Genomic DNA, 72,089 nt, shown 5'->3' on the forward strand with positions numbered 1-72,089 from the left:
GTCTCGTGTAGGCCGAGTTGCCCGTGGGGCTCCGAGTAATAAACCCTGCTAACCTGCGGCTCCGTAGCCGCGCGCGGCTCTTTCAGGACTCTCTTCGTGACGTTTGTTTTTATTAAGGACCACCACCACCAACGTCACCGTCTCGTATTCACAACACGAATTGCGGCTCTTGAATTAGCGAGTTTCTTCTTTTTTTTCTTACCGACTCCGAAACAAAACATCTTGACGTTTTGTTTGTCGAGCCCCTGAATAACAGCAACCACATATTCTTAGTTCTTTCGGTAAAGTCACGTTGAAGTGAAACAACAAAATAATAAAAAAAATATATAAAACAATAAAAATTCTCACGACGTTTCGACCATAACACGAACGGTCGTCTTCAGGTGTTTGTGTTATGGTCGAAACGTCGTGAGAATTTTTATTGTTTTATATATATTTTATTATTTTGTTGTTTCCCTTCAACGTGACTTTACCGAAATAACTAAGAATATGAATTACTGCAGTCACGAAAGCTTTAAATCAAAATTTAACAGCAACCACAGTTATCGCGAAGAATTTGTTTCGCCGCATAATTCTGCTGATAGCCAACTCCATTGCACTACGTTGGCCCGATTGACATGCGATGAGCAGTCTTTAAAGGGCCATTGACAGTTACGCGGTGCCGTCACAAACAGCTCCGTGACGTCAGCTCCGTGACGTCATCTGCTGGGGGCTCTTCTCTGACGCAGGGTGGGTCCACTGCTCGCTTGCGAGGTTCCTGGAATGTGAGCGCGCGTTTTGCCTTTTGACACGACGCCGATAGCACGAGTGAGCGGGTTGACCAAGAAATAAAACACCCACAGTAGCTCATGTCCAGAAAGTTGGGTTTTATTGAGATTAAGAGACTCGAACCAATTCACAAACCGAAATTAACCTGCTTACGTTCTCGAACCGAAACCGAAAACAGAACCCAGACTAAGTCCGTGTAACTGGAGTAAAAACACGTTTCGGTTACCGGTTTTAGCAAATGCTTAACAGAAGACCGACCTACTTGGATAGTATCGAATCGATTGAACCATAACCAGTTCTACCAGTTTAACACGTAGGCTTTCGCGACCAATATTATTCATAATAAAGGTTTTTGGGTTAGATCACGTTATTTATAAATGTGTCGTAACCCTCCACCACCCGACACGGCCAATCAGCAAAAAAAGTGTCACGTTGACAAAAGACAAATAATTCACTACTTTAGCCCACCGGTGTATTGAAGAGTGAATCCTCAACATTTACAGTTTGAGTACGACGTTTCGCTGGTAATTACATCCAGCATCATCGGGCAATTCGCCAGAATGGTAAAAACCTCCCTTGCTCCTGGTCTTAAATAGAGCAGCAGGGTGACGTCATCATTCAACTCATTTCAGGTGCAGTGATTTGAGGCGGAGGGGGGGGGGGTATTGTAATTATGTAATCGATTAGTAATCAGTCAATGGTTATGCTTAGTAATGAGTTGTAGATTAGTAATTAGTTGTGATGTGTGTTAGTGATTATATGCTATGTTAGTAATCCGTTAATTAGTGCGTGTTTCCCCTATGCCGCGCCGGGAGATTAGAATCAAACCGGCGACCGTCTGTGTTGTAAACCACGTGTGCGCAATCCCACACGCCCACGGATTCATGGGAGCCGTGGTTCAATTTCAATGTCCCGGGCGCTGGGAGGCTGGGCGCGCCGTGGCAATTAGACCCGGCTAGCTGGGCTTGGGGGTTGCCTGCATCTCGGGGATGGATGCCGTGGTGGGGGGGGGGCAAAGGGTTGGGTGCAGCTATGCGAGTAGCTATATTTCCCGTAATGAGCCGCTGTTCATACATCCCGACACAATGTTTGTTTGTTTGTGCCAGACTGTGTACACGAGCCGTGAAGTCAGCGCGTGCGTTTTAAAACTGGCGTTTTAAAACTGGCGTTTAAACGCGCGTCACGTGCGCCTTAATAGATGTGTCATAAATCTCGCTGGTTTTATAGTCCAAGATATTAACGTGTAAAATTACGCAGGATTCAGGTGACGACCAGAGTCACAAACTGTGAAGCGAGGGCGTCGGTGTGTGGTCACAATGGGCGTTCGATTCGTGTGTGTGTTTGTATGTACGTGCATAACAACAACTCGGCTCACATTCGTCAATAATGCTGTGACCTTAAAATGAAACACGTATAATTTGGTGATGTTTCCGAGCAATAGCCCTTCTTCATATGTTCATATGTGCTATGGAAAAGGGTCATTGCCCGAAACTTCGCCCATTTCATATATATTTTCTTTTAAGGCCACCGCGTTATAAACGAATGTGTTGAGGTTTGTGTTCCACCGTATTTCATTGTGCACCACTCCCAACGCAGCAGTAGCATCACCACAACCATGTGTTTATAAATAAATGCGTTTCGTGGATTCGTTATGCATTTGTTTGAAGTGCGCACTCAAATTCGATCATAGTTGGCATTATTATTATTAGCCAAACTAATGGGACCCACAATGTGGGCGTGACATAGTTCCTCTGCAGCAGTGGACATGGAGGACTATATAGCACTGATGATTCCTAATGCAAACGAAACTGATATGTTGTTGCGTATCTCCGTCTCACTGCTGAAGCTATTTATGTCAGGAGGTAAAATTTTGCTCACATTTATTTTGGCGGTGACCTGAAATCGGAGGACCACAATGTAGGTCTTCAGTGGCTGCTAATGGTTTCTGTATTATTCACAAAGCCTGAGTGCTCTTTGTACGCGTGTCTGTGTGTTGCTTGGAACTCCACGGTTGTCTTGTTATTACACAAAATGCTCCAGGAACGTGCATAATGAGATCTTATCTCACCGAGATAACACGGCCACAATGGTTCCCTGTGTAGCCTACGACCACTGTTACAGGGTAAGTGTTGTTAGCAGGCGCAGACTAAGTCCAAAACGGCGCGCGAGGTGGTGTCGTGGTTAGCATCACTCCAAGGTGCTAATGCTTACACACCGCAGCTAGCCACAATCGATAGAGTTGTACATCTCAGAACCCGTTCTTAGATCAATCACCCACCACAGACGGTCGGCCTTCGCTGAAAATAGTATTCACATTGCCGTTATCGCAGCACGGAGGCGCTCATCGCTGCACCACCGCTCCCCGCGCTGATGCGGTGCGTTAAGTGCGGGGAACTGACATTTCGTCCGAGAGTTGACCAACGCAGCCAGCGTGGAAGAGTAGGCCAATACACCGTCTGGAGGGGGACTCTATTTGGACTCCCTCTCAGGTGGACGCCCCGTCGCCAGCAGTTGCGTCAGCAAGCAATTTCAGTGCTGCACCTCTACCCTTTTTGTTGTTGTTGTTCACGCATCATCATGTACGTATGTATAAACGTACGTATGTTGAACTTCTTTCGCACGGTACGGAGTCAACCGTGCTAATCGGAGGGTGCAGGGGAAGGAGGACAAACTAAGCACACACGTGTGCTTATATATACACGCACGCGTGCGAGCGCGCGCACGCACACACAGACAGACACGTGTATTTTTAGCCCTTGACTTTTTTTCTGCCTCTTTAATTTCTTCCAAAAACAGGACTTTTCCCAAATGGCACGCGCTGCTTGCGCGGCGTTAACAACTTATTTTCTCTTGCGTGGCCACTGCTGGAAACGAACATAAACACTCTGATTGGCCAAGTGTGCGGGCGCACACGAATACAAAGATCCCCCGTGTATCCTTGGGGGATTTTGGGGGACAAGTACTGTTCGCGAGTATCTACGAAGGCTCTGATTGGCCAAGTGTGCGGGCGTACGCGAAGACAAAGATCCCCCGTGTAGTCTTAACATATTTTTGGGGGCAAGTGCTGTTCGCAAGTAATCTATGAAGGCTGGAACGGCACGCGAGGGATTGGGTGTGCAGCGACCCGCCCGCCCGACCGCCTGTGTCTCCCAAGTGGCGATGTTCAGACATCGCAGCAGGTACTCAAATGAGTCGACCTAGGGGACCGGTTCAGATAATCGCCACTGGTGTTGGCCGTTTTCGGGAATCGAACTCGGGTCGCCGGGTTCGTCGTGTAGCGCGCAAACCGCTGCACTACCATAATCCCCCCCCCCCCCCCCCCCATACGCGCGCGCATACAAATATCCCCCTTGTAGCCTACAGAGGCTGTTTGGGCAAGTGCTCTTATAGCGAGCACTTCACCTATGTCGGTCGGTAGCCACACACCGGGAGGTCGTGTGGCCATTCCCACGCGAGGCCGCTTTCGTCTCCGCAATGCCGACAGTTGAATACACCGCAGCAGGCACTCATTGTATGGCTTAGTCGCCAGAGGGGAGGCCCAGGACAAGGGTTCTCCAGTTCGTTGGGCTGTGGGCAGGAATTAAACTCACGATCCACGAGTCGATACCAGGTGTTTCACTTATCGGTACCACCCTAGGTGGCGTTTGATAACAATTTAAATATGAGCGGGGTTATCAAGTAGTTCACCTATTATCCAGATAAATAAATAAAATTGGTACTCGCAAAGATGCACTGCTCCCTTAGATGGTACCGAATTCATCTCTAGCCCATGGTCTCCCAGGTAGCCGAGTGCGCAGCGAGTTCACTAAGCAAAAACCCACGGCTCTCCACGCACGTGAACACATAACTCACACAGCGGCCTTTTGCAGCTACAGTCAAAAGAAAAATGTAATCTATTCCAAGCAAACGGGAACCCGATCTACTGGCACCAACTTCAACCAACCGTCGTGCTCCAACAAAAGAAAATAAAAAAAACTCAACCCTCCAGCCCTGGCACATTTTCCCCGAATGGGTGTGGAGATCGGGTTTATCCCAGGAGTGTGGAGGGGAAACAGGGGGGGTGGTGGCTTCGACTTTGATAACGCCAAAAAAAAAGAATAAAACCTCTGCTCTTATCCTCGCGGAGGAGATTTCGTGGAAGAGATAACCGAGGGAGCATTTTTTTTCTTTATTTGCGGGGTGAAAATTGTTGCAGGAGAGTAGCGATTACTTGGTAAGTCTTGCAGAGTAAATCCACGGTGTCATCATGACACGGTTGTCAACGTCTCGTCTTGACGGCCCTCAACGAAACGTGTTAGCAGAGTGCAGGGGCTTCAATTTCAGCCGGAGCTGTCCGGGGCCGAGCTCCTGAAAATATATCTATGTGGGGGTTAGAGGGACCACGACAAATATTCTGTGAGAAGTTATAACCCGGTTTACGAGAAACGTGAAACCAGAACGACACTTATCGAGACGCTTATTGGCTTAAAGGTGCGGAGGAGCGGTGGTGCAGTGGTCAGTACACTGTAACTGTCAATCCGCTTGAACTCGTCTTCATTTATTTCGACAACCAACATGGGTGGGCGAGCGATATCTGAAACTGCCCGGGCCACCAACCCGCACTGACCAGCGTGGGTGAACTATGAACAACAACAACAACAACCGCCGTTCGCCACTAAGTGGCGGTGCGTCACCACGGCGCTTGTGCCAGGCTGGGTGCACTTTGAGGCCAGGTGAAGTGTCGAAGGCTCGCCGGCAGGTTACGGAACACGCTCAGGTGCCATGGGTTGACCGACTGAGATGATTGGCAGATGCACCACCTGTGCCCTTCACTGTGCCAACTTGCTGTATTTTATCCGCCTTCGTGCCGCTCGTTGTTGTGAGCGTCGCTCCTCTGACCTCCACTATTGTTGGAGGGCGACTGCCTCCAACTGCCCAGTAGCGTCCTTCACCAACCTGCTCCTCTACAGAGGCCGATCTTGACATCGCTGGTTACCAGTCATCGGCAAGTCCACTCAGCTCCACATCCTTCTGTAACACATTAACCCATCTATTATCTAGTACGTGCTGCGCCCGTTTACCAGGCCCTCGACATCCACAGCATAGGGGCTCGTAAACCCCTCCACCTGAGCAACAATTCACACCAATTTAGCCACGGTGGAAACACCCAAGAAAAAAAAGGCTTGTGCTGGCGTATGATCAATCGACCTCCATGACCAACACAGTGTGGGAAAGAGCCCGTCATCCAGCAGTGGATCGACACGGCAGGGGGGGGGGGGGTCTGTGTTAATCGTGTGAGGTTTTTGTGTCGTTTCGCGTCAAAGGCCTCACTCGGACGCGAGTCTGACTCGCCTCGCGCCACGTGGAAGGCGGCTATGGAACGGGACAATGTAAAAAAAATACCCTCACGTTTACTTAACCCCCTAACTGCGGGTTAATCTGAACTATACCATAAAGGTATTTGGTGGCAAATTAAATGTTTTACCACTGGGAACTGTCTACTCCTTCCCCCTGTCTCCCCCACTTGACCGAGCACTGCGGTCCCATATCGGCCTTGTTAACGGGGGAGGGCAGAGGTCACACCAACAGCAGCAGGAGCAGCAGCAGCAGTAGCAGCAGCAGAGACGATGCCCATTCATGAATGCGAACTGGGATCGGTTATCAAAGTTTCCTGCTCACGGGTTTAACCCCATGCGGCCACCGCTCGGTGAAGGCAAATATACAGGGTGGCCCAAAAGTCAGGACGACGTTTCGGTTTATTTCATGTATTTTAACACTGGCATTAAACACGCGTGTAATTGATGATCGTTAAATATATATTCTTGGTTCTTTCGGTAAAGTCACGTAGAAGGGAAACAATAAAATAATAAAAATATAAAACAATAAAATTCTCACGACGTTTCGACTGCAGCACAAGGAATCATCAGAAAATGTTTTGCTGTGGTTTTCACACCTGATGATGATTGCTCGTGTTGCAGTCGAAACGTCGTGAAAATTTTATTGTTTTATATTTTTATTATTTTATTGTTTCCCTTCTACGTGACTTTACCGAAAGAACCAACAATATGAATCCCTGCAGTCACGAAAGCTTTATATCAAAATCGTTATATATGTTTCTTCTTTGTGTGGGGTCACCATACAAAACTCGACCAAGAACCCTAAATGAATTGAGACAACAAACCATAATTAATGCACGTTCAAAGATTGCACAGCTGTCTATAGTCTTAAGACGAACGAGTCTTAAATTAATTTAAAAAGAGAATGCATGTATGTATTAATGTTAATGGGTGTCAGGTTGAGTATTTGTTAAAATAAATGAAAGAGCCCGATGTGAGGTGTTAGAATAAATATAATAACCCGATGTGTCCTGACTTTTGGGCGAATCTCCATGTATAAATAAAACAAAAAGAGTGACTCAGCTAATATATTTGTTTTCCAGATCAACATCATCGACACAAGCAAACACTGGGCCGGTTTCAACCTCCTGGGTTTCATCAGCACTGTGTAGCTTGTTCAACGAATGGTGTTCAATCTACCAGCAACACTCCATAAGAATATCGACGAATATGTTGCTTCTCTTTGGTTTTCATATTAAATGTGGAGCACCGTTCACCCCCAAAAGGAATCAGGAAACACAAAACTCATTGTGAGTCGCCGTGGTGTTTCACGGGTAAGAGGGAAATACGCGCAGAACCCGCCTATTCTGTCTGTTCACAAAACAAAATCTGCTCTCGTCCATCAGCCCCATCGCCTGTCGTCCCCCAGCGATTCCACACTCAACTTCAGTTAAGTGCTTACCCTGTTGTCCACCGCTTTGTTCACTTTATTTTGCACATAACCTCAGCCCCGCCATCATCCTCTACCCCCTGCTGAGATGCTACTCCTCCCTTTCCCCCTCCCTCCTCGACCCCCACCCTTCCTAGGCCTCCTTCATTCCCTTCCTAGGCTCCCTACCCTGGGGCATACGCGTGAAGAATACCTTGAGCAAGAGGGCCCTTCTTTTCCAAGGTGCACAATGCGAGGCCACGGGGGGGTCGCTCAGGTGTGTTTACCGCGTGACTCCCCTCCTCGGCAACACAATGCGAGGCGCAAAGACAAAGATCCCCGTATAGCCTTTTAACAGATTGTTCGGGCAAGTTCCGTTTGCGAGTAGCGCCAATAAATGCCGGCACGGCACACGAGGACCGAACCCCATCGACCCCGAGTTCGATTCCCGCTCACGGGCAACATCAGTGACGATTATCTGAACCGAATGCGAAGTGCACACGTACACGCACACGCACGCGCGTGGCCCCGAGCCATCGCTGCTGACCTCACCATCGCTGCTGACCTCACCGCACAAGACAGGCGCTTTGTGTGCTGGGGCAGGCGTGTCCGCGTTGTCCGCAGCAATTATATACATACGACTCAAGACATGTGCTTTATTTATTTACTCCACGAAAATCTCACCGAGTCTCAAGACTCATTCGATAACGGGAGGATCCTTCTTCCAAACACTGGGATGTTTGGCCAAACCCATGACTGTTGTTTGGCTCTGTGGGGGACGGAAGCCGGAGTACCCGAAGAAAACCCAACTATGCACACGAGGGTGACACCCAAATGTTCGTACGGGCAGATTCGCTCATCTATCTTGATTTGAAGATTTTGTGACTGCAGGAATTACTCTTTGGTTCTTTCGGTAAAGTCACGTAGATTTTTTAAAAATAGAATACGACGTTTCGATTGCAACACAAGCAGTCATCTTTGTACTGCCATCTGCTAGCCACCCCACCGACCCTACAGTTACCCGGTATTCCCAAGCAGTCTTAGAGGCTCCCATAACTGGCTGGCTTTCTGGCTTGTCCATTGCATCTATGCAAGCATCTTGAGATGACGTTTGGCCTACAAATTCCATTAATTCTAAAGATTATATTTTGCATTCTAAGTGTTTAGAGCAGGGGTCTCCAAACCCCGGTCCGGGGGCCGGTATCGGTCCGTGGCCTGTTAGGAACCGGGCCTCACAGCAGGAGGTAAGAGCGGTGAGTCCGCGCGTGGCCCGCCAATTATTTTATTATTTACCACTTCCGTTCGCGCCTCTTTCCCGCACTGCGCAATCGTCTCAGTCACAGTGTTGGTAAGCCCACAAGCTAACCCCTAGTAGTAGGCAAAATGAGTAAAAAACAAACGTCGCTGGAGAGCTTATTTGAAAAGGGGGAAAGACCCAATGATGAACTCCCCCCCCAGGTCCGTGAAAAAAATTGTCCTCCACGAAACTGGTTCCTGGTGCTAAAAAGGTTGGGGACCGCTCGTTTAGAGTATATGGCTGCTATACATTTCCACGCGATAAGTCACTTTGTTGAGCTATCATTTGTGGGCCAGGTAGCTCCTGAAAAAAGAGCTATAATAGCTCAGTGGGCCTTCTTACCTGGTAAGATGGAATTTTTTTTTATTTAAAGCTTTCGTGACTGCAGGGATTCATATTCTTGGTTCTTTCGGTAAAGTCACGTAGAAGGGAAACAATAAAATTTGAAAAAAGTGGCGGTTATTTTTAACGTATTTTCTTGCTGTGGTTTTCACACCTGATGATGATTGCTTGTGTTGCAGTCGAAACGTCGTGAGAATTTAATTGTTTTATATTTTTATTATTTTATTGTTTCCCTTCTACGTGACTTTACCGAAAGAACCAAGAATAAGATGGAAATGGTTGAAATTTAAAGTCTAGAATTGCACGCCTTGCAATCAGGAAATACCACCGAACCTCACCGTGCCTACCGACCTGCACGTTCGACAGCACGATGAGCACCTCCCCCCCCCCCCCCGAAGCGGTGTAATCAAGGAGCTAAAACCAACACTGGAGTCTTCTCTCCTTGACAATCTTCTTCTTCTTTCGTACGGCTGATGTAGACGCAGAGCAACAACGATAATTTCACACTCACGTGGCATAAACAGATAACCGCGTCCGGAGCAGCGGGGTTGTATTGTCCTGGTCTCCTTCGTAGTTTGGTGGTTCGGGCATTACGTCGTTATACGTTGTACGGTCTGTTCTGGGTGAACAAGTCGCATACTGGAGAGTTTTAATGTTCCGTTTGTGCATCAGGTATTCGGATCGGCCGTGGTTTGTGTGGATGCGGTTTAGGGTGGACCTTCTTTCGAACTCCATACAACTCTCCAGGCTGCATCGGGGTTGAATTCATTGGCAACGACACCCGGCTACTCGCGGGAAGTTGGCGCCGTAATTGAGTGACGAAATGCCCTCTCTCGCTCCCGTCCTGCGCGACCGGGCGACGCGGTGGGGGGGGGGTAGACACGAGGTGGCGGTCGAGGCTGCAGAACCACGGACAAGAGACCCCCCCCAAGCACCCTCCCCCTGCCTCTCGGCACACACATCCCTGCAGCATGTGTGTGTAACATTCCGGATTTAAGAGATGCACTCTGAACCCCTTAATAAGACCACACTGCAATTGAGTGGTCATTCTAGGACGCTGTTAATTAGGGGGCACCACCCAATGGGGGGGGGGGGGGGGAAGGAGGGCGGTGAGCACCCACACCCTTCTATGCAAATTTTCCGTCAGTGGCGTGAGACTAAGAGCAGACGGACTTTGGAAGTCAGGTATCGACTGTGCTACCGACGATCTGGGATTTGGGCACGACAATACCAGCGCAATTTTAACGCGCACAATATTTCATGGACACGATGACCGTGGACTCCCGATGCGCGGAGCCAAGCTCCGTGTCAAGCCAAAGCCAGGCGAGGGTCATTTAAGCGTCGATTAAAAGGCGGTGTCGTTTGAACGCCGCCGCGATTGTGCAGCGGGATGATGACGATGGTGGTGGTGGATGAGGGGTGGCGGCCGCGTTCCTGACGGCCGCCGCGGAAGGAGCGAGGGCCGGCAGTGACGGCGCCTGCTCCTTAGTCTGTGGAGAGGAAGAGGCGGTTGGGAGTCACGCAGCCGCTGCGTAGAGTTCCACCGTGTGCCGTAGTGCGGGGTGACAGCAGCGGAGAGATACACGGTGGACAAGCCCAAAGTCGAGGCGCGGTGTCAAGAGGTAGCTGGCGATCTGAATGTGGGCAACAGGGAGGCAAATGTCGGAAGCGATGGCGCGCTGCAGTGGCTTTCGCGCGAATCGCCCGCGGTTGCGTCGAAATTGAACGCCCCAGATACCACCCAGACAAATCAAAGGCAGAAATGCTAATGCAGTAAACACAGTTTATGCTGTGTGATACGGTATTTATAGCCAACGATCTACAAATCACGATTATCTCACACTCATGCCAAGTGTTTGTTGTGGCAGTTCAATGCATGGGCAGTGATGGTGGTATTTGAATGTGTGCATTCATGGTTCATAGCACATCACTGTTTGTTTAACTAAACATCTGAGAAGGCTGCAACAAAAAAAAACACGATCCGAGAATGCTCCGTATTAAAATAACTCTATATTGACGGTAAACACCCCACCCCGCCTCCAAAGCCTACTTGAATAATACACAACAGCTGTCGTAAAGGTCATACATGTATTATCATTAAGTACGCGTAGCACCAAATGTAGACATCGATCCATTCCACGGCATCATTTACACTCCCTTAACATGCTCCAAGTCACAAACACGTCTTGTTCGTTTGCCTTGCGGTTTTATTGGACAGCCCTGTTCCTGCATTCAAGCATGTGCTCATTCCTGAGAATGATAAAATAAAAAAAACCTCTTCAACAAAGAGCGAATGTAAAAATGAAATGCGGCCCGCTGACAGGCCATTTACCAGTTGTTCTACATCGGCAAAGCATCTCTATTGTGGAGAGGGCCACATAAAATACGCGCTGTCTCCCAAATGCTCAGCTGAACGTCCACGCGTACACATTTCCGACCGCGTAATCGCAGCGCACCAGCAGCAAGGTCGACGCAGCTCAATTTTGCTGTGCGGCCGAGCGAGGGGCAACTTCGATGCAAGAAGCGCCTTTTCGTCGCAAGCGCGCGTGAACGTTGTTGTAAGCGAGCGCCCCTTGCGAAGAGAGATTACAAGACACCCTCCAGACAGAGTTGCCAAGCCACTGCGCCCCCCCCCTCCTCCCCCCATACTAGGAGTGTGCGAGTCAGCGAAAAATATAAGTTACCGCGACCCCTGCGTTATTGCAAAGAGAAAGGAAAACAGCCAAGCAGTCGACTGCAAAAGAAAACGACGCTGCTTTGACGGAACACGCACAAAAAAAGTACAGAACTGTTCATTCGTAGCTTAAACATTGCTGGAGTGTGCTGTGTTTTGGGTTTGTGCGTTTTCATATGCAGTTAGTGCACACTTTCACGATTTTATTTAAAGCTAATTATTTCATTGAAATGATTGACAGCACCATAGGAGCATGCGTGTTTGTATGAGGCTTAGCTTAATGTAGCCTCCCACACTTGTTTTAACATTTATCTTTGTACTTTTATCAATTTATGTTCATTATCAATATAAAAACAAATTACATCGGGGGGAATAGATTTTCAACTGCATTTGCCAAAATGCGGCAGCGAACACGTTGCAAAATAATCGAAATGTGTTTTAGGGAATGCATATATGTGTAATCACACATTTCCAAAATAATAAATAAGCATCGACACTTCAATATAAGCTCATTGCAAAGCTATCAACAAAATCTGCGGTAAACCTATGAACAGGGAACACAGATTGCCACATAAATGAATTAGCTTCGACTTAGCGGATATATAAATCTAAGAGGAATTGCACATATGCTCCAAGCACTATAGTAAGAGAAGAGCACCCAACAGCGAGTGGAGACGTAGCACAACTACAAGTAACACAAGTTTAAGGTGCCAACACCCGAAGATAAACTTGGTTTATGAAACTAATTTTTTTTCTGACATTTAATGGCTCGGTACAAGGAGGCCTGGTCCTCAATGTTTACTGGAAAGTGACTGCTAGACTTGGAATGTCAATTGTGGCTTTTTTTTTTAAGTAGATTCCGTTCAAATAAATGTGACTGTGTTCAAGTGGAGTCTTAAACATCGCGCTGAAGTGACGATAAAGTGAGTTGAGGGTCAGCGTTGAATAGGGATCTTATTAGCAACAAGGCCCGGGGTAGCAGTATGAAATACCACTACCACCACCACCCAGTTTAAACGTTCCTGTTTTCATCACTGATCTGGCTCTTTAAAGCTACTGAACACACCACCTGCGGTAAATACAAACATAACTTTATTTAATCAGGGCTGCGCTAACAGCAACCAGACATGGGCACTTGGGTTTCCTGCGTGGGCTACTCGGCAGAGGGATTCTTTCTTTTGGCAGAGTTACGAATACAACACAGTGCAACGATTGTGAAAAATTACACTGTGCCTTGCTTCTTCAAAATAAAAATGGTGACCTAAGTTCAATGAGTGCCAACACGCGATTCACATGAACTAGGCAACCGTTTTGGATGGAAAGTGGTAGCGTTGGTTGTGTCGGGCATCTGCCTATACGACTATTCCACAGCGAATCCATGGATGAGGGCACAGTGTTGGGTGTAGCAGCATGAAGCATGCGTGAGCTCAACAGTGCAGTAATCACATTTGTGCGGTTGGCCGTTTAAACTTTAGTAACACGTTCCCAGAGTTTGTTAGCAGGACAAACTATATATATATTTCAAGCATTATGTAATCAGCCTCACCAGATCACAAGGGCAGAGACACAAAATGTAGACTCACAGGACCAACTAAACCCTGTTGTCGTCAATAATTACATCCGGTATCAAGGACTGGAGTCAACTTACCACCGATACAGAGAACTGGCATGAAATCGCAGCTTTCTGTGCTGGGCGAGTGAGACTCAGTGACCACCGTGTGGTCAGCCTTAGGCGCGCGCAAAAACTACAACAGACCATGGAATGTACGTTCTTGCCCATTGTCTCTGAAAAAAAGTTGGGACAATAAACTGGCTTGCTAGCCCTAAAATTGCCATTTTGTTGGGAGCTGTCCAACACGTAGATTCGAAGGATCAACCAAGTTTGTATACACACTTTTAAAAATATAATTGTGACTATATGTGAAATATTATTCCAATTTGGACCTGTTAAAGGTAGCAGGCAGTCAGCTGTCTGACAGTGTGCGCCTTATGACAATATAAACTCTTACTTTTTAACATTAGAAGCAAATAATTGTCCTCTTAAACTGAACACGGATGGTGTAAATAATGTTTGGTTAACACTTGGGGCCAGGAACCACGCAAAGGTGGAACTCAAATAAGAAACGTTTAAATCTTGGCAAAGGAAATGAACATGGTGGGAATGTTAATATACGAACACTTGACACTGCCATATATATTAACAAGCACACACAAACACACACACACCTGTGTCGGCGCGTCTTTGTATATATATATCATTTATACAGTACTAATTTTGCATGCTAAATAAAAACACCGCTATATTTCTAGGAGACGACGATGGTTAGCAGCGAGACCCGGGCGAAGGGCGGCTGCCGGAGAGGAGTGCTGGAAGCCTCGGGTGGGCAGGCGAGCAAATTTGCAGTTTGGGAGTGGGTGACGCTTAGAGAAGCCCTCTCTAACCACGGGCGGCCAACGTCTGCGCCACGGGGCCGGTCGGCGCCCCCCCTCCCGAGGGGCCGAATCTCGGCAGGTAGAGGCCAAACTTGCTCTCGACGCCGGCCAGCGTCGCGGTGGCCAGGCGGTAGCCCCCAATGTGGTCCGCGCTGGTCGGGGGCAGCGAGGAGATGCGGGACTTGGGCACGGGCTGTGATCCAGCGGGCTTGCTGCTCGCGCACATTCACACACGCAGGACGCCGCGTTCGGGAATGCCATTGTAATAATAATAATGATAATTGTTTACAGTCGACTGTCAATCCACTGCTGGAGGAGGAGCATACCCAGGGGTTAATTACACCATACTTCACCATGCTGGCCGAGTGTGGGTTTGGCAAAGGGAGAGGGGGGGGAGGGGAAGGCAGCACCGATTCGAATCATTTCACTCGCCACTTATGAAAGCCGTTGCCGCGAATCTCAACTCGGGCCGCCGCCGCCGCCACGTTCAACGATATGAGGACGCACGCTCGCAAGTGCACACCGGGTGCGTGTCTGGCACCAACGGCACAAACCATTGCGGGTGAGCCTCACGGTGTCATGTGTGCGCCAATGGGCATGGTGAGCGTAGGCACAACGCCAAGTTCCATGACGCATCGTAGACAAGGTGCGTGTCCCCCCCAACCCCCCCCCGCACAATGCCTGCGAGAGAACCAGTGGCCGAATAGCCATCGCGCACACCACTTACGCACGCCACTCATTGTGCCCGCCGTCTTGCTTTGCATGGCGACAATTGAATGGGGGGATTTTCGAGAAGAGAATAAACAAAATTTTTTTTTGCCAAGGTGGTGTTTTTTTTTTCATTTTTTCCGATGAGCAGTCTCCTCTGGAACGCCGAGCCTCACCTGCCGCCGAAGTCGACGTTAAGCCAGCGCTGCAGCAGCTCGTACGTGAGGAGGGTGACTCCGAACTGCGGCGAGGAGCGGCACACGCGGGCTGGGGAGTGGTAAGGGGGCGGCAGCAAAATGCGCCGTGCGGCGAGCGCGTCACAACAGCCCCTTACCGTGCAATCTACTTGTTAGAATAACTTGTCCCGCAAGTGAACGGCCCTCAATAACAACCATTACATACATTAAGCGGGCCTGAAAGATTGAACAACAAAAAAAAGGGATTCCATATCGAGAGGAAGAAATAAAATAAAATGTGCAAAATACAAATGAAATGACTTCTCTTCCTTCGTATGGCCGATGCAGATGCAGAGCAGCAACTACAATTTCACATTCAGATGGTCAAGCCAGATAACCGGGTCAGGAGCAGCAGGAGTGTGTATCACCGTTATGTCTCATTTGTATTTGTGGATCGGGTATTGCGTCGTTATACGTTGTATGATGTGTTCTGGATGACCACGTTGCACACTGGAGTTTAAAATTTTCCTGGATGACCGCAGTTAGTGGCACTGCTCGTATGCGAGTGCTGTGAGGGCACAATCAGGGGGGGGGGTGGGCCTTCCCTCAGGAGTCCTGACTTACCCCCGGCCCCCTTCCAGAGTGCCCGTGGACCTTCCTCGTGCAGGATCTTGGCGAAGCAGTCGACAACGCCGGTGTAGGTGGTTTGGCCGGCGCGTGCCGCCACCTGCAGCCGCGTCTTGATGACGTCGGCCGGTGTGACGAGTGACGCGGCCGGCATGCCTGTGCGAGCACAGCACCGGCTCGGAAAGGTTAAGGAGAGGAAGGGCTCATTGTGCCGGCCGCATCCAAGGTGTCGCGATTAATAAATAATCCTCAATTTAGGAGAGGTCTATTTACGTACCCCATCGAAAAACAAAGAACAAGGCAAAGCACATAATAATAGGGTTTTTCCCCTTTTTTCTTGCAACAAAACTGAAACCTTTTTACAAGGATTCATGTCTGCATTAACCACAATACCTGCAGTCAAAATGCCAAAAAAAACACACTTTGATAATATATGCATTGTCCTTGAAACTGATTGGTCCACACCAAGGGACAGTTTTCTTTTGAGCCTCGACCCAATTGGTGCTCGACCAGATGACGCCAAAAGGCGTACGCCAATTGGTCGAACACCAATTGGTCGAGCACCAATTGGTCGAGCACCAATTGGTCGAGCACCAATTGGTCGAGCACCAATTGGTCGAGCACCAATTGGTCGAGCACCAATTGGTCGAGCACCAATTGGTCGAGCACCAATTGGCGTACGCCTTTTGGCATCATCTGGTCGAGCACCAATTGGGTCGAGGCTCAAAAGAAAGCCGTCCCTTCGTGTGGACCAATCAGTTTTAAGGACAATGCATATATTATCATAGTATGTTTTTTGTTTGCATTTTGACTGCAGGTATTGTGGTTAATGCAGTAACATGAATCCTCGTCAAAAGGTTTCAGTTTTGTTGCCAGAAAAAAGAGGAAAAACCCTATTATTACATTTTGGTACTGGCAAAGGAGGTCTAATGATGAAGGCAAAGCACAATTGAATGCCATGGCACGGAATCACGACATCGCCAAGTATGAAAGTGTAGATATACGAATATGACGGTGGTCGATTATTGGAGGCGGAATTTTTCGGGAAATAATGCTGTCCACGTTACTCGTATTTTTAGGTGGCGCGAAACATCTTTAGATGATTTTATATCTTTAGAGGATGTTAAGCAAGCTGATACTCCGACTAGCACGGTTGGTTACGTATGGTAGGAAAGAAGTTCAACATACAGTGAGGGAAAAAAGTATTTGTTCCCCTGCTGATTTTGTAGGTTTGCCCACTGACAAAGAAATGATCAGTATATAATTTTAATGGTAGGTTTATTTGAACAGTGAGAGACAGAATAACAACAAAAATCCAGAAAAACGCATGTCAAAAATGTTATAAATTGATTTTCATTTTAATGAGGGAAATAAGTATTTGACCCCTCTGCAAAACATGACTTAGTACTTGGTGGCAAAACCCTTGTTGGCAATCACAGAGGTCAGACGTTTCTTGTAGTTGGCCACCAGGTTTGCACACATCTCAGGAGGGATTTTGTCCCAGTCCTCTTTGCAGATCTTCTCCAAGTCATTAAGGTTGCGAGGCTGACGTTTGGCAACTCAAACCTTCGGCTCCCTCCACAGATTTTCTATGGGATTAAGGTCTGGAGACTGGCTAGGCCACTCCAGGACCTTAATGTGCTTCTTCTTGAGCCACTCCTTTGTTGCCTTGGCCGTGTGTTTTGGGTCATTGTCATGCTGGAATACCCATCCACGACCCATTTTCAATGCCCTGGCTGAGGGAAGGAGGTTCTCACCCAAGATTTGACGGTACATGGCCCCGTCCATCGTCCCTTTGATGCGGTGAAGTTGTCCAGTCCCCTTAGCTCGAAAAACACCCCCAAAGCATAATGTTTCCACCTCCATGTTTGACGGTGGGGATGGTGTTCTTGGGGTCATAGGCAGCATTCCTCCTTCTCCAAACACGGCGAGTTGAGTTGATGCCAAAGAGCTCCATTTTGGTCTCATCTGACCACAACACTTTCACCCAGTTGTCCTCTGAATCATTCAGATGTTCATTGGCAAACTTCAGACGGGCATGTATATGTGCTTTCTTGAGCAGGGGGACCTTGCGGGCGCTGCAGAATTTCAGTCCTTCATGGCGTAGTGTGTTACCAATTGTTTTCTTGGTGACTATAGTCCCAGCTGCCTTGAGATCATTGGCAATATTCTCCCGTGTAGTTCTGGGCTGATTCCTCACCGTTCTCATGATCATTGCAACTCCACGAGGTGAGATATTGCATGGAGCCCCAGGCCGAGGGAGATTGATAGTTCTTTTGTGTTTCTTCCATTGCGAATAATCGCACCAACTGTTGTCACCTTCTCACCAAGCTGCTTGGCAATGGTCTTGTAGCCCATTCCAGCCATGTGTAGGTCTACAATCTTGTCCCTGACATCCTTGGAGAGCTCTTTGGTCTTGGCCATGGTGGAGAGTTTGTAATCTTATTGATTGATTTCTTCTGTGGACAGGTGTCTTTTAAACAGGTAACAAGCTGAGATTAGGAGCACTCCCTTTAAGAGCGTGCTCCTAATCTCAGCTCGTTACCTGTATAAAAGACACCTGGGAGCCAGAAATCTTTCTTATTGGGAAGGGGTCAAATACTTATTTCGCTCATTAAAATGCAAATCAATTTATAACATTTTTGACATGTTTTTTCTGGATTTTGTTGTTGTTATTCTGTCTCTCACTGTTCAAATAAACCTACCATTAAAATTAGACTGATAATTTCTTTGTCAGTGGGCAAACGTACAAAATGAGCAGGAGATCAAATACTTTTTTCCCTCACTGTATATACATTATATTTTGATTTAAAGCTTTCGTGACTGCAGGGATTCATATTCTTGGTTCTTTCGGTAAAGTCACGTAGAAGGGAAACAATAAAATAATAAAAATATAAAACAATAAAATTCTCACGACGTTTCGACTGCAACACAAGCAATCACCATCAGGTGTGAAAACCACAGCAAGAAAATTTGAAAAAAGTGGCGTTTTTTTAAATAATCGCCACTTTTTTCAAATTTTCTTGCTGTGGTTTTCACACCTGATGATGATTGCTTGTGTTGCAGTCGAAACGTCGTGAGAATTTTATTGTTTGATATTTCTATTATTTTGTTTCCCTTCTACGTGACTTTACCGAAAGAACCAAGAATACACATACATTATGTTATTGGTATAGTTGAACTTGAGTTCCTACATCGACGTGAGCGTGAGACTGCTGCTGTCAGCCCGGGAATGCGGGGAGGGGTGTGGGGAGCAGGTGACCCACCAGCTATGGCTCCCGAGGTCAGCAGCTGGAGCGGCCCCACGCGCCCGTTTTCGTCAGCCATCAAGCTCTTGGTGTGCGCGTACACGGGGAAGTATATGGCCGAGAAGGGGATGTCGCGCAAGAAGCATGCCTTGGCGCCCTGCAGACCGCCCAGAGAGGATGTTCAACGCCCCGGGGGGCAAGAGGCACCGTTCACCGCAAGACCTCCTTGTCTAAGCGGGAGAGGGGTCGTCCAAGCGGCCCGGCCCCGATGTCATTAAGGAAACCTTGCAGAGCCCCCCCGGCTTCTGGGATTTGCATTCGTTGCATCTGAGCATCGCTGACCCCAACTGCTGCAATTCTGGATGTAAATATAAAGGGACTAGAGTCGGATGAAAAATCACCGTGAAGTGAAAGTGTTTTGCATTCAGAGCTGCTGGAGCTGCTCTATTTTTAATCAGTGTCAGAGACCTCTAATGACCTAATGACTCCAAACAGAACCAGAGACAGTTCTGCAGAGGAAGTTGGGGGGGTGGGGGTGGGTTTGCCCAAGAGGAAACCCCTGGCTTGACCCCAAATTTCCGTGCCATTTGGGACGTGGTCACAGACTGCAGGAAACCAACCATCAGAGGCCAGGGGTTTCGGGCTGTCTGCAACGGATGCCTATGTGGAAGTGCTGTTTACTGATGGCATGGATTAGCAGGGGAGGGGGGGGGGTCCAGACACAAACTACTGTTTTCTCCATACACATGGGCAGGGCCACAGGACTTGTTTGTGGTGGTCAGGCACCGTAACCGCTCAGACTAGCCCCAAAAATTTCCCGCACGCTCACCCCCTCGAGTGTTCCAGTCGCAGACGCGATCACAACATTGCCGCATGAAAGCTAAAGAACGTTTACAAATAGCACAGTTAACACCGTGTTCTGTTACAATCAGTCCGATCAGACCAACAAACAATTCAGATATCCGTTTCACGATGAAAATGCGCTTGTGTACTTTACAAGCATCAAAGTCCGATTTACAAAATCAACTAACAACTGGCTGTCAATCAGGCCACCCTGCACGTAAACCTCTACACTTAAACTTGTCCCGCCATAAGTAAATGCTAAAGCAATACGACTCTTAACAAAAGCGTATGATCTTGAAATGAGACTCTCTTGAGTATTGTTTTTTCTTTAACGAAACATCAGTTAAACCACAACTCTTTCCGAGCAAAGTGATGATCTTGATTGACTAAGAATGTGGAAAACAGTGATGGAGATGGACATTTCAAGCCGTATGGTGCAAGTCCTATATTCTTTGTTGGTTTCATTCTACATTTGTATTCCTAATTTATCGGACAAGCAACTATTCAACAAGCCTAAAAAATGAGCAAGTTTGGAATCTGATAATACATAGAGATCAGATAATGCACATTTACAAATAAAATGTAACAAAAGCTGACATGTGCAGAGATGCATGGATGGCTGTGCATGCTTGGATTTATACTAAGAGACAGAGAGGAATTAATGGATCAGAAAACATTTGTAAGTTAGAGACATCATTTTGACCGTACAGAAAACGCCGTGGGATTGGGCAGGCAACATCGCTGGCAGGGATGGCGACCAGCTGCTGAGACTAACAACTTGGCAACCAAAGGTGAGAATACTCCCAAGAGGTCATCCACCAGCAAGATGAAGCGATAAAATAACCTCTTGTGCAGGCGCTACCCAACAGCATTGTTAAATCGTCACGAGGCGGCGGACGGCTTGGAAGAGGCCTCCATTCAGCAGTGGACAGAACGTGGTGGCTGCTGCTGCTGCTGCTGCTGGTCGATAACGATAACCATGAGCCGAGGGACCACAGCTGACCGCGTGGTGGCGGGGGGCCACCCACCTTGTAGAGGCCCAGGAAGCCCAGGTCACGGAGAACATTGAGCGCGCTGACGCGCGGGCCCGTTGTGATCTCTCCGGCCACCTGCAGCCGAATTTTCACGATCTCCAGCGGGTTGGTGAAGATCACCTGGGAGCCGCCGGCCTGCACGGTAATGAGGACTTTAGCAAACGGCGACCGGCAGACGCGTAAACGGTCCGTTGCCATTCGTGAAACTAACAAAGGTTTGTACAGTCTTGCAGGCTGGAAAGTTCACAAAAGAAGAATGGAGAGGTGCAAGTTTAGAATTACACTGAAAAACGTAGAGACTAATGCGTGGATTAGGGAACATTATGGAATTATATTCACTTCGATATATTCTATTCGCTGTTAATAAAAGTGGGCTCGGGTAGGACACATCGCGAGAAGGGTTGATGGTCGTTGGTCGAGACTAGCGGTGGAGTGGCAGCCAAAGGAGGGAAACATGTCGGAGTGGAACATCAAACAAGGATATGTAGCGGTGAGATCAGCCCGTGTGCAGAAGGCAGATGGATTTTTGCATTGCAAGAGCATGAGACGTAATTAGAATATATTCTTATACTTGTGACACGTGTCATATTGTACGTGCATGAAAGAATATTCCATCACGTAAGCGTACTGCACAATGAACCTGACAACCAGGTTCACGGTCATACACGGCATATATAATCGGTCCATTCCAAAGCCAAATACTCATGACATAACTGTGTCAATCTTCAAATATAGCAGGACCCTCCTGGAAATGTCTTGAGACTCAAGTGAGGCATTCCTGGGTAAACTAAGGACATTATTATAATTATTATTTTTGGGGTGGAGTGGTGGCGTAGTGGTTAACGCACTACGTTATGAACCTGGTGACCTCAATTCAATTCCCGGCCATGGGCTCACAACACCGGCGAGCGATATCTGAAACGGCGCTGGGCGCCACCCCCCTTCACTAATCGCGCTGATCAGCGGAGTGAGGTACGGTCAAACAACCCCCTTGAACGACACGGTGTGGTGGAGGGGAGGGCATTCACCCAGCATCGGACTGACAATGCTGTAAAAGTTGCAGGTACGTTTCGGCTAATGCCACAAAACGGGACTGTAAAAAAGAGAGACGGGACAAACGGAAAACATCACAAGTGAAATTGACCGTCGAATACAATCACAAGCTCAAATCGTGGGTGAACCCTTCAGCGAATCGCTCGGCAAGCACCCCTGCCTGTACACATTCATACGCTGCCAATGCCAGACTGTGGGCCAAAGGCACATGCCGGAGGAAGACAGATTTTGTGAATATTTACCGTAGAAATAAACAAAATCGGCAACAAGGATTTGACCGTTTTTTTCGCTTCACGTAGCGTTAGAAACAAACAACCTTTTTAACGGGCATGTGAATCGGGGCCCTGTGAGGTTTAACTGTTAAACAATGATATGCAATTTAATCCCATGTAATTACAAATTAGTTGTCAGTCCTAAACTGTTAAGAAAAAAATGGAAGTGAGAGGTTTTAGACAGGCCTGCTTTATTGCTTTTAAGGCAAGGAATGTATTCATGCTTTTGCAGGATTCTCTACTAATTATATTTTCAGAACTAGCATTTTTTTCTCCACGATGTTTAATTTATAAATGCATCACTATGGTTTTTTTTTGTTTAAATGAAGGGAACAGTTTTATTTAATCAACACACGAAGCAAAGTTCATTTAAAGGTTAAAATCCACCGACAACATTATGTTGAGGAACGATTTAGAGTTCATGTGAAATATGATAACCCCCTCTTAGCCCCTGCTCCACACCGGGGCGTACAATGTCCCTCTTCACGAGCCCACGCTGTGAAACGACAAAGGGGTACATTTTTGGGGACAGGCGGCAAAGTTGCTTTAACCAGCCCAATACCCTCACGCTTAATTAAAAATTAAACCCAGTGACAAGCTCATCACATCATCAATTAGTTAGAGAAAAGCCCCCCCCCTCCCCGCCCTGCATTGCCTGGAGGCTTCGAGCTGCCTCTGCCATTCCATCCACCTTACATCAGCAGGTGATGACAGGTGACCAGATTCCAGGGGCATGCACACACAGACACGACGGCTGCCGGAGGCTATGGGTGGTGGTGGGGAGGAGGAGGAGGAAAGAGCAGAGAGCTACAGAGAGGTTGGCAGGGGTTTGGCCCGACAGGTCCACCACACCTCCCATTGAACACACAGGTGGACCCCCAGGTTACAAAGGGAGCCAGGGTCCCTGGCACCAACCGCTGGGAAAATAACACCTGTCTACGATCACTCCCCGAGCAGGCTAAGCCAGTGTCTGCCTGGCTGCTCCCTACCTTCCAGTACGCTCCTGGACAAACTGCCACGACCACCCCCCCACCACCATCCCCGGAGGTCAGAGGGTGTGCCCCCTGTCACCCGATTACGGCTGCGGCCAGAAGACCTTTCAGTCACTGCCTTCGCTCTCAGATTTTACCCATCATGCTCTGCTGAATGATGGGCTGCATTGACAGGGGTACCCGAGTGTGGCATTTGTGGCATTCTCTACCTGGGTGTGATTTACTATGGGACGACAGAGATGAGATCACGCACAGAGAGAACAATAGGGCTATCAAGAGTTAAATCAGGTCTGTGATGCAGAAATGAACAACGCTATAACAATGTTGCCTTCGACCAAATTACCTGGAATATGACCGATCGTGTCAGCTCTTGGACACAAAGCTAGCTTGTTAGTCTGGTTAGTTCTTGGATGGGCAAACACCATGCATGCCAGGTTGTCATAGGTGGTTGTGAGGCAACGTGGTGGACAGCAAGGAGGCAGTGCAGCAAAATACATTTTGTGGTGTACTTTCTATGCTACCCGCCTTCATTAGTCAGCACTGACCAGCTCGGTGAGTATAACCCCAACGTGGCATGGGGAACAATTGACAAAACGGACTGTGGATGATGTACACAACAATGTTTATTCTGAGTTGATGGACATTACCTATGCGCATGCAAATGCACAATATAAATCAATGATAAGTTTTGGATGACTAAAACATGTTTTACATTTTCCGATGTAAAAAACCGCACCGATACTACATTTGATTTATTTTTATTGGAACAGAATTAATGGGGGAGGGGGGGGGCACATTGCAAAAATTCCAAGGCTAGAATTATTTTCTGAGCCTAAACAAATGACAAGGTGAGGAGCCCACAGCCCCACCAGCTCTCAGGAATCGCTCTCTTTTGTTTAAACTGCTGTTTCCAGGGCACCCACCCTGCTCACAGGGGTGGAGGAGGAGGGCCAAGGGAAGGTTAAAACGAGGAACACCCGATACTTACACAGCCTCCAGCAATGATTTCCGCGATCAAAGGGATGGAGCTGTCCTTCTTCGTGAATTTGTCCCTCACCAAGTCGTTCACCTGGAAAACACGCCGAGGCGACCGTTCGCTTATTGCCTTAACAGTTTCGCCTAAGCGTAATTCATCAGCCACCGAGTGCGCTCGCCGGTCAACATCGTGTCCCCCCCTTTAAACCGTCGTTTTGGCCACGGGCTGTCGTTAGAGCTGGCGTTACTCGCACGCTCAAAATGTAATGGCACCAGAAATGTATTTAGCTGTTTTGATAACAACGCCAAAGAGGGGATTTGTGCACGTACAAACGTGTGTGTAAGAATGCCATGAATTGCGATCGCTTTGTTTCATACACACCCTTTAATGAGTTATTGCATCGCAAAAGCACTTGTAACAGGATTCTTAAAATAAAATACCATTTCAATTTAAAACAGTTTCTCTATTGCTCTGAGCAAAGCCAATGACATTTGACGAGACGCGAACGTTGCTTTTGGCAAAAATCCCAGCGACATAATTTGCTTAAGTGAGATGTGTATTGCTTTTGCATGGCAAATACATTCCTGTGTGGTCTTCTGGGTTATGCAGCGAGTGTTGAGCATATATATGTCCTCGCACACGTTCGCCCACTCGAGGGTTCTCGCAGTAGAAGCATGGCAGAAATCTTGAGGCAAGAAATTCTCCACACATGCAGCCCGAGCCGGGAGACCTCACTTGGACAACGCAAAGGCCTGTGTGCGAAGCTAAGCGAAGGGTTTGCACAGCCAGGCGATGGGAAGTGTCGTTACTCACAGTGAGCTTGATGGCTTTTTCGGGCGCCACGCCAAGCAACTGAGGAATCAGACCTAAAGATGACACAGACACGCAAATGGAAACGGTATTCCCTCGCTATTCGCGATGAGGGATGCGTTCCGGAGACGCTCGTGAACAGCAAATTTTGCGGATAATGATATCGGCACTTTTTTTTAATTAATTACCTCAAATAATCTTCTTGGTTCTTTCGGTAAAGTGACTTTACCGAAAGAACCAAGAAGATGAATCCCTGCAGTCACGAAAGCTTTAAATCGATACCTTAAATAAGTACGTAAATAAGCTTTTTCTCTCATTACTTTCTCGCATCACATTTTCTCTCATCACTCTTCTCTCTTGATGCGGGAGTGTTGTTCCAGTTGTGATTCACAGGTAGCCAAAATCACGGAAAGCAAGTTTGTGAATAACAAGGGAACACTGTCATTTAACGTGTGTGGTCGACATGTTGGACTTCGTTATGATATTGACAGATGAAAACACTCAACATTATTGCTGTGATTTTTTTGTAAGGTCATTTTCAACGTTCATCGTAAACGTCTCCCGCATTTCGATAGAAAACTAAACATTGGGGTTTGACAGGGCATCCAAGGAGTTTAGTACGCACGGGCAAAAACACACTCTTGTGCTCAAAAGGTGCGCGTGTACGAACAGGGACAAATCTATTGCCCGGGAAAGTTTGACAGCAGAAACGTGCTTGACGAGACACCGGATGCAAAGGGTGTCCCCCTGGGATTGCGTAAAAAAAAAAACACCACCCAGAATCCTGTACACCAATTAAACCGGATTGTAGCCTGAAGAACGCTAACACACAACATCACCTTCGGTATAGTGGACTGAATGGGGGGAAAAGTAAACCGGTTCTGCCCAGTTGATCGGCTCGCTGGGAAGCAATGGGGGAAAGTGAATGAGTGGTGGGTGTAAATAAACCGTGTGCAGCCACACACAGACACGAGCGCGTGAGCGTAAAAAAAGCAAAAAAGAATCGGGAGGACAGACAGTCGCCTCTTGTGCCCCCTGTTTCAGGACTTCCTCCCGGGTGTTTTTTTGCCCCACGTCACGGCTACCCGGAGCACAACGGCAAAGGTGAGTGCGTGGCGACCCGTGGCAGGCATGCCGCCTGGCCCCCAGACGCTCGCCCGCCTGTCCATCACCTGTAACCCATCCCCGACGTGATAACGATTGCAACGGATGTGCGGGATACCCATCCCCAGCGCCCCCCGCCCCCCCCCCGTCGCATTCAGTAGATGGCGCTGTAATCATCAAATGGGGATTTCGGGTTTTTTGTTCTTTATAATCTCCCTCACCCCCTCCCATCTACATTTTCATCATAAACTTCGACTCGCCCACCTCCCCCCAATCCTTCTCCTCTCACTACCCCCCCCCACCCCACACCCACACACACAGGCGTTTGGCCAAGGGATACAAGATGAAGCATTTATAGCGTGCTTCTCTGTGCCAAGCTTTGCTGAGTGTATATTCCCAGAGTGAGGCAGAAACAGAAGGTGGGGGATGTGGGGAAGCCAAGTGTAAGATGCATTGGGGTTTGGCTACTTCTCTCTCTCTCTCTCATTCCTTCCTGCCTCTCCTCACCTTCTACCCGCATGCTGAAAAATACGCAAAGCTTACACAAATCACGGGGAGCTTTTGATTCATTTCAATCCGATGCGCAATTTGGTGACCGAATCTATAACTCTAGCCAAGTCACCCGGAATGCACCCAACCTCATCAGATCTCAGGAGCCAAGGAAGAGTTGAGCCTGGACAGTGCTGGTTATGGGTGACCACCATTCACAAACAGGTTATCGTAGGGCGTGCGGGCTACGTGGTGGGCACCAGAGCACAGAAGAGAGAAAAAATCCATCCATTGTACTGTACTTACGAGCTTCCAAATTCATGCTCAGCGACTGCACAACCCACACGGATCCGCGTGGTTAAGCACGCTCAAACAACCCTCACGACCCTCACGGCGTGGGTGGGAGGCCCTCAATCCAGCAGTGTAATTTACAAAAGGGCTCCGCATTCAAGTTGATTGTGTTCAACCAAGTGCCAGCGAGAATTCAAAAGAGACCAGGATCGTACATACGTGTGTACGCTAAACCTATTTCGCAGCGAAAGTAGCCAACCGTGCCAATTCAAGGTCTCATTTGCACGAGCGCGTGGGTCACCCGTGCATCAGAGGATGGGTTGCGTGGAATTGTAGCGGGCGCGCGGCACACGCAGGGCTGCCTTGCGAGGCGGATGGGCAAGGGGGCGGCGGCGGCGGCGGCGGCGGTGGTGGGGGGGGATTGGCGCGGGGGGGGGGGGGATTGGGGGGCTGCTGCTCACCGCGGTAGAGGCCGAAGACGCTCTCGTAGCGCACGACCTTCTTGAAGCAGTCGAAGCTGTTCTTGTACATGAGCTCGCCCACGAAGGAGCCCGACGAGCGCTGGTTCTGCATGCGCGTCTTCACCAGGTCGATGGGGTACACCGCCGTGGCGCCCACAGCTGGGGCGCGATGCCGCACCGCCGCGAGGCATCGCCAGGACCGAGGGGAGGGGTACGAGGGTACGATCAAGTGGGGGGAAGGGAGGGGAGGGGAGGTGGGGGGGGGGGGCAAGACGTGTTGTGAGAAAAACAAGGCACGGGGGGTTAGAGAGCAGAGAAGAGGTGGAGAAGGGGCGACACTGGCGGGACAAGAGGAGTGCATGGGCACAAAGAGGAGATGACGCGTGAATGCAAGGTGCAGCCCCTGCATTTGTTCGCTCACTCCACTGTTGTCGGAAGGGCCTCCCCGCTAGAGGGCGTTACAGACAGTTCCCTCGAGTGGGTGTTTTGGCCTACTCTTCCAAGCTGGCCAGAAAGAGGTGGGAGTACCCGCGCTCTGCTCCTCCACATGCAACCTGTCGATTGACTAATGGTGGTGTACCCATTCGTACTGCTGAGTGGACAGAGGTGGGTGGGGAATTTACAAAAAGCATGCTCTGTTTCCACTGCCACACCGGGAGATAAAATCACCATAATAAATGTAAGAGATCCGGCAAACTCTTGCTACGCTGTTAAAAACGTTTTTTACGAGCAAAACAATATTACGTATGTTGTTAGCTTCATGTGTTTACGCCAATATCATGATAGATTTCAAGGGTTTTTTTAAACTTTTTAAATGGCTCCACAAGCTCTAAGATGACAAAATAACAATAGGAGCTGCTCCTGGTGACTCAGATTTTCCACTTATTGGCAGAAATGTAACCAAACTGAATATTGTATTGGTAAGGGGTGGGGGGGGGAAATTACAGTGTAATATTAAGACTTGCACAACAATATTACCATTGGGGAAATAAAAGAAAACCTAGGAAAGACATCAGTAACTTGACCCACAGGGACATATTCACAGCGTACAAAACTACCCAGTGCACTCTAAGTGACTAGCATGGCTCTGAATACATGGCGAGACACAAAGGGTCTTTGGAAGGCAGTGGGAGTCTGCATAGAGGGTCGACTGTATGGCCTTATTGTGGTTCTGCAGGCCAAGACAGACTGGAGCCAAGCACGGGAGATGCATACTGACAGACGCAATGAAAAAACTCAAAATACTTGCCACACACGCACATGCGTGGCCGCGGGCGCAAACGAGTACACAGAGCACGGAGGTCCAAGCCTTCCTAACACGCGACGGGGGTTATAAAAAAAACACCCCATCGTGAACCAACTGAAATATAATGGCTGTGCTGTTTGTACACACGATATATAATAATAGTTATTACTTGATAAAACAGGTATAGATGTGGCACAATATTAATTGATTAAAAAACTACCGGTGCTAATTAGTTAGCCAACTAGTTTGTGAGATAAAACAATAACTTATTTAAGCCACACCGGGGCCAAAGGCTCTTATTCAGGAGGGTCCTGCGCGCGATGTTTGGCCAACATCAAATTAATGAAATGTTACGATGGGGATGTTATGAGTTGGACTGGTAAAGCACAGAGAAAACAATGTATGGATTCATATGCGCTGCTGAAGCACGCTTGCCAATGTGTACCATCTGGATATTATGGGGTCAGGTTTACACGTAAAACTTACCCGATGGCAGGGATTGAATGAACACATGCGCGACCTTTGCAAAAATAGAATATTTGACTAAGAGATCAGATGTTATCTTTGTGTAGTGAATTGTTGGATACAGAAATGTCCCGAATCTGTGATCGGTAGTGTACAGCTTATTAAGTGTTTAAAACACGTCTCGCAGCGACTCAAGAAATCAATGCACGAAGCAATGGAGATGTGATTGTGACATTGGTATATTTTATCATTAAATAAGTAAAATGTATATGAAGGCTGCAACAAGCAAAGGCATGACATCGGTAGTAGCCGGCAGGAGAAACTTGTTGTCAACACTGCCGGTCGGAGTTCGTGGAAGATAGCTAGCTCGTAGTTATGGTTGTGGGTGCTGCCAAGCCATACAAACATTGGTGCGCTGGTTGCATAAAATTCTACCGTAAATAGAAACGACAGTAAACTAAACAAAAAATTGTCAGCCGTTTGTCGATTTACTGCAAGTCGAAGGCCTTCTCGCACTGGGAGTTATTTGAAAATACTTCACACACTAGTCGGTGTGGGTCAGTGAAAGGGGGATTGAGGCGAAGACCGGTTAAGATGTAACTTGTCACTGACGTTAGCCGTGGTTGACAATCAAAGTCATGTCACCAGGTTCACAGCGCAGTGAGTTAACAACGGGCGCGACCACATTGTTGGTGAATATTCCGACATAATCCTTTATTTGGAATGTACATGACTTATTTTTTTATGTCTTTCGAAATCTAAAACATGGAAATAATTGAAATTGTACAAATAAGACTCTTGGTGTCAACTCGTACCTCCAGCGACTGAGCCCAGGGAAAATCTGTAAGCGGATTCGGCCACCTGGAGCAGGATGGGTCTCGACTTGTCTGGTGCATGCTGGGAACACGGCACAACAAGGTAGAAACAGGTCAGCATAGGCCAACAGAAACATTGCCTGGACGCATTGAAAACAAAAAATGAGCCATCAAAACACAGCATTCTCCAAGAGATGGCCAGGAAAGCTTTAGAACAGGAATGCATCAAAGGATTTAACTGAAATCCAGGTTCAAATGGTGAAACCTGCATCATATGCAACTGAGAAGGCGTAAGGAGAATGATGACTGTTGAATGAATGTTGCAGCAGCAGCGTCAGCGCCGCCATTACATGGTAAGGCTGCTGCAACTGATGCTGCTGTTGTATGTAGAACTTCTTTCACACCGTACGTAGCCAACCGTGCTAATTGGAGGTGCGTTTGTGGTGTTGCACAAACACCAAACGCAGATCAAAAGGCGGCACAACACATCTGCATGCGACTTATCTGAACATAGCCAATTTTATACGTTTGCAAATTGTGGACAGCAAAACAAATATAATAACATATATAGTCCACTCTTGTTACAACGATCAGTCCATTTTTAAGTCCTTTATAAGGGCTCATGCAGTTTAATTCAGGGCAATTGATCAAAATGTTAATTGGTTAAACGGGTCAACAATAATTTTTCTAATTTAATCATTTTAATTCACTTCGCCTGGTATTTATTTTACGTGGGTGCACTGCGCTCCAAAGCCGGCAACCTGAATTAGATTCCCAGTCAAGGCTAACATGAGTGGCGAGCAATCTCCGGACCCGTCCTGGGCCCCCCGCCACTTAACCAACCTGCATTGACCAGAATGGGGTGAAGTATGGTCAAACAACCCCCATGAAAAACAGCAAATTATAGTAATTACATTTAAATGGGCGCCCCTTTGAATGTTGACAGTGGTGGCAGTGATGCATGGAGTGTCCCTGATGACTCATGCAAGAAATTCCATGCAGCGACGAGGACGCGTGCTGAGCTGAGCCTAGCGCTGCGGGAATGCAGGGAGGAGCCTGTAGCTGGCGGGCACAGTCTTTATGACCCCGCTGCGCTCTTTATTCTAACCGAGTTAACACAGCCCCCTGGTAATGCTTTATCGAGCGAGAAAATCCCAGCAAGCGCCCGGGATTAGACACGGGGATGGCGCGCACACCTGTTCCCTGAGAACTGGGGGCTAAGGAGGTGGGGAGATGGGGCAGGTAAGCGCCTCTGCTGTGCGCTCTGTAATCCGGCTAGCTCCCCCGCGGGGGGAGGGGAGACTGGACGTCAGACATTAAAAATAAAACAAAAGGGGGGAGTTCAAACGGTCTTGAGATTTTTAGTGTGGGAACACAGGCACACGGTTCCTGCATACCAAGAGGTATGCAGGAACCGGCAGACGGACACACACCCCCAATAGTAAACAAGACTGCGGCCGCTTGTCGCGCAGGTCTCGCAAAGCTGGGCAACCGCGGAAGATTTGTTGCAATCTTCTCCGAATGGAAAAAAGAGGCTTTTAAGCCACACCTAATGAGCAGGGTTTTCTGATGTATACACACTTAAGCTGGCACTTAAGCCATTAAAACTTTTTCACTGGCAGTACTTTCAATGTAGCAATATTATAATAAAGTCTTTGTGCAACAAAAAAAATCTAAATCATTCCTTGTGCTACAGGATAAACGTAATCCACACACATAACTAATGGATTGAAATGCATCCATGCCACTGTACAGGATTAATATACACACAGAAGTACTTAACTTTGCAAATATATTTTTGCTTCATGTTATATACTCCACAACCACAAACAAATCAATGAAAATGGCATGGCAGAACTAATACATGGCTTAAAGTTAGTAAAAGGGTGGCTAAATAAAATAATTAAACGTTTGATTTGTTAAACCAGTTGAGAACTCAAGAGACGGGGATATTTTTATTAATAAGGGAGACCTGGGAATCACAAGGCCTTGAATAATTTGCAGCCATTCGCTAATCCAGTGGTGGATGCAGGTCTCCCCACAGTGTCTCAGTCGTGGGGGTCATTGGATCATACTTCACCACATTCGTCAGTGAAGTTTGGTGAAGAGGTGGTGGATGGGCGCCCATGACTGGTTCAGACATAACTCGCCACTAATGTTCGACACGGGCAGATGTCCGGATGTATACCGCAGTGCACTAACCACTGCGCCACTGCTCCACCCCGTAGATAAAAGCTAGTGGCTTTATTCACAAATGATAACATTTCAGATGTTGCTTTTGATGTTTTGAACAAGTCTAAAATTAGACAATTATGAGATGACATTTTAGATTTTGCTCATTTGAATTTAACTACACAATCGTGTTATATAAATTAAGTGTTTTAACTTTATGTTTATCCATTAAGGCGGCAAAGGTCCATTCTTACACCCTCTTGTCGTGGACTACTTGAACCAATGAAGGCGAGTAATGCGTCAAATCACCCAGGCAGTGAAAGCCACGTACAATGAGTGGGTGCTTGTACTGGACACGAGTCTCTTTTAAAACCTCCTCTTGGGCTCAGTGACCTCTGGGTAATAGCCAACCAGCCGGGGTCAATTAGCTCTCAGGAAGCGTGGCCAGGAATGCTAATCTCAGGCTGCCCAGAACCGGTCACGTCTACCTGCACCACACCTTTGGTGCTGCCAACGTTGCACATTTCATCGCTCCCTCAACCCCCAAGTGAGCTTAACTTTAGAATATGTAACGTTTCATTTTGGGGATGAATCGTCATCACAATATGAGCAATATCTCGTGCTCAGTGTTAATATTTTTCTCTACATTTTTTGGCAGTTGTCATGCATTAATCAAAAGGTCATGCAGCACTCACAAGTGTTATTACATAACAATGCAGGCAATTTTGTGAATTGACACAGTCGCCATGCAGTGACCTCAATACTGGGTTTGACAAATAATTTCACCAAGCACATTTATGCAATTATGATATAGCAGCAATGACAGGTTTAAACTGTACGTGTAACGCGAAACATGATTGTTACTTTGCAAAGAATCGGAAGCAACATTTCAAGATGGGGCTCTGAAATGGTAAGGCATGAACCCAGTTGTGATCACAAAACCAGTTGGTGGTGGCCAGCAGAGTGAAAAGGCCAGCTAACTGTCGACTGCTCACCTGTTTCTGTGCCTCAGCCAAGTTATAGGGAAGCGAGCCCTCTTCCAGTGGAGCTATCCTCTCGATGTCGGTCATGATCACACGACTGCAAGACCAGAGCATACCGCAGTGCGTCAAGAATCGGTAAAAAGGTGCACTGCAAATGTGGATTCAGGTGCAACCTGCTCACATGTATATACATGTAGAGCCCTTTTCCAGTCCACTGCTGCATATTCCCCCCATGCCATGTCAGTTGTGGGGGTAATTTAGCCATACTGGTCATACACACTAGGGCGTCGCGGTGGTGAGATGGTAACTACCACGCCTGATACACAGGAAGCCGTGGGCTCGATCCTAACCCTGACGCCTATATATATGTGGAGCTTAGTGTTCTCCCCGTGGTCGCATGGATTTTTATCCGGATCCTCCAGTTTTTCCTTTGACATTTAGAAAAATGTATTTAGAGTATTTAGCTGCAATACATTTCCCACGTGATAAGCCAGTTTGTTGAGCTGTCATTTGTAGCCAGGTCGCTTCTGAAAAAGAGCTGTATAGTTCAGTGGGCCTTAATCTGGTAAAATACAAATATTTCAAGTTTTATAGTTTCTTGAACAATCTGATTGGAATTTTATAAAAACCCCACTGAACCAACAAAGCTGACGAGCAAGTTGTGTTAATGAAGAAAGGGTGAGCATCGTTGAGGCATAGTTTGTGAAGTCATTACCTAGGAGTGAGAATGCAAAAATGTGACATCTGTAAGAGTTGCGGGGCCACGTACCCTCTTGGCTCATAGAGGTCAGCCAGCTGGAAGAGAATATCCACCTCCATCGGAGTCACCTGGCCAAACTTCTGGGCGGCCAGCACAAACTCCTCTGCAGTCACACCGGACATTCACCACAATTAAACGGCCACAGCCCTGCCACAGGTATCATCGAAAAGGCAATGGGTCTGCACATTTCCCCCCAAAAAATTAATGGCACGTCATTCCACAATGAAAGTAATCCAATTCATCGAGTTAACAACGCAGAACGAGGTGACCCCTAAATGAGGGGGGGGGGGGGGGGGGACGATGAAGCGTTGCGCGGGCGGGTACCTCTGGTGACCTGGACGTCCTTGCGCGAGCCAGCCAATGTGCTGTAGATTTTGCGGAAGAGCTCCATGTTGTTGAGCAGAGCGTTGAAGGCGTTGAAGTAGGAGAAGCTCACTTGGTGGGAAGTCGCGCCGCCAGCAGCCTGCCGTGGCAACGGGCATTCGCACAGATCAGTAGCGACGTGGATGGCATCAGATGCGGGGGGGGGGGGGGGGGGGGGGAGAGGGTGGGGTGCACGGAATGGCTGAACATGTAGTGGGTAGAACATACGACAGATTTAGATCGAAGGATTTTGTTTGATGAGATTGAGACAAACGGTGACACACCAAAGTGCTTTCATTGTTCATTAATAAACTATATATATACTGTATATGCAGTGATGTTAAGGGCTACTGCACTTAGCAAATATTGTGACATGAGTCCATGTGTCTACAAATAACAAACATGTCCTTGCCAAAATGTTTTAACCTCCCCCCCGATTACTTGGTCTTGCAGCTCGATCGCAAGCCTCTTCTCACGTCATTGTATCGAAACCATGAGCGCACATTCTACTTTTGCCATTGCGAGAGAAACAGAAGCAGCTCCAGACGAAAGAGTGAAACAAGCAGCATAAATTGCAGTAAAAAAACTATTAAACACAACCATCAAGTGAAACCAAACAACAGGGCGAGTGAGGATGTATTTTGAACTTCTTTCGCACTGTACGTAGCCAAACCGCATTAATCGGAGTAACACATGCACTGGGATTACTGCGCCGGTTGAGTCATGTGTTGTGTGTGTTTGAAGAGGGTGCCCGAGAAGGGGACACTCACCGACACGAGGTTCTCCTCCACAAAGGGAGACAGCATGTGCGGGCGGATCGTCAGCATGATGTCATTAAAGTCCAGCGCGGGGATGGTGCCGCTCTTGTTGGAGTCCTTAAGTGCGAAAGCTTGCCGTGCATGCTCCAGCTGAAGCTCCTGCCAGGGGAGAGGCGCAACGGGTACAAGGTCACGCGCGCGACGGTGGACAGCAAACCCATCGAATGCGCACTCACAGCCAACAGCTTGGGCTACGCATTGAGAAAGGAAATGTATGCATGTACTGCATGTTGAATTTCTTTCGCACCGTGCTTATCTGAGGTGCAGGAAAATAGTCCCATTACAACTATGTATGTTTCCAAAAGCTCGATTGTCGATTGTAAGAGTCACGGCACCGATAATCGACTCCGGTTAAATGACAGCAGCGGCTGAACCAATTGGCAGGTGCAAACGTGCGGGACGCATGGCGCATTCGATTGGTTGGTTAAGCGGCTGCCACCATAAGGCACTAGTGGCGGGCTCATCGGTCACCGGCCGGTACGCACAAAAAGCCACAGACACGCACACGGGGTTGGAAGTTTATTTTCATTGTTAGGTAAACGTGTGGCAAACCGATACATTTCTTTTCAAAATGTACTTTTTGCAATCCACTATTGAAAACACACTAGAAAATACACATTCATAAACAGAACTAAGACTGGGAGAATATCCTCAACAACCAACAGCCGAGTGAAGAGAATGAGGGAAGTAAAGTGCACGCAATTTTTGCAAATGTTGTAGAGGAGCGGATATTTTTAAATGAGCCTTACATATGATAAAGTGTGTGATATGTTGACATAAAAAATATTTTTTTGGGAAGTATATGACCTGTGGGATACACGGAGGGTAACTCTAGTCAAAGACTTTAAAAATGATGCTTAACTCATTTATTAAAATGCAACCCCTCTGGCAAGTCCTTGCTTAATCAGCATGAGGGCTTTCGAAATGTGGTTGTGGAGACAAAGCTCAAGGGACAGGCCGTAACGTGTCATTGTTGCCGACTCCTTGTTTGCCTGTTGGCATTCCCGAATGCAAACAAATTACAATGCAACCCCACTACCCAAACGCCGGGTGTATGTGCTGCACATTGAGCCACTAGAATTGGGCTGACAGCCTGTCACAATGAAGTTTGTAACTACTGGGTTTTTTTTGTTGTTTCTGCGGCCCCGAATGTGGTTTCCTCCTTCAACCACAGTGTAATTTAAAACCAAATTCCTTTCCCGTGTACTCCAGAACCTGCTCTCTCGGCAGTGTCACATTTCAGTGTCAAGCAGCAGCAGCAATTTGGGCTTTAACGGGGGACTGAAAGGCTCACTGTGACACCTCCGGAAAAAACTTGGGGGGAAACATTGGCTTTAGCCAGATTGCACCAGCGCTGTAAAGCTACTGGCCAGGGAGTGCCCCAGAAAAGCTTTGCCTCATCTCAAATTATTCTTGCGTTTTGCCTGTAAGCAGCTGAGCTGTTAAGCATGCTACAATAAAGGCACCTGGCAAGTAATGTTCTCCAGTCGAGTCATGCACATCTCTGCACGCATTCGCTCAACTGCAGTGAACGTTTGACAATGCAGTATGCATGTGTAGCGTATGTAGTAATGACCGTGGCTAAATCAAGTTATTATAATTCGCGGCTCCTTTGTCAATCCAGTGCTCGATTAAAGACTTTCCACGTGACATGTCGGTTATGGGAGCCGTAGAACCATACTTCACCGCGTTGGTCAGCGCGGGTCGGCAAAGGGGTGGGGGCGCTCAGGACCGGTTCAGATATCACTCGCCACCTGGTTAATAAATAAGTGCTACATTTCTAAAGGACATATCATTTACACATCATCTGAATAACGTGACAAAGAAAGTGTATCTGGCCATATATGCAATGTTGTTGAAATGCCCAATAGGGCTTTGCAATTCCCGGCATTGTTGGTTACTGACACATTGGTGAAGTTTTCACCTAAAATCAGACTGAAACATTTGCCAACATGTGAATCAGGAACCAGGCCTCAAACGCAGGAATAGCCAATTCATAATGGGACCGTTTTGCCAGTATCAAAGTGTGAAAAACGGGTAAACCCTAAAGGGTAAAACCTATTCTTATTTTTTCATATAGAAAATTCATGTTTGCAAATCTTTTAAATGACTATTATCGCATAAAAACATCGGTGTAAATGTAAATGTACAGTAATCCAAGCCAGCCCACAAGCATTAAAATGGGTTAATGCCTGCATTGAGATTGTGACGATAATCATTTTATGTTGATTTTGCACTGAACAGAACATTTGAACCAAATATCGAATCTCAGCGCACACTATTGTATGACTGCTCATTCTCCTCTGCTGCACCCATGGTCTGAAACTCACTTTCTGAAACTCACTTTCTGAAACTCACTTTCCCTGGCCGTCCAATGCAGTTTAAGTTTAGGCTCACGAAACCTTCCATTTCACCTTGACCTCTGACTGACTGCCTCTACTGTTACAAAAGAAATGTGTGCTGTTCATTTACACAGCGTATTGAGACGCGGTTGCATTTCGACATATAAATCCAGAATTTTGAATCGCAAATTGCGTACGAACGCACAAACGGCAAAACGTTGAGATTGCGTATGCGGAAGGCGCGTTTCACCTGCAGGAACTGTGTGAACTCGGCGTAGGTGAGCCGCTTGTCGCGTGTGTGCCCAAAGTGCAGGCGTATGAAGTCGCAGTCCCAGTTGAAAGGGATGTGCTGGTGGATCGTAGTCTGGCTGAAAACCGCCTTCACGCCCTCTGCCAAGGGACAAACACAAAAGGGCTCCTCGACGTCACTCTTGCTCAGCCACCGCCACGAAAGCGTGGTAGGCGCCGGGATGTTTTTCCTGTTGTTGTTGTTGTTGCCGTTTGTTGTCGAGCACTTTTTGTTGATTGTGCTTTTTGGTTTTGGTGCCATTTCTTAATTTGTTTGTTCAATTTATATTTTTTCTTGGCAGGAGGGTTTTTCATGTGCTTGGTAGTGGCTCTATATTTGGGATTTGGTTCTTATATATAATTAATGTACAGAGTTATGGGATGCTATTTGCATTAATGATGCTATATAAAATGAAAGTATTATTATTATTATGCACCGCAAGCCAGCCACGATTTTTGCAATGCCAAAGCTGAGCGGCATGACTGCATCCAGAGTGACTGATTTCCTCGCAGATTTACGGTGAATCGTTGGTCGCACAACTTGCGCTCGATCCGCTGACTTACTCCCGACTCGGGGATCTCGCGATGACCCAAGGTGAGGTACTTTGGTTCAACGTTGCGGGGGTTACGAGTAGAGCGTGCTAACAAACATAGTCATCAAGATAAATGAATGGGCACTTTTTTTAACATGCCAGTGGATAGCATATAAATATTTAACCCTGCCATAGCAATGTAGAATTTCCACCACTGGCTCAGAGGGTTGCAAACGGGAGATGAGCATGGTCCCATGTTTGTACGAGCATGAGACCAGTGGGGCACTGTTTTTACTACATTGGATTTCTCCACGTTGTACATTTCAGCTTGAGAAGTGTGACATACGTAATCTCAATGAGGTGCATATGCATTTCAAGGGCTCTATTTGTCATAATAAAGAAAACTATAAAAATCAGGAGGTTTTATAAAATCAACCAGCCGCAAAGCTCCTTAAGCAAGGTTAAGTTTACCTGAGAGTCTAAATATCGGCTGGGAGAAGCCAAGTCAGCTCAGGTATGCACAGTAACACACACACACACGGCCCTACACACACATGGTGCCCAAAGCCTCATGCACAGGATGGTAAAGTCTAGGAGACCGGACTGTAAACACAGTGATTAGGGATTTGAGACCATCAGAAGCTGTCTGACCTGTCCCCATCATAATGGACTCCGTGCTCATGTTTTTTTTTACACGCTCCAGAATCAAAGCGGCGCAGGAAGCAAAGCGAGAGAGAGGGGTCCTGCGTAATCGGATTTGACGTGTCGGGGAGACAAGGGCAAACGCGAATACGTGAGGGGGGGGAGATCATGTTTACCGCCGCCCTCGCCATGCCTGCAAACCCCTTCCCACCACACCACAAACTTCTCACACTCCCCCCCCACCTCTCCCCGACCCCCACCTCCTTCCATCCTCAGCAGCACCAATTCTAATGGAGAAATTACTCTCGGCGGAAACGGGGAAATTGACGTGTCAAACATGTCAATCCGATTAATATTCCCAATCTCTTCTCGGTAGCAGGAAAAAAAGGATAGAACTTCAAACGGTCAGCGTGTCTGAAAAGTCTGGAAGGGGGCCATGCGGTCAGCAGTGGATTCCTACCGTGCAGCCCTTGCTGCCAGATGGAGTTTCGTGTTCAGTTGTACCTAACCTTTGCGTTGTGCTATTACAGAGGTTAACACAGTTTGTCTTTCCAGGCGTTGCCTTTTCCACGCAATTGTGCGCTTACGCATGCAGAACAAAAAAAGTATTTTCCGCTATAAAAAGGGGAGGGAAAAAAAAATAAAGATACCGGGAGACATACACGCGTATCAGATCGAAGCCCTGCATTTCGAAACGCTGAGGAATTTCATCTGCTTTTCAGCGATATAGTCTTACCAATATCTGTCAGCCATCGCGATTTGGCTTTAAACCACGGCTTACCGAAGGTGACCTCTCCCTTGCCCTCCTTGTCAAAGAGCTGGAAGGCCACAATGAACAGAGCATCGGGGGCACACAACACCGACTCGAAGGCCGAAAACTCCTGAAACGAGATCAGCCTGGACGGGGAAACACAAACAGCACAACCGTGAACACACACACACTTGCAAGATCCAATCTACCCAGCCAGCCTGTGTCGGGTAGACATAGAGTTAAACAAGACATTCATTTCAACACGTAAGGCTATCATCCATAAGAGGTTTTTTTTTGGTTCGATCGCGTAAATATATAAATGTGTCGTTAAACCCGCCACCATCCGACACAGCCAACTAGTAAGGGTTGTCACGTAAACAGAACGTGCCAATTTATTACTAGTACAGCACACCGGTGTGTTGGAGGGCCAAGCCACAACATTTACAATCTGAGTACGACGTTTCGCCAGTAATTACAACTAGCTTCATCAGGCTACAGAAAGATGTGGAGAAGTCGACCTGTTTCGTTCCTTATATAGAGGCGTAGATGTGGTGACGACACTTGTGCGCTCTTCTTGAGGGGGGGGGTGGGGATTAACGTACATTATGCGAGCCCATTGATCTTGTCCTTCCTTCATTTTGGTGTCCTTTTGTCACCACATAAGCCGATTGAGATCCTAAACTAAACAAAACTATTTTTAATTTTACCAGGTAAGGCCCACTGAGCTATATAGCTCTTTTTCAGAAGCAACCTAGCCACAAATGATAGCCCAAAGAAGTTGCTTATCACGTTGAAATTACAGCAGCCAAATACTGTCTAAACGCATGTTTTTTTTTTAACGTGGAAGAAAAACGCGAGGACCCAGAGAAAAATACATGCGACCACGGGGAGAACATGCAAACTCCAAATATAAAGGCGTCAGGTTTGGGATCCAACCCATTACCTCCTGCATACCTTAAGCGGGAACTAGGAAAGTTTTTTTTTTATGTGCAGATAGGGTATGATTTTATATTTACTTCATTATTAAAATGTACAGCCCATTATCAAGCTACTGCTGAATAAAGAGCAGCAAACACTTAAGCAGATTTCATTAAGGCAACTCGCAGTATTGTTTCCTCATCAAAAGACAAACATGCGTAAGCACATACTTACCCAACGTTCATGAATGTAGGTAGCACGTTTACTCATTACTGTAGCCAAACAATGTAATTGGAATTTACGACCCTTTGTTAATCGTGTGCGGAAGCCCTCATGATGCCTTGTTGGCCATATGGGTTGTCAGAGGGGAAGACCCAAGACAACTTTAGATCCCACTCGTCACTGATATTAGCTGTGGCCGGGAATCGAACTCCGATCATGGGGTTCATAATGCAGTGTGCAGTAACCACTATACCACAGCTCTATACTCAGTTTCAGAGTATTTGTTTTTATTAAATTTATAGTTCATCATTATCATGAGATAAGGCAAACCCACTGCTGGGTAAATGAATCCCCAAGCTGCAGAAAACTATCACGATCCTGAAATGCAATAACTCACCCAGAACTTTCACATTAACCGATTTCATCACTCCATCTCCTTGTCCGACGTTGTCTCGAATGCATTTCACTTATTTGCTATACTATACTAAAGTGACAGGTAATTAACTGCAAAATTCTGAGCTGTAATCCAGCATAGAATGACCTGCTCTTCAAATATGATGCCACAAGCCATTAAATGTCTACATTTACAGCTGGCTGCACATGATAGATAGATAGATAGATCACAAAAAAACGCAAGAAAATAACCAGGCAGCTGCAGAAGGCACACGTAAACTCCACATGAGTTTGGCTCAGTGCTGTGGATGCCCATCAAGCAGCTGCCAGGACTTCAGGTGCAGCCTTTGCCGTTGAGAGGATATAAAAGAGATGACTCACCCATCCTTGGTGGTGTCGGCGATGCTGGCCAGCGTGCGCACGGTAAGTGGGTTGTAGTTGTGCTCGTTGTGGAGGCCCAGATATCGCTGTACAAAATCCTCGGGGGTCATGTAATGTTCCCCATCTTTGTGCGCCGTCGAGTACTGCGAGTCAACAAAAGCTCAAATCACCGCGCTCGCATCTGCACACCTGAAATAACTGCTGCTGAGATGAGCGGCATGGGGATATTGAGTGCCCAAAGATACGTTCTGGTTCTTTCAGTAAAAGTTAGGTAGATATAAAAAAACTAATAAAAGATGCTCAGGCATTTGTTGAAGATGCCTGGTGTTTGGTGATTTATGTCAGCGGCTAAATAAATCACCCTGAATGTGCCCGGTCTAGTCAGATCTCAGAAGCCAAGCATGGTTGAACATGGTTGGAACTTGGGAGGGGAATATCAGGGAATATCATGTCACAGGTTTGGCCTAGTGGCCACCGTTGTATAGCAATGGACTATTGAATCTACCTGTGTGGAATTTAGAGCTTAAGCCCTTTGAATGTGAAGTTTTCTCCAGGTGCTCCGCTTTCTTCTGACATGCCAAATACTCATTAATAGAATTGGCAAAATATCAAAATTCAGAACTCTTCTGATAAAGTCCTGAGACTCATTAAGCCCTTCCTCGATAAATAAAGGGAATTATTATTCTTACACATACCTGCGTATGCTGAAGGACTTAAAAAAAGAAAAGCTATTACATACATAAGCTAAACAGATGTAACCTTTAGACTTGTTTTTAGCTAAATAATGTAATCGATGACGGTCGGCATTTTCAAAACCATTATTTGAGAACATCGTCAAATTTGAAATGTTCGTTGTAATACAGGGCATGGGAATTTCGTGATGAATTACCTTTTGACATAAAACAACTATATTTTTGCCCATTGCTGCTTTTGATTTAGCTTCTTTCCCTTCAAATGTGATTGAAAACCACATTGACACCCAAACACAATGTGCGCGGACTGGTGACGAGAACTATGTATGGCACGACTAGCCTTTTCATGACATCACCAAGCAAAAGAATGTATTAAAAACAGATGAGCATGTGGCGCGTAGATTGAATAGCAAACGTTGCCCGAAAACAACACCGTGTAAACTATGCAGTTTACCAAGTACTAAAATGCCACTTGTGAACACCACTCGGATTGCGAATTAACGTTACCAAATCCAGCATTTGGTTGCAGACTGTTCCATAATAACCATCTTGCATACGCAACATCGCACATTATCGAGGTAGCTTTGTGATTTCTGTTTTTGTGGGCAATTCTCGAACGCGACGGGTTGCAATGCTCTGCGAAGAGGTCCGAATGGATACTTCGTCTCATGACATAACACCGATGGCACGTTTGGCATCAAATTGTTGGGGAGGGGGGGGGGGTAGAGGAGACAGAAGCAACTTTAAAAATGACGATTATTTTTTGAAAGGTGCAACATTACCTTTGTGAAGACGGCTTTGAGCTCCACTGGGTCAGCTCGCTTTGTGAGCTGCACCTAAAACGTAAATTGGATATTTTAATAACAATTAATGGAGTAAAAAAAACAAGTTTTTTACAGTGTTTTTACTGAACTCATGAGTGTGTTCATTTTTACCCAAAGCTGTCTGTAATGGCAACGGCATTCTCTTTAATACCATTGAGCAGGTCAGTATTTTCACATGCTGTTCCTTTGGTCAAATCACTTCATTGCATGCTGCTTGTGCAGGTCAGTTTCTTGCAATCTGTTTGACTGTGTGGGTCGTTTATTATGTTGTTTGGTCATTCTAGTTTCTGACTTGCTGCTTTATTGGCCAAATTGGTTCCACGTATGGCAAATAGTTGAAATCGTTCCTTTCATGCTGTTGCATTAATTTTTTTTACACTTCAAAGAAATATGAGCAAAATATTTTTTTTACAAAAAGAATTATGGTTACTCGAGTCAGACAGTTAACCCTCTCAAATGTATTGAATAAATCTTCCATTGTTTAAGGTTTCAAATTAACCAGGGGTACCATCTAGTTGGGTCACCTAGACACTCGAATAAATGGAAATCCTGTGGTGTACTCTTGGACAGAACAAACGTATATCACGCATCAATCAAACAGACCACTTTATATTCTTGGTTCTTTCGGTAAAGTAACGTAGAAGGGAAACAATAAAATAATAAAAATACAAAACAATAAAATTCTCACGACGTTTCGACTGCAAAACAAGCAATCATCAGGTGTACAATTATTATTGTACAATCACACCTGATGAGTGCTTGTGGTGCAGTCGAAACGTCGTGAGAATTTTATTGTTTTGTATTTTTATTATTTTATTGTTTCCCTTCTACGTTACTTTACCGAATGAACCAAGAATATGAATCCCTGCAGTCACGAAAGCTTTAAATCAAAAGACCACTTTATGTTGTGAGGTCAAGTAAGCCAAGAGGGAATAAGGTGATTTTATTCAAGAATTATCATATACAGTGAAAGATTTAGGATTTTCAGGAAATAATTTCAATGAGCTCTTACCATAGCATAATGAGATAAAATATATATTTAATATTCTCACATAATTTCAAATGGCATTATTATTGTACAATTTGATTACGATATTACTACAAAAAATACATAACAAATAAATCAGCACCGGACTCAATTGGCGTCTCATATTTCACATTGTGATGTGGTGATGTGATTTATTATTTTCTCAGTGTGGCTTACATGTTCATTCACCACCGGTATACCGATATTGCATCATCACAAGCCAGAGGACTGAGCCACCGACCAGCGGCATTACCTCTGCTTCCCAGTGCCGCTGCGGTTTCTTCAGATCCTTTTTTTAATGGGAAATCAGGTCTGTACAAAGATTTAATTCCATGTGTGTTATACTCAGTAGATGATAACAAAGAACATTTGCGAATGCTTGTGTCCTTACGAACAAGTGTGTCTTCATTGGCGTATTTTACAGATTTCAATCCTGAAAAATATGACTGCGGATGTGATGTTGCTTATTATTGTATACAATTTCATAGTTGTTTTTTCTCCATGGAATTAATTCCTTTATACATGTTGACCAAAATGTTTAAGTGAATATATTAATATATAATTTGTTTTATTCACCCCAGGTTTTAAAATCTATTTTCTCTCAGAGTGCATCTTCTCTTGATGTTTTTACCCTACATTTTCATTCATATTTTATGCGATTCTATAGTTTTTCCCTAAAACATTTTCTCATCACAAAGGAAAGTTCAAAACTATTTGCGCTGTCAGTCAGTACAGCTCCCAGTTACCACAGTTGCAATGGTAACTTGCAGTGACATTCAATCCAAGGCTGAAATGTGTATTTTAGCACCTATCTTAAAAATCATTCTCCCACTCGAGTTTCCCTTAATAAACTAATCACCATGTCACACTTACCCAAGGGCACTGTTGGATGGGCATGGCTCGTTTAATTGTACAAGGAAGGTTGGGAAATTCCACTTTATTTCAAGGTGGTGATCCGCATGCACTGTATGCATTTACATTTAAGGAAGGAATTGTCATGAATGTTGTCGTTTCAGTAGCGCCAAGTGAAAGCAAAAATGCACACGCTTAACTTTATCATATTTTTACGTGGACATTCAAATTTGAACGTGTGAAAGCCATCGTGTTATTAAAACATGTTACCAACAGTTCCATGCAATGTATAATGTATGTTATTTTCAAAATATAGCGAAAGATAAAGACCCTGACAAGGATGACGTCTCGAGTATATTTGAGAGAGCGCGAAGGGCGTACGGGCACCCACGTGGGCTCGGAGCGAAGGCCGGGAAAGACCCGGCTTTCAGATATAAAGTCATGAGGTTGCGTAATATTTGGTACAACAGGTCTAGGGAGGATTTTTAATTTAAACTTTCGTGATTGCAGGAATTAATATTTTTGGTTCTTTCGGTAATGTCACGTAGATAGAAAAAAAAATTCCGGTGAAAATTCAAAATGAAAATAATAATTTATTATTTAAAAATTTGAATTTTCACCGAAAGAAACAATAATATTCGGGAGAATTACCAAGAATCAGAGGCTACAACGATGGAGTTCCTGGGCGTGAGGATGATGATAAACCGTGGTACTCGAGTGGAAGATGTTTGCCCGACGAGATCCAAGGGCAACATGAATCTCGTGGAGGATAGAGGAGAGAGGACGAAGGCAAGAGGAGACCCAGGGATGTGTTGAAGCCCCTGGTGGAGGAGGATGAAGGCACGGGGAGACCTCAGGGCATGTGGAATGCCCTGGCGAATGATGATGAAGGCGTAGGGAGACCCAGGGATATGTTGAAGGCCTTGGAGGAGGAGGGCACGGAGAGACCCAAGAGCAGGTTCAAGGCCCTGGTTGATGATGAGGAGGAGGATGATGATGATGGCACGAGGAGAATGGGAGAATGGAGGAGGCGGTTACCATGGCGAGGGTGGCGTGCGGCTCCTGGTCGGGTCGCGAATTCCTGCGGCAGTCAGGGCAGGACACGGACAAGCGGCGTGCCCCCTTAGCGTCCGCCCCCCTCCCTCCTCCTCTGTGTCTCTCCCCTGCGGCGTCTCGTCTCCCCCCTTGCCGCCAAATGCCCTCTCTCTCCCCAACAGCACTGTACTTGCACTGTACGCCGCTCAGCTGTGAGTCACCTTCGGGTCACGTGGGCGGGAACCGTGTCTCGCGGGGCGGATCCGGTTCCCGGTTCGCGCGGCGGATCCGGTTCCCGGTCCCGGTTCCGCGTTGAACTCCGCGTAATCCAACTCCGTTCTAAACTCGCCGTCGCTTGTTAGCGTGGTTCGGCTTTCGCGAACCAAATGTTATCCATAGTAAAGGTGGGGTGGATGGGGTTTTTTTATCCGTGAAATCCCCCCCCCCCACAACCCCGACACGGCGAACGAAGTGGTGGGTGGGTGGGGGGGAACGTCACGTAAACAGAACGTGGCAGATGAGTTACCGCTTCCGTAACGGAGGGGTCCCACTGGAGTTAGATCGCAGCGAATATATACTGTATGTGTGTAACCCAACGAAAAAGGAAACTTCTGTTGCGCATAAATATTGGTCGTGGCGAAAGCCTACGCGTTAGACGGAGTTGCCATCGCTCTCGGCACTGGCCGTGTGTGTTGGGAGTGTAAACCCACTGCAACGTTTTACAATTTCGATGGTTCACTGTCTCCCGATGATTGAGTCTCGAACGAAGTTTATATGCACCCTGCAAGTCCGCGTTGTTCCCGCAGCGCTCGACGCGAAGTTAAAACGAGTTATTTCGTGATATTTTGTTGCACTTAAGAAGACGGATCATCGCCCATAAACGTCGGCTATATTTTTTTTCAATTTCACGTCAGTGTGGTTTTTTTTGGTGACACTAAGGGCATTGAGTGGTGCACAAATAACATTCGTCAAAGGAAACAAAAAAATAGTTAATAGGCGACGTTTAAAGTAATTACCCTTCTTCATGTGCCTGATATTGACGAATGTAAACCGAGTGTAAAACGTTGTTTTGTTAAGTCCACGTGGAAGTGGGTTTATGCCATAATTGTCGTTAATCACCACACAGCAAGATTGTCACGTTTATAAAGATATATTTTTAAACGTGTCGATGTATGAATGAAACGATGACCGATAAAGCTCATCTGCACCAGTGGCGTAATCTTTTTCACGACTGAGTTCAGCATCAAACTACGACTTTTCGCTCAAACTGCCCAGAGCTTCATAAGACAACTCGAAAATAAAAGTCTGAACACTTAGTGACGAGAAGCTGGTGTTGCCATCGGTGCGGGTTTGACCCATAGTTCATAGTTCATTTATTTTGGTATAGCCCTGTGAGCCATTCGGCTCTTGAATCGGGTGCAACCGCAACAAACAAAAACATGAACAAGAAAACATCTTAAAGTGATTATGTGACTGTGCAAACAGAAAATCGAGGGAAAAAACATCAAAATATTCCTGAAATAGCACCGTACACCAACGCTGTGTGCAAAAATCCCAGTGGGATGCAAGTCAAACAATAACAACAACAACCCGGAGAGACGGTAACCCTAGACCTGGACAGTCTGGGATATAGCGTCGGTGTTCGGGTGCCAATAATTTGTATTGAGATCTGGTGGTTATTGCGTTGGTCAGATCTTGACTACAGGATTACTGCCCAGTATTTATAGACCTGGAGTGGCAGGTTTTCGAACTCAAGACTGAGTGAGCTGTGTGCCAATGTGTAGTTTGCCCCCCACCCCCCTCTCCACGAGGATTTTTAAAGTCCTAATCGGCCCTCAAACGGTTTACTCCTACAGCAGTATAGCCCGTGTTTGATAAAGCTGCCTGTGCATTTTACAAAACGACCAACCACTGCAAATGTGTGAATCAATATCGCATTTCTAATTTCTAACAATGGATGCAATAATTCACCTTTTGCCAATAAGTAGTTGTTATTTTTGTTACATTTATAATCTCGAATAAGCGAATAAATTATTGTTTGCTGATACTGTAATTGGTGGTTCCTTCGATTGTATTTATGATATCCAACAAAGGAGTCTATCCAGTACAGTGTATATATTTTTGTATAACCAATAAGCGATTCAATCAATTGTAGGTGCTCAGGGGGAACGCTTACTGGCAGCAGATGCAGTGGTTAAGGACCAGTGTCCAGTTGCATAATACACTTCAAGTTGTAACGTATTTGCTCAAAGTAGAAAACCCATGGAAATTCCACTCAAGGTGGAAAGCAAAATTGGCCACGAGGGATAGGCTTTGGGCATACTGCCAGTACTGTATCTGCAGAGGTTGACCGCTGCCACCCATTAAAAAAATAGTGTACAAGAGTGATCCATGTATAGATACCCGACTAAAATGGTACGTAGAAATCATAAATAGAATACCATTTGATTTCAAAAACATCTGCATGTCTCCCAACAATCTCAATACACCTACTTCATAATTAATACTCTCCAATCTAAGGTATGGAATAGGCCATCAATTTCACAATATTAAATCACCTGTTGAGAAGAAACTAAAAGGGGTAATTAGAAATCACTTGTATTAACTTAAAAGACAATTGCAATTCAAGTGACCACTGCCGTGTCTCACTGACACTGTGACTCATCACATTACCTCCAGGGTGATATACTCGTGTCTGTTGGTGTTACTTGGCTCGGAGAGGGTAAATCTTTTATTTACTGTGGACCGAATGAGACTTTTAAATACCTTTGGCGGGCCCTACATTTACACACACACGCGCACCTCAATGTCATCCAATCATAACATGACAACCATGGCTCACCTTTACGGGTAAGGAGCCATCCATTCAGTACGCACGCATGGAGGGGGGAGGGGGGTTAAACCAAATGCGAACGCTTGCGTATGGTGGGGGGTCTACTGACAATGCACGCATAGGAAACGCGGTGTGGGGGGGGGGGGTGAAGCCTCGATCATTTGTCTACATTGGCCTTCAAATGAGTTAGATAGTCCAGCAGTGGACTATCTTTTCGCTTAAACACGTTCATATTATTAATCATTGATCGTTTCTGCGTGGATTAAATATCGGCCGTTCTATAGGATTTGGGCAGGGGGGGTGTAAAAGTTCGCGTACGTACAGGGAGGGGGGGGGGTCAAGTTTTGACAGATTTTTGCGTACGTACTAAATGGATGGCCCCGAACTGAGCGTTCTAAAATTAGAAACAGCCGTGCAATGTCTCCTCCGTTACCCAATGAGTGTGGCTAAGATGATTTCAGCGATAGGTACAGCTGTACATATTCTTTGCGGACTGTTTTCAATGGTGGGTCTTGGCCATTGGTGGATTTTGCTGCATTCTGTGAGAGAGCTCACTGCTAAATTTGACAATTATTTATTCTACCGTGATACATCAGCAGACGCATGGGGCAATACTGCATCTCTGCCATTTAAAACGTTCTCTTCCTGGTCATTTTCCAATGGGCAATTGGACTCATTATGCACGTGCTAACATCAGTGGTGAGTGGTGGTCTAAAGTGGTCCTGCATCCACCCGCCATGGTGAAATATGGCCACAAAATCCCCGTGATCAGCGCAGCACGCAGTCGTAGATTGATCATGCCCGATAACGACGTATTTCATCAAATAGTACGTGATGTGTGCTCCTTCGTGAACTCAACTTCCCATGATGCATTGGCGGGGAAATGTGATGACAATACAAAGGGGGTGTGGGGGGCACATAGTTGGGTAGATCCGGCAAGGGGTTGACTCATCCCTACTGCGAGGGGGGCATGCCTGGGCTCCTGGGCCTCTTTGAAGATCAGGAGGGTTGAGAGACCTGGCCGCGTAATCCCACTGCGCCGCCGCCGCCGCCACACCTGCCGCCGCAGCAATCATCAGGGGAGGGGAGGGGACGGAGAGCGGTGCTGTGGGTTGGTGCCACGCTAATCTGGGCGTGGGGGGGTTTTGCAGGTCTGGGGTAGCTCCGAACGGGCGCACAGCACGTACGCAAGAAGTACTGGCACACAAAAGCCTTCCCCAGTCTAACCATTTATTTATCTTGTCAAAGCCCCCCCCCCGCGCCTTTCATTTGTTATAAAAAAAAAACAATGTTTATTTTCCATAGGTGTACATGCCGTCGAAATTATAAATAACAATTTCACGGTGGCATTTTATAACGTTTGTCCCGAGTCAAAATGTTTAAATAATTCATTATGTTTCCCATTACAAACACAAAACAGACCGGGTTTTATTTCCGTAATGACCAGCGTTTGTCGCTATGCATTGAGGTTTTTTTTATTTTGCACACGACTCTCCAAACCTCCGTAACCCACACTGCGCCACACCACGGGCACACGCGGGGGACAAAGCGGTCTGTGCCTGACGGCTCCGCTGTGGCCGGGGAGGTGTGTCAGAAGGAAGTGAGCCCTCTCTGGGGTCACGTTGCCACAGGGTAGGCGACGGGCGTCTGCAGTCTAGACGGTAATTCTCTCGGCTGTAACGCCGGGCGACAGGGCCTAGATGTGTTTTTTTTGGGCTCCGTTCATTGAAGCAGAGCTGCCTCTCGGTTGCACTGACTGACTGACAAAGTGGTATCTTAAACATTTCGGGTTTTGCACGCTCCCGTACATGCCGCTTGGGCGATGTAAAACAACTTTTTAATGATCAGGTAAGGCCGACTGAGCTATATAACTTTTTTAGAAGCGACATGGCCACAATTGGTAACACAATGAAGTTACCAATTGCCTAAGTGTTAAAGCCTACGTGTTAAACTCAACGAAGTGGCTTAACATGTGTAAATTTATAGCAACCAAATACTCTAAACGCATGTTGTTTCTAAATGTGGAGGGAAAAACCCAGAGAGAAATCCACGCGACCACGGGGAGAACATGCAAACTCAATATGCAGAAGTCAGGGTCAGGATGGAACCCACGGTCTCCTGTATACCTGCTAAGCTAGTTAACATCTCGCCACCGCAGCGCCCATCGTGGAAGTTTTGTAATTTAGGGGTACCTATTATCGTCCTTTACCAAAGTCGCTTAAAAAAAGTTGTATGACTTCCTGTGACCGAAATTGATTTGTGTCGCTAAAATATCGTTCGAGTGGCAGGGCAGGGGTTAACGCAATATTCTATAAACTTGGTGGCCTGAGTTTAATTCAGTGCCATGGCTAACATTAGTGGCGAGTGATATCTGAGGCCCGCTTGATTAACCCGCACTGGCTATTGTGGTGAAGTATAACCAAACAATCTCACCGATTAGCATCGTTGGCTAAGTACGGTGCGAAAGAAGTTCAACATACATTGTGGGAAGACTTTTGCCCAACATTCTAATTGAGAAAGGGATGGAATTATTATTACTACGTATTAGTGTTATTTAAACAATAATTAATTGTTCAATACCTGAACAGATCACTTCACCATTGTGTCTGTGAAAATGCGGTATAAAATATGCAGTGTTTATAACAGGGTCAATTCTTTACCGATGTAGTTTGCTAAAGTCCCCACTGCTTTTCTCTGTGCCTCAGCAAAAAAAAAATCAGATCAGCATATTGCAACATAAAAATAATAATAAGCTCAACTTGCTAAACAAATGTTCCGGTCAAATTATTTCCGATAGCAGTTGTAAGGAAGTGGTTTTTTCTGGAATGGTTACAGAAAACTTTACTTTTAAGCAGCCAAGCAGATGTCGCTGTGGAGACATTGCAGGGCTAGGGCAGGGTTTACGTTATTCCAATTTTATTACAATATTTTGTTGACGTGATTTCTTTTGATTTGCGCTGGGGGTTTTTTTTTCCTTTCCAAGTTTGACATTTGAAAAAGTATTTTTTCCCCTTTTTTCTCTCCATCGACTGCAAGGATTTGGAAGACCCCTGCCAGCCAACAATTTTGACGCACAGCTGTTGCAGAGTCCTGTGGCGCGCAGCACAGGGGAATCTCGGATTTTGCTCGCACACATCTCGAAATTAAATAAAACCCGCTCGCTCCAAAACAGCCCCTGAACCTACGCCTCCTTACCAATTTGGGTTTTCTAACATTGTCAGTTTTACACCGTGTAACTCCTGCAACGTTTACCTACTTTCTGAGCCAACCTTTACAAACGTTGCGCCCCCCCCCCCCCAACCCTTCCGTGCCCCACCATTAAAACGGCCACAACTATCCATACACTGTGGACATTTTTTTTGTAACTTCATATAGGGTCTCATTCCGCCGTGAACCAATTCCAAGCGTGAGCGTCCAAAACGAGAAGCAGATGCTTGTTTACTCTGAACGCCGCGCGGCCGAACGACGCGTTCCTCCAAACTCATCAATAAAAGTTTTGATGATACGCGCCGTGTTTTATTTCGGGGACAAATTGCCAAACAGTCGGGCCTGCCTGGCCGCGGCTTTCTGCTCATTATTTCCCCCTAAGAAAGAAACATTTTGCACCTGATTACTGTCAGAGCCGATTTGGAGGTGCCGTACCTCAAGTCGCTGGCCTGCCGCGCACATGTTAGGCCCCCATGAGTGACTCCTAACGCCATAAGACTGTTTTCTCCTCGTTGCCGGTAATGGGAGCCGTGGCGCGCCACAGCTGCACTTGATTTCAACTGGCAACTGGTTTTTTCGTCGGCCCGGGGAAGGCAAACTGGAGCCGAACGCCAGCGCGAGGCGAGCCGGTGACATTTGAAATGCTTGCTACAACAAAAAACGGGCCCCTGGAATTTGCCGAGGAAGGCAACGGTAGGCTTCCTGGCACCAGGCTCCAGATTTCGTAAATTATATACTTCAGCTCCAATAAAGTGGGCTTTAGTAGGAACTGTCATGCTCAGGATTTTTTTTCAGAGTTTTAAAAAGTTATTTTTATTCGCTTTATTTTATTTAATTTTCAACCCTCTATTTCATGGCCAAGTAACAAAGGTAAACTCTGCAAATTGAGTCCCCATAACTCTTGACTTCCACAAAGGTATTGTATTTCTGGAATATGCGTAGGTTAAATTCTCTCATTTGAAACTTATCTTTGATTTTGTTAACCGTATATGTACATCGAATCACTAAAATATTTGCCCATGCTGCAAAATCTTACACTGACAAGTCGGGAAATAGTCTTTGCTATTACGAGCCAGTATATTATGCAATGAAGTTTTCAAGTCCTATTCTGTGAGCATACAATAGCGTAAAAAATGCTTCTCAGCGTGCCATACACGAGACGTGCTTCTCACAACTCGCTGTGAAGTGCGTCTCACAACTCGCTGTGAAGGGTCACGTCTCGCTATTCTTCCCGTCTCTCGTCAGGGCTCTTGAGAAGGCGTGGGCCCCACTGCGTGGGCCCCACTCTGTAAACGTGGATGGGCGGGGGTGCGTGCAAGTGTGTGTTGCAGCTCCATATCGCCATGCGAGATTTCTGGTCTTTTCCCCCAAAATGTTCTCTTCGTTGTGCATGTTGGTGTCATGTTGCGTCATCGAAATGACGATGGATCCATTGGCAACTCGCAGAACATAACGCCCCCTCCCCCCTCCTTCACCTTCCGTTCCTCTCTTAAAGCCTCACCTCTTATCCATTGCCCATTCCCTTCCTCTTCCCTCCCCTCGCCCCATCACTCCTTCCCGTCCCTCCCGTACCATTTCGTGATCCGTAAGTACCCCTCTATCGCTGTCGACTCATTCCTCAATCCTTGTAGCACACCCCTGCCCAGGGGCGGAGCCACAGGGGGGGGGGGCTGGGGGGGGCTTAGCCCCCCCTGAAATTTTGGGAAAGTCGATAATCGGGATAACCGGATATCTGGCTTTTGCAAAATGCTGGCTGCCACCTTGTGCTGCCCTGCAGGCTGCTTGAGCGGCAGCCTTTCGAACATATCAAACTTATTAGCCACATCAGAGGCTCCAACCTATTAATAAACTCCGCGTTCAAATCCAATTAAATTTATTTTATAAATTTGTGGCGCCCATTGGATAACATACACTGGATATCTCAGAATATTGAAGTCAGCCCCCCCAAAGTCAAACTCCTGGCTCCGCGCCTGCCATTAAGTCATTCTGTTCCGTCACCGTTTTGTGAGTTATGTCAAGCGCCTTGAGTGAAGGCATTCTTTAAATCTAAATTTAATTACTGTTGCTTATGAGGACGGGATAGCTTTGTGGGGTATTCGGCCACCGAATTCATGGCATTCGTTGTGCTTTCGCAGGTAGCAGGGGAGACTGCGAGCAGCACATTTAAAAACTGTTGCTTTTTCATCGCTCCCCCCCCGTGTCACACGATGGCCTACAGAAGTGGCTATCAGAACTGCTTCTGAAATTCCTTCAAGTGACCTCTGGGCCACGCACACAGCAATCTCCTACCCACCCTGCCACAGAAAGTAACGTTCTCTGCGAACAGTCATACCGACATTGTTTGGAATTTAGCCGAATTAACTGTAGACCCGAATTTAGTACGGCGGATTTGTTTGTGCTGTCATTGATAACCAGGTTGAGACCATCAGCTCACTACACCTGAAAACCTAGTTTTAATCACAAGCAGCTGCCTGGATTTGAAAACGGGTTTTAGCGATGCCAGCTTGGCGCCCTGACCTCTAAGCCACCCAGTCACATATCCTTGTGGGACCTCAACTTTGGCGGAGCGAGGGCACAGCTACAGGCATTAGAGTTTTCTTTCCCACTCAATATTTTCATGGTCGCTGTTAAGACATAAATTCCCACGTGACTAATAGCCACAACCACAATGCGATATGGTTCGTCGTGGCTATTAGCGGTGAGAATGAAACTGGCACTATTTGGACACAGATGTATGATGGACAGCAACAGGAAAATTAAAAGTGTGTTTGGGAGGAAATGATAAGAAAGTAAGACCTGACAAGTAATGGCTTGACAACGACATAAGAGATTGGTGCTAGAAAGATGTGCACTACTTGAGCATATTGGCACAAGATAGAGGAAAGTGGAAACAGGTGACGACGGAATGTGCGGTTGATACCTACAGGCTATCTGCTCATGGATCGTGATGATGACGAGATGTGGTGTGCCCAGCTAAGATGAAGTTCTGGGCACAGGTAACGTACACTACATTCGCTCTCGAGTATAATGTTCCTTAATTCCACTACCCATCTCTCCTTCATCTCTCCTTCTCCACCCTCGGCACCCCGAGGCCAAATATGCCACCTGTGTTTGGTAGAGCAATTGACCTCTCAATCAGAATGTTGCAAATTCAATTCCAGGTCGAAGGTAAACTCAGCTCTCTTTCCCTCCGGGGGCCCATAAAGGACGTGCAATTTCGTTGGAAGTAAAAGCAGAGGTCATCCTATTTGTGAAAATTCACCCCCGCTCTGCCATGGCAATGTGAAATTCCAATCGCTGCTTCGGGACCGTCAATGGCGAAGAACGCTGCTACCAACGCTGATTGCAGCAGGGATTGGGATATTGACGACTTCGCGTCCGACAGGGCGTTCGCCCAGATGCCAGAGCAATTAAATCGACTGTAGAATAATTACATCGCGGGATTGCGATAGCTACGGCCTGGGGGTGGGAAAGTGGGAGGCATCCATCTAGCAGTGGATTGCCCATGGATAATAATGATGACTACTTCTGACCCACGTGGAACGATGATAAAACGGAAACAATGTCCATTCTCTAAGCTCGCCGCCGCCACAAACCACTGGAGCGAACACACCACGTGCCCTCTTCCCTTCGGCACCACGACTGCTACCAACATCCCACAAGCGGAGACTCAGCTGCGATGCCACCGCCGGGGCAGGAGTGACGAAGCAGTTATGTGTTCGTCCTGCAGAGCTACGTGGTCACTCATCACTATCATCATCATCATCAACAATCTATCATCAATCACAATGAATTCAGAATCATCAACCAATCATTACCATCATCATGGGGAGCGGCGGTGCAGTGGCTAGCACGCGTTACGCTACAACCCCGGCGATTCCCGCGCACGGCCACCAACACCAGTGACGATTATTAGAAACGGTCCTGGGCCTCCCCTAGGTCGACTCAGCCAAATATAAGTACCGTCCTGGTGCGGTGTGTAAACATTGCCCTTGTGGATAAACAAAAAAAAAAGCGTCCGGGCGTGGTGCTGGCCACCCACCCAAGTGCCGTGCGGGCCTTCCTCTGCAGGAGGTGCTCGCTAACTGCACCTGCCCCGAAAGTGCGGCAAGGCTATACGGGGAGTCCTTTGTCTTTGTACAAGATAATGGTGGAGACGAAGCAGGCGCGGCGTCGGGAGCTCGCGCGCCGGCGCGTCCGCTGCAGCGCGTGGCGCCGCTGGCTTCTTCTACCCGTGCGCATTTTTCTTTGACGGCTGTTTGGTCCGGAGATCTCGTTGTTTTTTCGGTCATTGTTCAGGGAACACGGCGTTGCTGTGTTTCACGGGCACGCTGTCACGCGAGAGAGCCAGTGAGACTTGGGAAGCGTCGGCGGTATTGCTCTTTCCGATGGAATCCATTGTTGTTGTTTTTCTATTGTTTTGTTTTACACGGTGGAATATGAATATCTTGTGTCGAGCGATGCTGTACGTTGTTTAGGTGTTATCCATCATCATCATCATCAGTCATTATCTATCAACTGCTGGATGAAGACCTCACCAAGTCGTCGCCAACTTCTCGCGTGCCCATGGTCTTCATCCATGGGCACGCGAGTCGATCTCATCTCTCCATCGCAGCGGTGGATGTCTTCTCGCCAAGCTACCACTTTGCGGGTGTTTTTGTGTTTCTGCTTAAATCTCAAAGGACGCCGTTATCGGAGAATAGGCACCACTAGACATTGACAATGAGAATGTATAAAAGGTTGCGTTCATAATATTAATCGAACGCGTAACTGACATATCCTCATTATCGCTGTAAGCATGCAATATTCTTAATTTGATTAAGTGGCGTAGACTAGAAATTCGCACCATCAGTTGGAGATCGCATTCAAGTTTTAGCAAAGCTGACATTTGGAGGACTCACAGAGAGCTCAAATTAATGTCAAAATACCACAACCGCGCGTTTGTTGTGTTTTGTTCATAGGATGACATTTCGTTTTCATAATAAATTATATATGTCACAGCTATGTATAGACACGCACCACGGCGAGATTGTGGTGTTGATGGCAGATTAAGGAGACAAGTGTTTGAGTGGTTGGGCATTCGATGCCGCCCTGGCGCCCCCCCCCCCCTCCAGATTGACACATTGTGGTGCAGGTTCTAGAGATTGACACATTGTGGTGCAGGTTCTAGAGATTGACACATTGTGGTGCCCGCCCTAGGGATTGACACATCGTGGTGCTGGCCATAGAGATTGACACATTGTGGTGCCGGCCCTAGAGATTGACACATTGTGGTGCTGGCCCTAGAGATTGACACATCGTGGTGCCCGTCCTAGGGATTGACACATTGTGGTGCCATCCCCTAGGGATTGACACATTGTGGTTCCGGCCCTAAGGATTGACACATTGTGGTGCCCCCTAGAGATCGATACATTTTGGTTCCCCCCCTAGAGATTGACACATCGTGGTGGCCCCTAGGGATTGACACATTGTGGTGCCCCCTAGAGATTGACACTTTGTGGTGCCTGCCCTAGGGATTGACACTTTGTGGTGCCCCCTAGGGCTTGACACTTTGTGGTGCCCCCTAGAGATTGACACTTTGTGGTGCCGGCCCTCTGTGCAGCTGTATGCCCTGGTAGGGCTGCTGCTAACTGCTGCTGCTAACTGCTGCTGCGCTTTTGGGCTGACGGACCTCTGGACTGACGACAGCCTTGCTGTGAGCTGTATTACCGTAATGTCCGGTTAATACGACGCTTCGGCAAGTAAGAGGCACCGCAACCTTGTTGCCGGTGACAAGAAAGTGGCACATATCGGGTCTCACACACACTCTTACGGGGTTATAAGACGCATCCTCAATCGTGGCTTAAAATACAGGGGTAAAGGTGCGTCTATATAATCCTGAGAATATTGGTAAGTCTTACACGTTGATCAACATAGAGTGAGCGGTTCAAATCCCGATGGAGGGTTGACTCATCCTTATGGGGGAGGAGTGGGGGGACGATAAAAGAGGTACCACTTTGGAGGAAGTCAACAGTGGTCATCCGATGGATAGACTCGCCCCCCTCTCCCCCACCAATGCCCGCTACGCTACGTCGTGGGAATGTGGAATTTCCAACACTGGCTCAGGGCTGTTCACCGCCCCAATGTTCATTTGGGCAGGAGATCGCTTGGACTCTTGACGAGCCAACGATTTCGTTGCGACAGTGCAACGCACGCCAGGGATAACAATTGTGGCACTGTTATTGCTCTGCATTAAGCGACGCATCAGAGCCGAGTTTCCGCAGACATGCAGGCAGCAGGAATGCACAGTGTCACGATGTGTGGCTGCGGTGTGCTAGCGCGACATGGAAACCCTGCACAGCAGAGGACCGCTCACCACGTAATACTCACCCTCACTGCATTGCGCGCTTTAAGATGCGCCTTTTGCGGCCGTCGGGAACGCTCCTTCGATGTTTCGAAGACACTTTAAAATCTGGATTGAACACTCATTTCTCGAGAACCGCTTTTTTTGTGTTTATAGTGTGTTGTCCTCCGCGTCACCTATTAGCACGGTTGTCTGCGTACGGTGCGAAAGAAGTGCAGCATACATCGCCACACCTGCTCGCCACATTCTTTACAGGGACGCCTAGCTAGCTGATAAAATAAAAATTAACGAGCGTGTCAGGCCACCACGACACTGAGCGCAAACTAAATCGTCGCGTACATTGACACTCAGACACGCTGCCGCGGTTTAATGGGCAGCAGCGCGCTCAACCTTGAAATCTCGAGAACGCCGGTTGGGTTCGATCCCTCGGCGCGGCAGTTTGCCAAAACAGTGGACGAGATTCTGAACCACCCCCTCGCGGGCTCCTCCTTCCCACACCTCCCCTCTCTCTGTACACGCAGCGGTATGCATGGGCACACCACGTTAGGTAAGTCGCGTGTGGTGGGGTAAAGTGTGGGTACTCCCACCTCTTCAAAGAGGTCTCGTAAAGAGTCTCTCTCTCTGTCTGTCTGTCCGGAGTTCCCTGTCGTGCAGTCGCTTCCCACGCCAGCGGCTTGAGCAAGCCACTTGCTAGGACTGCACATTGACGGGGTTTTTTAAAAAAAAATCTTTTCCACTCTCTCTCTCTCTCAAACTTTACAATGACACTTTATCCTGTTGCGAGTTTTTATTTTATTTAAGCCCCGAGAGAGAGAGAAAATAATTATCAGGGGAAATTAGCGGATTACGCTTGTACGCGTTGTAAAGTGGCCAAGCTTCTCAAAGCGGCAGCGGAAAGTGCATTAAGTCCGACAGGCGCAGGGAGAGTTAAACCCTGGCATCCAGCGAGGCAGGAAACCGATGGTAGCAGCAGCAGTAGCAGCAGCAGCAGCAGCTGCTAAATCTGGATTGAAAACTCATTTCTTTAGAACCGCTTTTTTCTGTTTATAGTTTGTTGTCCTCCGCATCTCCGATTAGCACGGCTGTCTGCGTACGGTGCGAAAGAAGTACACCATAATATCGCCACACTCGCTCGCCACACTCTTTACGGGGACGCCTAGCTAGCTGATAATGAAATGACCGCGTGTGTCAGGCCACAGCTGCTGCTGCTGCTGCTGGGGTATTCGCCCACGAATCCGCCAAGGGAACGTGGTCGCGGTGCCAGCCTGGAGCGAGAACCACTCCCAGAACGCATTCCACAATGGGGCAGCAGTGACCACCATGGTGGCCAGCAAATGTTTAGCGCGTGAAGTTTTACTTTGGCGTACAATGTTATCCATAGTAAAGGGAAGCGGCGGGGGGGGGGGGGGGGTTGGATTAGGTCGCGTAAATATCAACGCGTCGTTAAAACCCGCCTGATGAAGCTGCTTCGTAATCGCCAGCGAAACGTCGCTACTCGAATTGCAAATGTTGTGAATTGCCTCTCCAACACGCCGGCGTGCTGAAGCAGTAACTAACCGGCATGTTTTCTTTGCATGACAAATATTACTAATTGTCTGTGTCGGGTGGTGACGGGTTTAACGACGCATTTATATTTTCGCGATATGACAAAAAAAACACTTTTGTTATTACCGTTAGCGCATACACCTGCCTGTTTTACAGACACGCCTCATATGTATGTGGATGTTTCGAGGTCTGACGTGGTAGCTCAGCGCTTGAGCGAGCGGCTCTGGATCGGAATGAGTCTGGCTAATTCAATTCATTGGTTGCTAGTTGACCCAGTCCATCATTACTTCAGAGGGTCGATAACGTGAGGACCACTCTGTGTGGAAGGCAACAGCTATACTCTTTGGTTCTTTCGGTGAAGTCACGTAGGTGAAAAATAAAAATATATATATAAATAATAAAAATAAATAATAAATGAAATCACGACGTTTCGGGCGCAACACAAGCGCCCGTCATCAGGTGGGACCACCACAGCTAGAAACAACTGCTGGAATGGGCAAGAGGGCTGCAGTTAAACAACGTGATGTTAGTTTCGAGCGCTGATTCAAATGGATAGATATACTGTACGTGTGCACGTGCCTCCCACGTGATGCGTTTCACAATCATCAGGCTCGATCAGCGTGGCGAGACAACAGTGGGGGCTCCATGAGATAGCATTCTTCAACGACAGTTTTTCATAAAAAGCTACCACAACGATCTTGCTATCACAGATATTTGCGATCTATCGATACAATTCCTCGAGGAAATAATTGTTAGCATCTGCCACCCTTGGGCGGTACCGATAAACACGATTGTTGGTCTCTTGGCTCAATGACTTTTTCTATGGCTTCAGGGGCGGGTGGGTGCTCTGAGTTTGGGTAGAAGGAGCGGTAGAAATCCCAAGCTCCACGAACTCCGCACGGTTTGAACCGTGGCCAGGCCTTCAGCTGGAGTTCATTTAAAACCAGACTCTTTGTGGTACATTTCTCCTGGGATATAATGCATGTGGCTACGAACATTGCAGATTTTTTTTTATTTTGCTGCTGCTGAAACAAGAATTGCAGACTGTACGGAGACCAGGCAACAACATTAGGTTTGTGTTAATTTCGTAAGGCCGTCGTGAGTTTTAAAAGTATATAGGAATATGTACAGTGAGGGAAAAATTATTTGATTCCCTGCTGATTTTGTACGTTTGCCCACTGACAAAGAAATGTTCAGTCTATAATTTTAATGGTAGGTTTATTTGAACAGTGAGAGACAGAATAACAAGAAAATCCAGAAATACGCATGTCAAAAATGTTATAAATTAATTGGCATTTTAATGAGGGAAATAAGTATTTGACCCCTCTGCAAAGCATGACTTAGTACTTGGTGGCAAAACCCTTGTTGCCAATCACAGAGGTCAGACGTTTCTTGTAGTTGGCCACAAGGTTTGCACACATCTCAGGAGGGATTTTGTCCCACTGCTCTTTGCAGATCTTCTCCAAGTCATGAAGGTTTCGAGGCTGACGTTTGGCAACTCGAACCTTCAGCTCCCTCCACAGATTTTCTATGGGATTAAGGTCTGGAGACTGCCTAGGCCACTCCAGGACCTTAATGTGCTCCTTCTTGAGCCACTCCTTTGTTGCCTTGGCCGTGTGTTTTTGGTCATTGTAATGCTGGAATACCCATCCACGACCCATTTTCAATGCCCTGGCTGAGGGAAGAAAGTTCTCACCCAAGATTTGACGGTACATGGCCCTGTCCATCATCCCTTTGATGCGATGAAGTTGTCCTGTCCCCTTAGCAGAAAAACACTCCCAAAGCATGTTTCCACCTCCATGTTTGACAGTGGGGATGGTGTTCTTGGGGTCATAGGCAGCATTCCTCCTCCTCCAAACACGGCGAGTTGAGTTGATGCCAAACAGCTCCATTTTGGTCTCATTTGACCACACCACTTTCACCCAGTTGTCCTCGGGATCATTCAGATGTTCATTGGCAAACTTCAGATGGGCATGTATATGTGCTTTCTTGTGCAGGGGGACCTTGCGGGCACTGCAGGAATTCAGTCCTTCGCGGCGTAGTGTGTTACCAATTGTTTTCTTGGTGACTATGGTCCCAGCTGCCTTGAGATCATTGACAAGATCCTCCCGTGTAGTTCTGGGCTGATTCCTCACCGTTCTCATGATCATTGCAACTCCACGAGGTGAGATCTTGCATGGAGCCCCAGGCCGAGGGAGATTGACAGTTATTTTGTGTTTCTTCCATTTGCGAATAATCACACCAACTGTTGTCACCTTCTCACCAAGCTGCTTGGCAATGGTCTTGTAGCCCATTCCAGCCTTGTGTAGGTATACAATCTTGTCCCTGACATCCTTGGAGAGCTCTTTGGTCTTGGCCATGGTGGAGAGTTTGGAATCTGATTGATTGCTTCTGTGGACAGGTGCCTTTTATACAGGTAACAAGCTGAGACTAGGAGCACTCCCTTTACGAGTGTGCTCCTAATCTCAGCTCGTTACCTGTATTAAAGACACCTGGGAGCCAGAAATCTTTCTAATTGAGAGGGGGTCAAATAATTATTTCCCTCATTTAAATGCAAATCAATTTATAACATTTTCACATGCGTTTTTCTGGATTTTGTTGTTGTTATTCTGTCTCTCACTGTTCAAATAAACCTACCATTAAAATTATAGACTGATCATTTCTTTGTCAGTGGGCAAACGTACAAAATCAGCAGGGGATCAAATACTTTTTTCCCTCACTGTATGCGTTTATATGGATAAAGCAACGTTTGTCTGTGTTGACGTTCGTAGTGCTTGCTACCATTCACTTGCCAGATTAGTATGTTAAAGCTATACTGGAGGGAGGGGGATCTTTGTCTCTGGTTGTTTTCAGGAGAGAATATGTCTGATCAAGGAGCGGCCATGCAGTGGTTAGCGTGCTTCGCTGTGCACCCGGATACCTGAATCGATTTTCCGGCCATGGCCTCATATTGACTTGCCAGCAACGTATACACGGGTCCTGGGTCGCTCGCCTTCCCCACCCGTTCACCAACCGGCCCTGACCAGCGTGGTGAAGTATGGTCCAACAGCCTGCACGAACTGATACGTTGTCGTGAGACCATCCAGCACTGGTTCGACAAAGAGCCGTGGACTATTGTATTATTACTTGTAGCCGTCATTACACCACGTGCTACACATGCATATTGCGTTGTCGAACGTTTACCGAATTTGGGTGAATGCGTGTATGCCCATACACACAAAGATGTTGATGAAGCAACATTACTGCCGGATGCCTTCATGCAGCATTCCTTAAGGAGTCTGCTACTGACAGGCCCATCACCGGCCCTTACTCAGCCTCTGGGAATTGCAGTTCGCTAACCATTACACCGCTGTGGCAGCGTCCCCGTGCGCGCCCCCCCCCCCCACATCGCAGACAAAAAGGAGTGGAAATTTACCAGGGGTAATAACACCCTACCTACACTGTAGACGAGGCGATGTTAAGGTGTCAATCAATCAATCGAACTTTATTTCTCAAGCACTTTTCGTGCAAAAAAAATACGGTACATAGTGCTTTACAGGCACGAACAATACAAGTGAAATTGTAGGCACAATTAAAATCACGTAACAAATTTGTAGCAGAGACATAATAAAAATAACACATTAAGACAACCCTAATTAAAAGCAAGTTTTTAAAAAAAAGGTAACGTCTGAATATCTTTAGGAGGAAGAAGGAAAAAAATAGGAACTAATGAAGCAAGATGAAGAGAGGTTAAAAGAGGGGGGGGAGGTATGGTGATTAACAGCATAATGGGGAGAACTACGTAGGATGGTGAGACATTGGCTGCTGCCTGCGTTGGTATGCGGCGCCGCCGTGGACCGCTTACTCGAACGAACTGCTCAAGCCCAGCTACCGGCGACGCAGTCACGTGGTCATTGATTGACTCGACGTACGCCCGAAGACGTCAAAGGCAAAGTCTAAAGCCACCCGATTTATTGGCCATGATTCGATCACTACATTGGTCACGTATAAATCATATCTTTGTAAACGTGACCATTTCGTCGGGTGGTCGAGGGTTAGCGACACGGATTTTCGGCATAACACTGCCAAGTGACCTAAGCCAAAACGAAACACTGTATCGCTTTAGCCTTTGTTTCGCCAAACAGAGTTTATATTTATGGCTAGATTTTTTAAAATTTCTTTACTTCTCCAGAAGCCGACAATTTCATCGCGTTCTGGAACCGTGGCTAAATAATACAAAACAAAAGAGGCAACGTTTTTTTTCACTCAAAATGAGCATTGAAACAGGGTTTTGCTAAATTTAGTGTTGCTCCGTCTCTCTCTGTGTCCCCTGGTGTGTCTGTGTTAATTCCCTCTACTTAAGGTTTGTATTTATATATCTGCGGTTATGTGTTTCCTCTCTCTCTTAAATTTAGCTCGTCTGTGCCTGATGATGATTGCTTGTGTTGCAATCGAAACGTCGTATGCTATTAAATAATTTTATTTTCATTTTCATTATTTCTACGTGACTTTACCGAATAAACCAAAGAGTAATTCCTGCAGTCACGAAAGCAACCAATCAAGTTTGTTATAATTTAGTTGACGGACAAACGGACACACGGAACGACGCCGGGATTTTGTAACAGATGGGGCCACTACTGTTGACTCGTAACGTTCTTACCCACCCCTACTGGACTCATCGGATTCCTCAAGTATATCTAATTATTATGATTCTATAGGATATATACCTACACTCACACGCCTACGCTCCTCGCCGTCAACAGCCCACGCTGACTAGCGTGGCGAACTATCTAATAAAAAAAACATCGACACCCTTCCTGGAATGTGGAGTTCCCCATCCAGCAGTTAGTAGACAAAAGGGCTGTCCGTGTGCACACGTGTCTACGGAGCCCACGTGTCCACGGAGCCCACGTGTCCACGGATCCCACGTGTCCACCTACTCTGTGCAGCGTCTTTGGAGAGACCCGACCGCATGTATATCCACCGTGATCAATCCACTGCTGGATGAAGACCTCCCCACGGTCCTGCCATGCATCAATCTATCCAGCTACGAATCCAAATTAGTCTCGCTTATATCCTCATCACCATAACCATCAGCAGTAGCAGCAGCAGCAGTCATGCTCAATCCACCGCTAGACAAACGCCTTCCCAAAGTCATCGCCATCTATCACGGTCCTGCGATGTAACATGTCACCCAGCTGCCAATCCACGTTATAAATTACGCAAAAAAAATGAAATAAAGATTTTTGTTTGCAATTGATAAGCACTCCCACGGTGCGTGTGCGTGTGAGCTCTCGTCCCGAGAGAGGCGGGGCGGGGGGGTTCTTTGTGATGAGGTGGCAGTCACCGTGATTGCACCGGCATGCGCAATAATAATTCTCTGCTCGCTCAACTCGCTGTTGTGAGCGCTGCTGTGTCGCTCATGCCGTTGTGGGAGCCCGCGCTGCCACGGTACGCGCTCGGGGGGGGGGGGGGGGGGGGGGGACGCTTGAGAGATCAGAAGGAAGCGGTTCTCTTTCCCCCAGACTTCGGGAGTTGTTGAAGGTGGGGGGGGGGTTGGTGGGCTCTGGTGGGTGGGGGGGGGGGTAGCTGGAGCCAGGGCTGGCTGGGTTGTGATGACAGGTATGGAAAAGGGGGGTTGACCATTGCCTTACGTTGCCGTCCGTTGCTTTCCCCGAGTCTGTAACCCTCTAGCTTTTTTGAGGTCAGCCTAATAGTGATTTTTTTTTGTCAACTTCTTTTAACGATGAGATACAATCACTCACTTGTCACCGTTCAAGCGTGAACTATTTTTCTTCTCATTTGGGTATGCATGGGAGCGCCTTTGTTTCCGCGAATATAGGATTTCAACGAGGAGACCCTTTTGCTATAAAATAAATTACGTTGAATAAAACAAAAGTGGGGAAACGTAGAATGTGAAATTTACAATGCACGTTTTGTTTAAACGACCAACGCGCACGTCCTTAAGAAGTCACCGTCCATCCGTCCATCCAACCAGCCAAACTTAAAAAAAAAACATAGAGCCCAATGCATATCCGACCAGGAACACATAGCCAGTGAACTCAAGCACGTACACCAAGCTCTTAAGGCTAATGGTTACTCCGACGACACAATCCGCAAAGCTATCACTCCAACCATGAAGAAGGACCCTCTTGAGGAGCCTTTCAAAACCATCACTTTACCCTACATTGCGGGGATCACAAAAAAGATCTCCAAAATCTTGAATAAACACAAGATCCAGGTCCGATTTAACACATTACATAAAATCCGTGATCTGGTTCCGTCTGTAAAAGATGTGATTCCGGACATACAGTACCCTGGCGTCTACAAACTAAGTTGCCTCTTTGGTAGTAGCTACATTGGAGAAACCAAACGACGTCTCGGACCGCATTCGTGAACACAAAGCAGACCTAAAACACGGTAGGACCAACACCTCGGCCGTCGCAGATCACTGTTATAATTCAGTAGGTTCACATGACATTTACTTCTCCAAGACAGATATTCTTTGCAAGCTATCTGGCTACCATGAGAGATTCGTTCATGAGGCTATCCACATATACAAACACAGAGACAATTTCAACCGAGAAGATGGATTCTGGCTTAGCAATCACTGGAAGGATTTGATAAACCATTTCGGGTCTTAATTGATTGATCACGCTTAAGGTGGCTTTCAGACCGCATCCATTATTTTTCCTCTCCCCCCTCCTCTTTTCCGAACATAGATGGACTCGTCCATCTGAACAAACTGTCAAATCTCTCTCCGTGGTGCTAACGTTAAAAATAGCCGCCACTTTTTTCAAATTTTCTTGTTGTGGTTTTCACACCTGATGATGATTGCTTGTGTTGCAGTCGAAACGTCGTGAGAATTTTATTGTTTTATAGTTTTATTATTTTATTGTTTCCCTTCTACATGACTTTACCGAAAGAACCAAGAATATGAATCCCTGCAGTCACGAAAGCTTTAAATCAAAATTGGGTTCCCTCTGTAAAAGATGTGATTCCGGACATACAGTACTCTGGCGTCTACAAACTAAGTTGCCTCTGTGGTAGTATTTACATTGCAGAAACCAAACGACATGTCTCGGACCACATTCGTGAACACAAAGCAGACATAAAATAAGGTAGGACCAACACCTCGGCCGTGGCAAATCACTGTTATAATTCAGTAGGCTCACATGACATTGACTTCTCCAAGACAGAGGTTCTTTGCAAGCCATCTGGCTACCATGAGAGATTCGTTCATGAGGCTATCCACATATACAAACAGAGAGACAATTTCAACCGAGAAGATGGATTCTGGCTTAGCAATCATTGGAAGGATTTGATAAACCATTTCGGGTCTTAATTGATTGTTCACGCTTACGGTGGCTTTCAGACCGCATCCATTATTTTCGTCTCCCCCCTCCTCTTTTCCGAATATAGATGGACTCGTCCATCTGAATAACTGCCAAATCGCTCTCCGTGGTGCTAACATTAAAAAACGCCACTTTTTTAAAATTTTCCTGCTGTGGGTTTCACACCTGATGATGATTGCTTGTGTCGCAGTCGAAACGTCGTGAGAATTTTATTGTTTTATATTTTTATTATTTCATTGTTCCCCTTCTACGTGACTTTACCGAAAGAGCCAAGAATAAGATATGCTATGTCAACAATTGGTATTTGGAACAGTGGTTCGTGCACAAGCGCTCAGAATCCCCCGATCTGCGTTCGATTCCCAGCCACGGATAAAATTCGTGGCGAGTGATATCTGAACCAGTCTCGGTCCTGGGCCCTCGCCCGCCACAATAGCAACTTTGCCAGTCCACTGCTGGATGAAGGCCTCCCCACGCCGTGTCGGACACGGGAGTTGTTTAAGCCATACTTCACCGCGCTGATCATTGCGGTTTGGTAAAGATGAGAACCGACCCAAGGACGCGTTCAGATATCACTCTCCAGGTTCATAACGCAGTGTGCGCACCACCGCCCCAACACTCCACCACCCCACCCTCACGCCCTATCAATAGTTATATATTAACAATTACGAAACACTTGATTTGTATTTAATTTGCAATAAATTGTAAATACATAGATTCTCACGCGCACGATACCATGCACGTACCCGTGAGCATGAGAATCGACTTTAAAATGCATTAAGTTAAAGTAATTTACTGCTCAAATAAGCACTGAGGCACTGGTGTTCAACTGCTACTTGCAGCCCTGCAGACCCAGTGGTGGAAATTCCGCATTCCTATGGCGAGGATGAGTCTTTGCATGTGAAAATCACTGTTGTCTTCGCCACAAAGTGGTACTCATTTGATCGACTCCGCGGGCATGATTTATAATGACGATGGGCTGACTCAACCCCTCAACTAGAATTTGAACTTGTCAGCTTTTGATTGCGAGCCGCCCGCTCTTACCGCGGATCCACCTGGCCGGAAACGCGCCAATTATCTACTCCGATCACTCCTCTCGGCTAACCGCGAACCCGGTCTGATGCTCTCATTCATTATCATCCTCCTTCCGCCTTCTCGGGAGCAAATGACACTTCAAGAAGAGGGCACGGCTCAAGCAATCAGTGATCTCGAAGCACTCGCCTCGGAAGACCACGTCCTTGGGCATCGCTCCGCCACGCGAGCGAGCGGAACGTGCGCGAGACGTTTTCCCTGCTAATAGGAAAGGGTGGAAGGGTGGGAGGGGTCCTTGGGAGGGCGGTGGGACACGTGTGGGCAGAGTGATCATTAGTATTCCGCGATCAGCGTTTGCGCGCGCGGGGCCTGTTTCTCAGCTTCTCCAGATCTCGCCCCAGCTGCTGCCCATTCCTGCATCGCCTTTGTCTCTGTAGAAGGGCAGTACGTTAAAGAGCAATGGTCGGCCGGTGGTGAGTTGGTGGGGATCCGGTGGTGATGGCGATGGTGGGCAGGTGGGTGAGCATGGTAGTGATAGTGGTGGTTGGGTGGGTGATGTTTGATGTTGTATGCGGTAGTGATGGCTGGGTGGAAATGGTGGGCCTGGGTTTAGGTAATGTTGTAGGTGGTCGTGGTGGATGCTGGGTGGCAGTGGTGGGTGGGTGGGTGGGGATGGTAGTGTTGGTGGTCGTGGCGCAGCGGTTAGCGCGCTGCGCTACGAACCAGGCGACCAGTATTCAATTCCCGCTCACGGCCACCACCGGTGACGATTATTTGAACCGGTCCTGGGCCTCCCCTAGGTCGACTCAGCTGCAAATGAGTACCTTAGAGAGACAAAGGCGTCCGGGCGTGGTACTGGCCATCCAGCCCCTGGTGTGCTGTATCGAACTTCGTAGGTGCTCGCTAACAGCATTTGCTCCTATTCGGGGAATCTTTCGCAACCAGGGATCGCGCCAACCACGCTAAGCCACTGGGGGCACACCGGGTTCGCTAGCTGCCACTCAAAGCACCGTCCCACACAATCCGGACAGGAGTATCAGACACTGCGCGCCCACTTCTCGAGCAGGTCACCCGCTCTACTTTGATAAGAATGTGATGTTGTGAATTTAGTGGGCCCACAACAACACACATGGCAGCCGCGACTTTCACGGACTGCGCGCTCGTTGGTGATGTCTCCACGGCACGCGGGGCAGCAGCGGCTCCGAGATTTTGGATTTTTTAATGGTTCCCAGAGTGCAGACTTTGCAGCGTTGAGCATCGGTAACTATGACTGTGCTGATGAATCCTAAGAGGACAAAACCGAGATGAGGGCTCCTGTCAAAAATACAAACAAACAAACAAACCTCAAGTTAATAACACTGGCCTTAAAATAAAAATGTATTTGTATAAAGACGTTTCGCTAATGGTCCTTTATAGCACATACATGGTGCTATCAGGAAGGGTCATTGATGGAAACGTCGCCTATTATGTTTTTTTTCTTTTAAGGCCACATTGTTATTGACGAATGTTTCGAGTTTATTGTTGTTATTTGTGCACCATCGCCGACGCAGCACCATTACCAGATACATTTTGTTCAGACGTCAGGTTCGTCCGAGTACGTCCGACACCGTGGTATTTTACGAGGTGGACGATTAAACAAAACAAAACTCTGAATCGCAGCTGTAGAGTAGTCGGCACACTGTGCCCAAATTAGAAAGCCACTTCGTGGTTACCCTAATGACACCCACAGCTTTAAAGCATCGGACACGTACGTCTGAATTCGAGGCATTGCCCCAAGTGCGTCAACCAGTTGACGTGCTGCGAGTTTGTATGCACCGTATGTACCGATGTGTGCTTTAAACAATATATATATACATATTTTGTCTTGTTTAAACACTTCGTTTGTATTATATACGGTGTGGGGTGATTGTGTGTCCTGTGGAGTGTGGCTGGGTTGGTGTGTGTATGTATTATGTTGAGGGGGGGGGGGGGAGGTTGTGTGTCTGTGTGTGGGGGGTGCTGGTCCAATGACCATGTCCTGTGGAGATTGCCTATTTCCTACACCCGTAGGGACAGGCAGCAGTTAGCCCAGACGGGCACTGGATAGCCACCCCTAACAAGGACCTCCCCCACCTAATCCCTGACCCTGGATGAGCCTTCAAAGCCAGAGCCACGGCAAAGGGCCCGGCCTCCGCTGTCCGCCTCTCGATGTAATAGGCAGGGGATGTTTGTTTGTCGGACCTTTAACACGCGGCGCGCTGCTCGGCCACCATGGCTGCCCGTGCAGTCTGGAAGGAAGGCCTTACTATTTGTGTTCCCCTTCTACCTCTGCCCCGGGGAGAAACCGGTAACCACCCCCCAACCCCCGACCGCCCCCGATCGGGTGCAAGCAGCTGGGAGCGTGCGACCCCCATCCCCCCACCACTGTCAACCAACCTTAGGGGTCACCTCCCTACCCCAACGCGGTTTCTCCTCGCCTGCCCCCGCTGCCCCCGCCCGTACCCTCTATCCCACTCCTCATCCTCCAGGAACATCTGTCTACCATTACGGTTGCCCTCCCAAAAGCAACCTCTGACCTGCTGGAAGTGATGTCACACAGCCAGCCAGCAAGTGGCAATGCCACGCAACAGATCTCGGGCTGGTTGGCTGGATGGCGCCCATTTTATTCACACGGTCATAATGGGGAGGATGATTGTTGCCAATCGTGTGGGTTTTCATTTTTTTTAATTGCGCAACTGCGAAAGTGAATCTTAACCCTGAGATTCGTGGCGGTTGTCGCAATCACACATTGATAATTGCACTGTGGATTTTACGGAGCGGCTTTTAATGCCACTGCCGTATTGGGATATTTTTTTTCTAAAGCACGGACGTGAATCTCAAGCGAGCGCCGTCTTTTTTCACGGCTGGCTTCTCAAGTTGCTCTCCGCACATTAGCGTTGTGTGGATTCTCAGACGTCACCTCTCATGGGCCCCCATTAAAGAGTTTCTAACGCCGCCTTTAATTGTCTCATGCTTTTTCTGTCCACGGTTGTTGTGTTCCAATTTTTTTCGGCATAAATCGATTTCGATTTAAAGCTTTCGTGACTGCAATGATTCATCTTTTTTGGTTCTTTCGGTAAAGTCACGTAGAATGAGAATAAAATAATAAATTGATAAAATAAAATAACACAATAATATTCTCACGACGTTTCGGCCACAACACAAGCGGCCTTCATCAGGTGAAGGGGGCGAGACTGTCTGGTAGGACAGCGCTGGAGTGAAAGAAATTTAAGGGCGCTTTGTTCCTCTCACACAGCTTAAAGGCCGTATCTGAACGTGGCTCTTTCACTCCAGCGCTGTCCTACCAGACAGTCTCGCCCCCTTCACCTGATGAAGGCCGCTTGTGTTGTGGCCGAAACGTCGTGAGAATATTATTGTGTTATTTTATTTTATCAATTTATTATTTTATTATCATTCTACGTGACTTTACCGAAAGAACCAAAGAAGATAAATCGATTTGTCTGTGGGATTAAGGTGACAACAATAATAATTATAATTATGTACAGCTTTGTGTCAATTCACTGGCTGGATGAAGGCCTCGCCCACGCCGTATTGTTCGTGGGGGTTGTTTGACCATACTTCGCCACCCTGGTCAGTGCTGGTGTGTGCCCAGGTAACGGTGTGGAGGCATTGGTTGGGAATTAAACTCAAGTAACCACTGCATCACTCCACAGTACTGTACATGTATACAAGACAAATACAATATCCCCAGTATAGCTTTTAATATATTGTTGGAGCAAGTGCTATTGGCGAGCACCTATGAAGGCCGGCACACGAAGGGGTGTGTGACCAGCACTACTCCCGACCGCCTTTGTCTCCCTTACACATCGCACCAGATACTCATTTGAGGCAGAGTCGACCTAGGGGACGCCCAGGACCGGTTCAGATAATTGTCTCTGGTGTTGGTGGTCATAGC

At 47.0% G+C, this 72,089-nt stretch overlaps 1 protein-coding gene across 2 annotated transcripts; it reads right to left on the reverse strand.

The window, feature by feature from the left end:
• Positions 1-11,337: 11,337 nt before the first annotated feature.
• On the reverse strand, positions 11,338-46,114 carry LOC116948377 (electrogenic aspartate/glutamate antiporter SLC25A12, mitochondrial-like). 2 transcript variants are annotated; one of them, XM_032964996.2, is made up of 18 exons: positions 45,868-46,114; positions 42,909-42,962; positions 41,435-41,577; positions 39,551-39,666; positions 37,557-37,696; positions 34,917-35,063; positions 34,108-34,246; positions 33,793-33,886; positions 33,036-33,120; positions 29,869-29,950; positions 27,343-27,501; positions 25,001-25,053; positions 24,200-24,280; positions 20,889-21,029; positions 19,036-19,174; positions 15,767-15,925; positions 15,143-15,233; positions 11,338-14,470 (listed from the first exon to the last, which is right to left on the reverse strand). In XM_032964996.2, exons 1-18 carry the CDS (start codon positions 45,868-45,870, stop codon positions 14,263-14,265), a joined length of 2,034 nt encoding a protein of 677 aa, XP_032820887.1. In that variant the 5' UTR covers positions 45,871-46,114; the 3' UTR covers positions 11,338-14,262. The 2 variants fall into 2 exon arrangements, with proteins under 2 accessions (XP_032820887.1, XP_032820896.1); XM_032965005.2 differs by lacking the exons at positions 37,557-37,696; positions 42,909-42,962; positions 45,868-46,114 and having other exon boundaries at positions 41,435-41,571.
• Positions 46,115-72,089: the final 25,975 nt, after the last annotated feature.

Source organism: Petromyzon marinus, chromosome 2 (assembly GCF_048934315.1).
Source record: "Petromyzon marinus isolate PM22_M1 ecotype Great Lakes invasive population chromosome 2, UKy_Petmar_22M1.pri1.0, whole genome shotgun sequence".
Classification (NCBI taxonomy): domain Eukaryota; kingdom Metazoa; phylum Chordata; class Hyperoartia; order Petromyzontiformes; family Petromyzontidae; genus Petromyzon; species Petromyzon marinus.

Bases quoted from the DNA above. Each gene is read 5' to 3' on its own strand.
- LOC116948377 (XM_032964996.2), bottom strand. The intron at 39,667-41,434 runs GTGAGTCATCTC...TTCCCCGTCCAG, and splicing joins GCCGACACCACCAAGGATGG to GCTGATCTCGTTTCAGGAGT. The intron at 33,887-34,107 runs GTACCCGCCCGC...GTGTGACTGCAG, and splicing joins GGACGTCCAGGTCACCAGAG to AGGAGTTTGTGCTGGCCGCC.